General features: G+C 52.1%; 7 protein-coding genes across 7 annotated transcripts; 3 read left to right on the top strand and 4 right to left on the bottom strand.

Annotated features, from left to right (window-relative positions):
* Positions 1 to 2,322: 2,322 nt before the first annotated feature.
* Positions 2,323 to 7,520, bottom strand: TGME49_249160 (UAA transporter family protein; the record flags this gene model as incomplete). Its single annotated transcript, XM_018780885.1, has 5 exons — positions 2,323 to 2,898; positions 3,735 to 4,269; positions 5,140 to 5,366; positions 5,988 to 6,448; positions 6,905 to 7,520. 5 exons carry the CDS (start codon positions 7,518 to 7,520, stop codon positions 2,323 to 2,325), a joined length of 2,415 nt encoding a protein of 804 aa, XP_018635023.1.
* A 1,187-nt stretch (positions 7,521 to 8,707) lies between these two features.
* On the top strand, positions 8,708 to 20,314 carry TGME49_249170 (Ras family protein). Its single transcript, XM_002367210.2, has 14 exons — positions 8,708 to 10,038; positions 10,257 to 10,484; positions 11,146 to 11,303; positions 11,667 to 11,750; positions 12,143 to 12,218; positions 12,681 to 12,736; positions 13,864 to 14,123; positions 14,533 to 14,683; positions 15,462 to 15,639; positions 16,126 to 16,275; positions 17,545 to 17,735; positions 18,267 to 18,491; positions 18,835 to 18,984; positions 19,301 to 20,314. The coding sequence occupies exons 1-14, from the start codon at positions 10,026 to 10,028 to the stop codon at positions 19,694 to 19,696; spliced, it is 2,316 nt and encodes a 771-aa protein (XP_002367251.1). The 5' UTR covers positions 8,708 to 10,025; the 3' UTR covers positions 19,697 to 20,314.
* A 484-nt stretch (positions 20,315 to 20,798) lies between these two features.
* TGME49_249180 (bifunctional dihydrofolate reductase-thymidylate synthase) lies at positions 20,799 to 27,832 on the bottom strand. The gene is made up of 10 exons (XM_002367211.2): positions 27,016 to 27,832; positions 26,386 to 26,522; positions 25,589 to 25,920; positions 24,928 to 25,177; positions 24,339 to 24,432; positions 23,887 to 23,959; positions 23,341 to 23,482; positions 22,848 to 22,940; positions 21,903 to 22,213; positions 20,799 to 21,365 (listed from the first exon to the last, which is right to left on the bottom strand). The coding sequence occupies exons 1-10, from the start codon at positions 27,330 to 27,332 to the stop codon at positions 21,282 to 21,284; spliced, it is 1,833 nt and encodes a 610-aa protein (XP_002367252.1). The 5' UTR covers positions 27,333 to 27,832; the 3' UTR covers positions 20,799 to 21,281.
* A 791-nt stretch (positions 27,833 to 28,623) lies between these two features.
* On the bottom strand, positions 28,624 to 31,243 carry AP2XII6 (AP2 domain transcription factor AP2XII-6). Its single transcript, XM_002367212.2, has 2 exons — positions 30,810 to 31,243; positions 28,624 to 30,356 (listed from the first exon to the last, which is right to left on the bottom strand). Exon 2 carries the CDS (start codon positions 30,131 to 30,133, stop codon positions 29,294 to 29,296), a length of 840 nt encoding a protein of 279 aa, XP_002367253.1. The 5' UTR covers positions 30,134 to 30,356; positions 30,810 to 31,243; the 3' UTR covers positions 28,624 to 29,293.
* A 126-nt stretch (positions 31,244 to 31,369) lies between these two features.
* TGME49_249200 (Ctr copper transporter family protein) lies at positions 31,370 to 34,391 on the top strand. The gene has a single exon (XM_002367213.2). It carries the CDS (start codon positions 31,647 to 31,649, stop codon positions 32,352 to 32,354), a length of 708 nt encoding a protein of 235 aa, XP_002367254.1. The 5' UTR covers positions 31,370 to 31,646; the 3' UTR covers positions 32,355 to 34,391.
* A 1,031-nt stretch (positions 34,392 to 35,422) lies between these two features.
* TGME49_249215 (hypothetical protein) lies at positions 35,423 to 42,692 on the top strand. Its single transcript, XM_018780886.1, has 7 exons — positions 35,423 to 38,569; positions 39,099 to 39,221; positions 39,581 to 39,637; positions 40,011 to 40,804; positions 41,360 to 41,456; positions 41,749 to 41,898; positions 42,436 to 42,692. The coding sequence occupies exons 1-7, from the start codon at positions 35,870 to 35,872 to the stop codon at positions 42,559 to 42,561; spliced, it is 4,047 nt and encodes a 1,348-aa protein (XP_018635024.1). The 5' UTR covers positions 35,423 to 35,869; the 3' UTR covers positions 42,562 to 42,692.
* Positions 42,693 to 42,935: 243 nt separating this feature from the next.
* Positions 42,936 to 49,548, bottom strand: TGME49_249230 (hypothetical protein). Its single transcript, XM_018780887.1, has 9 exons — positions 49,412 to 49,548; positions 48,732 to 48,906; positions 48,275 to 48,444; positions 47,083 to 47,961; positions 45,556 to 46,908; positions 45,032 to 45,214; positions 44,556 to 44,698; positions 44,117 to 44,242; positions 42,936 to 43,823 (listed from the first exon to the last, which is right to left on the bottom strand). Exons 1-9 carry the CDS (start codon positions 49,506 to 49,508, stop codon positions 43,605 to 43,607), a joined length of 3,345 nt encoding a protein of 1,114 aa, XP_018635025.1. The 5' UTR covers positions 49,509 to 49,548; the 3' UTR covers positions 42,936 to 43,604.
* Positions 49,549 to 50,497: the final 949 nt, after the last annotated feature.

A 50,497-nucleotide genomic window follows, 5' to 3' on the forward strand; every position in this document is an offset into this window, starting at 1 on the left:
CAGAAAGAGTAACGCTTCCGGCGAAAATAAACTTTAGCGATATGGTCGCAAGGGTCCATGTCAGTCTACTCTCGAATCAAAGATACTAATAGAGAACCAGGCGGGAAGACGAGACAATAAAACCGCCTCTTGATGGCTCGTTCGTCTGCCTTGACACGGGCACCAGATGACCGCAGAGGCGTATCCGTAAAACAATCCTATCAACCTAGAGTACAACGAAACCAATCGTTTCGGAAGTGTACGCAGACACGTGCGTACAGCAAAACCAAAGGCGAAAACATCTCCGCATCTAAACCTTGTCTGCCTGTTTGTGCATTGTCTCAGAATTATGCTCATACTCGCTAGATCCACCAATCCATACCTCTTTGTACAGGCAATCCCACGTGCAGATTTGCCGCACAGATGAGCCGGCAATAAGCGCCGGGCGTGCCCACTCTCGATATCATCCCAATAGTAGGCGCTGATTATCACCTCTTGCGAACTGTTCTTCGGCAAACGAATCTCCCAGTGACGCTTTGCGTGTTTGTCCAAGAAAGGTGACAACAGGGTAGCAACTCTTGTCCACAGCTTACAGTTTAAAACATGAACTGCAAAGAAGCTGGATATCGAAGTAGCAGCATCGAGAAACTCTAAGACTTGGACGGTCGCTCTGCTTGTTTACGACATTGTAACTGAGAACAGAAAAAGTAGCTGCTCATGCTTGCATAGATTCGCAAAGAAAAATAAGTCAGGTATGCTGCATTCGTCCAGCGAATCAACGTGCAAAACTTGTTGCAACCACAGCTCACTTCAAGAATTGTTACTTTGGCTTCGTGTTACCTGAAAGATAAAAGGCGCGAAATCGTAAGGCGACATCAAGTGAAAGGCGGAACAATAAACCAATGTTTCCGGACAGTGGAAACAAATTGCTGGCCCCTACATCTGTGACCGAGGAGGAGTTTACGAAAAGTGGAGATTGTGCAGTCGAGGAGTCGCTGCCCCGGTTGTCACAAAATACGGCGCGTGCCGAGTCTCGCGGCACTAGCCACAAGCAAGCAAACTGACCGCTAGGAAAAAATGGAATAGCCGAGGCAGAACGGGTCTTCTGTGTCTGCCGGAAATTTGGTCTCTGTTGTCTTATACAACCAGCGTGTAGACCTGTTTTCGGGCGACCAGTTTTGCTCAGAATGAAGACACGAGTGGCAACACAGAAACCAAACACAGCACGAATGACACAACAAACAACAAATGTTTTCACCGGCGTTTCTGCCGAAGCCAGAAGCGAGCCGCGGGAAAGCTCTTCCTCTGTTGTTTCGCTGCAGAGAGTCTCGCATTATCGGACCCTTTCGCTTGTTCGAAGAAACCAATCGCTGTCGCGGCTGCAATTTCGCACACTAAAATACCTGTTTCCGAAGGAATAAGCAAACATCGTCTCATGCTCGACTCATCACCGTTCCTTTGTTTCTATCTCATCGTTTGTTCTCGAGATTTACTCTAACCCCTGACTGCGAGGCACGCAGACGGCCAGTTCTGCATGTGTTTAACACGTGGAAAAAGACGAACGCCATTCGGATGACCCCGCCCGGGCTCAGGTGAACCTGGGACGCAACTACGCTACACTAAAACACTGTGGGAAGTCGGCCTCAAACGAAAACGCTGCCTGATTTGCTTAACTGCATTTCACTCAAACTGCGGGAGCACAGTGTTGTTTTCACTACGCCCGACGCACAGTGGAGACAACAATAACGACACCTGATGAAAGCACGCTTCCTTGGAGCAAACGAACTACACACGGGATAAAACCGACTCTCTCGTTGCGTCCGTCTTTGACCACCAGGGAACAACAGGAGGACCTGGAGGGAGGCGCAGGAAGAAAGAGAGAATCGAGGAAACCGAGGAAGCCAAGGGTACGAAGCCCCATCGAAGCGTTTGCCTGTGCTGTCTTCCATTTGACGATTTCCTCCACGTGCCATGGGGACGCTAGACCTTGGGATCCTTCCCACTGGCCTCGATGGACCATCCCTGCTATCATTCCTACAGTTCCTACAACATCTCCTTCTCCCGTCTCCTCTCTACCTCCTGCGTATCACGCCCCTCCATTGCTTCGGCAAAAGACCTTTCCAAGTTGCCGCTCGTGCGTCGAAGCTCGTGGAACCTGTTTTTGAAGATGCTCTGTCTGCTTCTGGCATCTCTGAGCTTCTCCGCCGCTCTCCTTTGTCGACGTCTGTCTCCTTTTGTGTGCCCCAAGGACACACGCGCCCTTTTCCGTTATTCTGGGTCTTTAAGCCGTCTTCCAGCATCCGTTGCCGTCGTTTCCTTCGTTCCCTCCCTCCCTCATGGTGTCTACTCACTGCGTTTCCCCTTCTCGTCGTCTCCGTCTTCACTGTTGGCGACTGTGGATACAGTAAGTCCGAGTGCGGGGCTGTCTTCTTGGCGCATTTTATCGCAGGTCGAAGCAGGCGAAGCGGAGAGCGATGGAAGCTGAGAGACGAACGAGAAAGAACACTGCAGCGTCTCCTCACTGGCAACGCCCTCGGCTCTCCAGTCCTCTTCCGCTTGCGTCGCAAACCCGGCCAGAGACGGAGCCACGCGTCGCGCATTCTGCAAGCTTTCAGTCCAGCCGCGGCGACTCTCTTGGAGGCACGAAGCAGACACCCACAAAGGGCGAGGAGACACTGACGGAGAGAGCGTGAGCGAAGAGCACGGAGAAGACGCTTCGCCGTGGAAATCTGAAATCCCCCCAGCGGGAGAAGCACCCGGTCGAGACGGCGAAGAAAACGCCTGAGACGGGATGTGCGTGCGTTCAGAGAAGCGCCGTTGGGTAGCCTCGAGGGCCGAGGGAGACCGAGGTGAGGACGGCGACGGCAGAGGCGAACGAATCTTCTTTCGTCCGCGCAAGGAAGACAGGAGTCTGACAATCTGCAGGAGTCAACACAAGAGTGAAGATTGCGAGCACGCTGTGTTCCAGTCTTTCACGAGTCTAGCGCAGAGGCAACTCACACGGAAAGTTCCAAGACATGACAGCGCGACTGGCGACTCGCTCCGTCCACACTCTCTTGGATGTGTTGGGAGATTTAACATGCACAGACAAGAAGTCCGCGAGCCAGACCACTGAGACAATTTGACAAAAAGCGTATCCATACGTCTAACGCGATCTACCTTTCACGCGAAGATTTGAGACAGAACCACAAGACTATGATGAGACACAGTTCGACAGTGTAGCTCGACTCAGATAATTCGCCTTGGGATAGAAATTCTGTACCGAACCACATAAAACCGCGATGTCTTTCTGTCGTCTGTATAGAACTACTAATGCTTGCTGAGGTCCTTGCATCTCTTTAGCTCGCTGCCTACTTGAAATCAGACCAACATAAACTCCTTTTTTACGGACCTAAAACCCAATTTGTCTTCTCCAGCTCTCCTCGACTGCATGACATGCGTGAAACTCGTTTCTCTTTTTTCTGCTCTCTCTGAAACATTTGTGTTCTACTCCTTCCAGCTGCAGCACTGCGGCTTCTTCAATTTTTTTCTCCCATCTCTGATGGTCTTTGTGAGGTGCTGAGCTGTCGCCGGCGTCCCTTGTCCGGGACTCCACCCGCGAAGCGCAGGTCGCTTGTCGTTGCATGCATCTTCATTCTCCTTTTTTTCCGTTTGAAATTGAGTCCTTTTGTCTTTTTTCTAGGCCACGCCTTTTGCCCCCGCGAACTTCGCGCCCGCTGCTTTTTCCACTCTTCTTCTCTCCTTCTGTCGCGTACCCCAGCCAGGCAGATGTTGGCGACAGCGAGGCTCGCTAGCCAAGGCACCGGCTCGCTCTGGAGAAGCAAGGCGACAAAGACGAGGGCGACGCGGCGCAGAGTGGTGAGGATTGAGGAGCAGACTGCACCGACCAGTTGCATGCATTTACTCCCACAGAGCTGCGCGACGGCGCCGCCGACCGCGACAACCACACTGCATGCAAGCGGCGAAAGCGACACGAGAGACAGGAAAAAGAAGCTGTCTCCGAGCGCCCCAGCGTCAGGGGCGCTGTCGGGGTGCGGGTGGAAGGCGGTGGAGCTGAGACGCGGAGATTCCGAGACTGGCGACGGCGACGTCCGCGGAGACAGGAAGCTGGCCGACTCCAGACTCGAGGCTCCGGAGTCGGCGAACACGGATCCCAGGAAATACCGCAGTCCAGCAGCACCCTCAAACGAAACACACAAAACAAGGGAGAACAGCAGACCGTACACGCTGCTCACGAGCATCAGGGTGTACGGACAGAGGCGGTGGCGTCGCAGGAGGACGTGATCTTGCCTGAGAGCGACACGGAGAGAGAGAGACAAACCCCAGGACGTGACTTGGGGACGCGGCAAAAATGTCCAGGCGAAGCACGAGACCTCAGGCTCCCTGTTCTGCACGGACGAACAAGAACATTCGGCGACAGAGCACGACCGCGAGACGGAGACATCGAACCGGTGTGGGGTCAGCTGAATGTCGTAGGAGACTGAGGTTGCCCACACTTCAGCCGTCTTGAGCACTCCAATGGAGTGGCGATGTACAGAAATCGTGACGAACTTGATGGGTCCGTAGGTCACAACTGAAGTTACAACCCACAGTTGGAGAGATACAAAGGTTTACGAAGTCAGCGTGGAGTGACCAGAGAGGTGACGTGATGGCCAGAGGAAGCCAGTGTGAAACGCGTCTCAGTCAACCTGCATCCCAACACTCTGCCCTCCCTGCTCCGCACATCGCAGCCATGTCTGTTCCGGGAGTCGTGAGCGAAGGTCATTCTTTCTGCAATCCGAACAAATCAGATCGCGTAGTGGAGAAGCGGACCGAACTCGTAGTCTTACTCGTAGGAGATAGAACTCCGCAGAAAAAGGGTATCGGTAGACTTGTCTCGGAAACAAAGACTCCCAGCAGGAAGGTTCTGGCTACACTGGCATCGGGTAAGTCGTAAAAGGCGTTTGCTCTCGCTCGGGATACGACTACTATCACTGACTAACGTGATACACATGAAGTACGTTCTTATATATATATATATGAAAGTAAATACCACTGGAAGCCACACACAATCGCTCTGCGGCGACGCGGCTACCGTTCACTTTCACTGTGCGCCTCTCCACAGTTGCCACCGATGGCACGCCGAGGTTTCGATCTCATGGTCGCGTTTTTCAGGGATACCTGGAGACTGAGAATGAGTCGAGAGTGAGGCTGGCGAGAAGCACGAGATTTCCGATAATGCGCTCTCTCACGCCTGCATCAGAGGCCCCGCTTGCGCTCGCTCGGTTCTTGTCGGAGGCGCATGACGCGTTGAATACGTAGACCCAGACGGCCATCCACAGGACGCCCGCCACTTCCTTGCGACTCACGCGGCGCCCGAGCAAGCCATTCAAAATCAAAACCCCCACCTGAAAAACGAAGAGTGAAACCAAGGGACTCAGACATCCCGCGCGACGCTTCTGCATCCACAGCCTCTCTCACCTGTCGCCGAAAACGCGACGCCGCGATACAACTGCCATGCGGACTCCATGCCCCAAACCACATGTAGAGGACCCCAGATGGGAGTGAAGGTAGAAAGGCGATTCAGGAACTTGTGGGTGGAGAGTTGTATCTCCACATTGAGGTGACACACCGATGGAGGGACATTCCATCACGCACAAATGAGCAGCAAAAGGAGACGGAGAGACAGAAACTATATCGGTAGCAGACACTCCTATCCATTTGCGTGTATCTAAAGCCAAATCAGTCGTCGTTCGTGCTCGTCGAGTGATGGAGACTTTGACCTGCTTGTGGAGCCCCAGAAGCGCGGTGCGCGCCGTTCGAGCCTCAGAGAAGACGACGAACGACGACAGTTTCTCAGACTGAGCCTGGGCCTGTCTTGTAGGAGAGCGTATCAGGTGTTCAAATGTGACGCCCTTTAACGTTTTCCGTTCCTTCGTTAGTCCAGTAAGTTTCACCGTCCTTCGGAGTTCCTTGGCACGTTTGTAGGATTTTAAGGCTCACAAACCACCGGTTCAACGCGGACCTACCGGCTTGGCGCACTTGGAGACTGCGAGGGTAGCGAAGTCAACGACAGTGAGAGAGTGGAAACTCGCGGCTTTCGCGGCAAATGTGCCGAGAGAGACGAGAAGCAACTCGCGTCGAATGGCTGCATTTTCCGCGTCCGCGTCTTCTCCTTTTCCCTGTCGGAGACTCGCTGGAAGAAGACGAGACCCGTGATGTCTCTTTGGTGCGAATTCCACTTCTCTCTGCTTGACGGCCAACGACGGAAACGGTGATGCGAGCGTCGCCTCTTCGTCTTCTTTCCCCACCACCACGACTGGCGCCGAGTCCCAGGAAGACAAAGGGGCGCTTGTAGCACATAAATCGTTCTTGAAAGACGTCTCTCTCTTGAGACCTTCTTCGCTCTCTCTCGTCTCTCCCGTCTCTTCATCTCTTCCTCGCTGACTCCGACAGCCTGCATCTGTCTTCTCGCCTTCTTCTTTGAAGCCTGTGCGACCCGGAGAAGAAACTCGACATGTGCGTATTCGCCAGCGCGAGCAGAAAACAGAGAGGCTCTTCCAGAGGCGCATCCGGGAGAGCGAAGGGACCCCGAAGAGTCGACGCGCGGATGCGCGTTTGCCCTCTGTTTGACAGATCGTCGAAACAAATGCATGCGGAGCCAGTCTTCCGAACGTCAACCGATGCCCTTTGTCACCCACCCAGGCCAAGACGCGGCGTGCACAGTCGCCAGTCGGGAGAGAAGAGCATGGAAAACATACGAATTTTCGGAAGATTGTTCCACTGACGTCCACGAGCGCCTGGTACCACGCCGAGCGAGATAGAAACGCTTTGCCGAGTCTTCCCCAGGCCTTTTGTGCACCTTCCTCTCTCTCTGCCTCTAGCGACCTGCCTCTGCCTAGACGTTTCCGTTTGCCGACGAACCTAGTCCCTTCCGACGTCTCACCGTCCACCACAAAAGCTTTGCTGCCTACCACGAGAGCTCCATTGTCAATCGCGAGAGCTTCTTTGTCAATCGCGAGAGCTTCTTTGATAATCACGAAGGCGCCTTCGTCAATCATGCAGGCCATTCGCTCCCTCTCTACAGCTGTTTGGGTTCTCTCGAAAGCTCTTTCGTCGATGTCGCTCTCGCGCTGACGTTGTCGATCCTCCCGCTTCCAGAGATCAAGGAGCAGAAGCGCGAGGAAGGCGACGAAGGCAGAGACGGCGCAGTTCAGTGCAAGTACGGTGAATGTGTAGCGAAATGATTCATTCTTCTCGTCGAGCCTTGGAGACAGAGACAGCAAGCATTCCTCCCTGTGCGCCGCCTGACGTGTCGACGGATGCCCCCCTGCCGCGTAGGAAAGAACGTCAGAAGCAGAGAGAGACAGAGAAGAAGACGGAGGCGAGAGAGCAGAGGAGAGAGCAGAGGAGAGAGTTGCTTCAGCGCACCGAGGAGAGGAGGCAGTTGCAGAAGGCGGTTTGTCGTAGAGACGTCGTTGTGCAAGACCCGCAAAGATGTACGGCACAAACATGCCGACAACCACCAAAGTCGCCCCCGCCAGAGAAGACGAGCCTTCCATGGCGCTTGCATTCCCAGTGCGCCTTCACGAAGAAAGACGCGACGAAGCGAAGGGGAAGGCGCGAAACTCGAGAAAACGGGGAAAACCAGGAGACAGAAGCGAAAGAGAAGAAGAGAGGGGAGAGGAAGGTGCGACAGGGGCAGACATGGAAGGGAAGAGGTGAGAGAGAAACGTCACAAGGACGAGTGGAGCAGAAAGCGAGAGTCGACCAGAAAAGGCCTAAAGAAGAGGGACAGGGCAGACACCCGCAGAGAAAGAGAGGAGCGAGATAGACATAAAAGAGAGAGGAAGCAGCGAGAGGGCGCCAGCATCAAAAGTCACCGGATGTCGGGGGGGCAGGCACGGAGCCGTGCAGCTGTGTGCGACGGTCTCGTTGTCTCTTTGCTAAAAACCTTGAGAGTTGGAAGCACCGTAGTGTTGGCCTTCTCTATCTTTCTTCGCTTCCCTTTTCCGCGAACCACGAGACTGGCAGCGCGTCTCCAGACAGCCTGTTGAATTGGGGGGCGAGCGAGCTGTCTGTTGTTGGCGTGTGTCAGCACCCTACACAAGTCAAATCTGAGTGGTGCATGCATGATGCACCGCATCGATAAGAAAATGTCTCTCTTCTCCTCCACCTGTTCGAAACGGTGACGGTCTCATGTGCAGCTCGCGCTCTCGTCGCGCTAGCTCCGCCACAGGGAAGAAGTGGAGTGTTTTTCGGCAAAGAAGGCGCGAGACATCAAAAGACTCGCGCAAACCTGAGAAGGCGCCCCTAAAGGGACAAGCTCGAGAAATCGTGTGTATCTGCCTGTCTCAGCGGCTCTACACAGAACGGTCCAGTGCCGAGAAAGAGCGTTGATCGCGCAAGTTGAGTAGCGCGTGACAAGCGAGAAAGCGTATTGCGCTGGGGTATGCATGCAGAGCGGTGAAGAGCGCTTTTTTCGTGAGAAGTTCAAACTGATAGAGCGAAAAGAAAGAAACCGTTTGTGTGTATGTCCACGATACACTTCCCTATCTAAGTAGAGCTCTATAGATGTCTATATGTTGGGGGAAAAGAATTAGGCAAAGTCACGTCGAGTGACTCTTCACGCGTCTTGTCACTAAACTGAAGCGTCAGAGCCTCAAAGTTCCTTGTTTTCTTTGTCTCAGTCACCCTTTTGCTCCTCCAGCTTTTTTGCCTGTCGTGACTTCTTCCACAGTCCATCTTTTCTTGAGTCAGTCTCTCCTCTAAAAAGCCGTTTCCTCTGTCAGCTTCGGGCCAGTGTCTTGCGGTGCGTCCGCTGCCTCTGTGTGTGTGTATGTTTCTCACAACTCTTCTCTCGCGTTGAACGTGCTGTTTCCAGGTGTTCCTGCCCTCTTGAGGCGTTCTACTTCTCCTTTTCCTTCCCTTTTGTCTTTACTCTCTTTCACCCAGTTCGAGGCAGAGCGCCGCCGACCTCTCCATTCTTCAGCTCTCCCCTACCGTCCGAGACGGTTGCCTCTCTCTGCGGTGCCTGGCATTCGGCACTCCTGCCGGCTTCCTCCTTTTCCTCCTGACGTCTAAAGATCCCTTCAAAGCTTTTTCCGACAAGGTGGAGAGCCTCGAGTCGCCATTTCTCTCCATCATCTCCCCTGTGCTTCTCTGTAGGCCTGTCGGCACCTCAAGCCCTGTGCGGCGCACTGTTAGGTCCACGCAGAGTGCTGCTCCGCAAGCAGCCTGCATCAACTGTGGTAGACTCGCTGTTGCTTTCTTGCTTCTCCCGACTGTTTTCCTTCTGCTCGTCGACTACCCCAGCACTGGAAAGGACGAGAGCTTCCAGCGCAGGTCTTCGGTGGTGGATGCGTTGGGCTTTTGTCCTCCACTCCTGAACGCGTTCTTCGCTGAATCCCATGGTTCATCCAGTTCTGCGAGGCCATCCTCTCTGCCTAGAGGGCCATCGAGCCACTGGCTGCACACCTTGAGGAAACGGATCTGCTTCTCTGTTGCTCTTATCTGTGCACCCTTTGCGAAAATGGTTTGAAGCACGGCAGCAGAGGAGCCAGGGAAAAGCAGTTTCTTGCCGTACCTTTTCCACTGCATCCCTCCTGCTCTGCCTGGGAGGGAGCAAGCGACGACAGCGGAGACTGAGACAAGAAGCGATCCGAAGCGGACTCGCCTCTCCGTCGAGTGCCGACACACAGAGAGAGAACAAACGAGGGCAGACAGAAAGTCCGCGACTCGTGAATCGTGTATTTCGCTTTAGAAGCGTCTCTGTAGACCTGTCTACGTCAGGTCCACGCCTCCTACCACCACCCGGTCCTCTCCCAATCGTGTCTCTTCCGTATCACTGAACTGTCCTCTTTTGCTTCTCCTTCGTCCTCTTTTGCTTCTCCTTCGTCCTCTTCTGCTTCTCTTTCGTCCTCTTCTGCTTCTCTTTCGTCCTCTTCTGCTTCTCCTTCGTCTTCCTGTCTTTCTTTGCTTGCTTCTCGCTGTGTCTGTCGTCGGCTGCTTCCAGTTCGTATCTCTGTTCCTTGTTACGGCGTCGTGTGTAAATTGGCGTCGACAAGATGATGGAAGAAGGTAAGCCGCACATGCGACCGTTGCTGGAAGGCCGACTGCAGCATGCGTTCCACTTCCTCGATCTAAGATGTCGGTGGGACTCTCCTCTCGCTTCCTTCGACCTTTTGATCCTCTTGCCTTCTTCCCCTCGCCTTGTCGTCGCGTGTCTCGCTGTCCGCTTCGCTGAAGGTGCTCATCGCCTCTTCGTTTTCTCTCCTGCTTTCTGACTCGTTCCCTAGAGCGCGCCGTGAGGAACCTCGTTCTCTCCATTTGCGAATTTCGCCTGCAAGCTGCTCCGTCGCCTCGGGAAGCCGAGACAGCAGGTGGACGCGTTCCTGGGGGGAGAGTCGGCAGTCAGTTGCTGCTTGTCGGAGGTGTGGGGTCGGAGAGAGGCGCCGCGCAGCTCTTGATGCACGGCGGCGCTGACGAGACCCAGTGCTACGACGACTTGCATGCAGTCGAGCTAGGTCAGACATGAACGGCCGTGGAACTCAAGACGCAGAGAGGAAGAAGACAAGACCGCCACAGGACAGATGGAAGAGGAAGGAAAAGACGGGAAGAAAGGCGTCAGACAGGACGACGGAGAAGCTAGGGAGAAAGGGCGGGGCAGGAAGAAGAAAACGGAGATTTTCAGTGGCTAGTCGGGAACCAACATGCGACCGGGAGGAACTGGAAAAGAGAGGTTGGAGAGGCGAAAAAGAAGGAAACGAGTTTCAAGAATGGACGCGTTACCTGTGCCGATAACGAGGCACTGAGAGTTTGTGACGGATGCAAACAGGAGCCGACGGCGTCGAGTGCTGCATGATTGTCGCGTAGAACAGTATAAAGAAGAAACTGGGGCAAGCGGAAGAGAAAAGCAGGAGACAGGAGAAAGAGGGAGACAAGGGGAGAAGAGAAAAGGCGAAGAGAGAGGAAAACTATGGTATCGGGTCTGATACGAAAAATGAAGGAAACGCGGGAACAGAAAAGAGAAAACAAGAGGCTGTTGTGTGCGGCTGTGTACAGTGACAGCGAGTTAGCCGCTCTGACAGAAAACTGAGGACAACCTTGTTCCTATTACTTTACACTCAGCCTGTTTCATACAGTGTGAGATTCTTTTTTCCTCTATTATCTCTGGTTTTTTCGCAGAACGCGGCCTATGGCGAGAACTGAGTGTTGGAGGCTTCTCCAAACCCAGTGGGGTGTACGGACACACGATGCGAGCGTGGAATGACCGAATCGTGCTCTTCGGCGGTCTAGCAGCCCAAACAGCTCAATCCCTTGCAGAAACCGAACAAACGCAGACGGTAACTCTCTCCCCAAATCATCTGCTGTCTTTATCTTCAGCGCAGTCATCGATGCATCGCGACATGCTCCATACAACACTACAAACATGTATATACACACATACATATGCATATATAAATACATATATATATATATATATATGTATATGTATATGTGTGTATGCAGCCGTACATGCATTGTCATTTATATATATATATATATATATATGCACATATGTGTAAATTGACATGCAGTGTCACATACAAGATGAGAGAGAAGCGCGAGGCCTGATGAAGGAGACGAGCATGCACAACGACCACAGAGGGAAGTTGTGACGTTGCGAAAAATCCTTTTCTATTCTGGCTGTGGGTTGTCTTTGCCAGTTTCCTCCTCCCTCATTCATGGGTCCCCAGAGCGCAGAGTGGCTGCACAATCCGCAGCCGAGCAACAGTCTATTTATTCTCCAGGTACGCGCTGGACTCTGCAAGCATGTGATGAATGTAGAGAGCAGAGAGTCGATTTCCGTCCCCATCTTAGTCTTGGTGAGTTAGATCTATTTCAGAAGCATTTCGTGCTTTCGGGAGCTTCCCAGAGTCGCGGTCGCCGAAGACCGGTTGCTCGCTCGAGTGTGTGTGTCGGTGCTCGTCAACAAAGATGAACTTGTCCTGTGTATGTCCACTCCATGCCTCTTGACAGGCGTCCCTAGAGCTCCTTCTTCCGCCTGTTTCATAGGACGAGAGACGCCGCATTCGCTTGTGGCGCCTTCCTTTTTTCGCTTTCTTCCTGTCGGACACTGGAGGGCGCTTGCATCAGCAAGAAATCGGCAGCAGAGCGACCTGCAGTGTGTTCGTGCATGCAGGTTGACGGTTTGTTTTGGACGCAGCCGGAAGTCGAGGGCGAGGGTCCGTCCCCTCGAGCATTTCACGGTGCCACAAGTGAGCCATTTTTCAGAGTTTCTTTGCTTTTTCGATGCTCCGCCGTTCTTCGACAGTCATCCGTCTGTCCTCTCTGTCCTCCTCGGTCTCCATTTCTTCTCCACTTCTGCCGGGCTGCTCTCTCCTCTCACCTGGGTTCCCTCGCTGAAGCTGGTGGATTGTTTCCTCTCTCTCACCTCAGTCGCGTCATCCGGTATCTCTTCTCGCGCAACGTCTGGATAGAGGCGTGAAGGAGGCTGAACCTCAACTCTGCTCGGCTGCTGCGCGTAGAGACGGAGTAACGAGGAGACACAGGAGACATCTCGAGTGGAAACGAATGTGTTCGGTGGTGTTCCATTCTTCTGGCCTCTCGAGGCAAGACTTGTGTGGCCAAGTTTCTTGTTTTCCGCGTTCTCTCTCTGTGCAAATCTCCCCTCTCTTCGCCGCACTCGCCGCCTTGGAGTCTTCCTGTTTCCTTTTCAGTCTGCAAGGACTTTCTTGTCGTCTTCGGAGGCGCGACAGATGCGAGGCTCCAGGAGGTGAGAAGAATCGGGAGGGCACCGTTCGCTTCTGCCTGGGGACAAGAACCTCCAGGAAAAACCATGGGCCTGTGCACCCACGCACCAGTGAAGCAGAAGCGATCCGAGGGGAGGCTGGTTCTCTGTGCTCTCTGCTGTCATGATTTGACAGAGCAGGCACAGGAAGAAAACATCCAAGGATGTAAGACCGTAGAAGCCTTCACGCGGCGTTAGTCGTCCTATTGTTGTCGAATCAAGAATGCCGTTCCAATTCTGTTGTGCCACCGTCACGGTTGCTTGGACCATCTTTCATGAGCGTCGCACCTTGTCAGTTCGTGTCTCCAGTATCCTTCCCTGTCACTTCAAGTTCCCGCTGCCCTCCACGCAGCTGCTTGACTTCACAAACATCATGCAGTTTTGGCGGCCGCCGAATTCACCTTGCTTACTATACACTTCATCTAGAAATATCAGTCATACGTATATATGATATATATATATATATATATATATCTGATATATGTGTATATTTATATGATATATGTGTATATATGTTAATATTTGTGTATTTCTGTGGATGAATTTCTATTTTTCCGCATCGCATGTCTATTTCTTTGTTTGGATAGTAAATGCTGTGTAGCCGTGTACACTGATATCTCTGCATCGTACATCGTATATGTGCATTTATAGGTAAGATAGAAGAATGCAGGATGTGATGCAGAGAATCTTCTGGGTGAGTTGAGGCATATGCAGGAAAGGAGTTCCTGGGCACAGTGTTGGTGGGAGTGTCGGTGTCTCTGACCGCACTATTGCGTCTGTGATTCTTGAAATATAACGACGGAAAGCTGTCGAAAAAGAACTTTTAGCTCGGACAGAAGAGTCAAGCAGGAACAGACAGTAACTTCAACAGACACGTGAAGAAAGACTCCTGTGTACGAGCTTACCTGGCGACGCAATGATAGAAACATCGACAAGCCATCAGCGAGCTCCTGAAGGATTCTCAGGAGTCCAAAACGGCACGGGGCGAGGAAACTGACCGCGCGTGCGTCTGTAGGGAGGGAGGTATATACTTGAGAGAGACAGGATATCTCGCTTGGGCCGTTTGCCTAGAATTTGCAAGGGATTCTTGAACGCTCTCTCTCTCTGTGCAGCCTTGCAACGATCTTCACCTTCTCGACTTGAACCGGAATACGTGGTACTCACCGGCCGCCTCTCTTTCTCCGCCCGCGAAGAAGAGAAGAGCTGAAGAAGGAGTTGAGCAAGACCCTCCGACAGAGCAGGATTCACCCTCTCCAGAAGGAGACAGCACGGATGCAGGACCCTCCATCAAAGTCTCTGGCGTCTCGCCGTCTCCGCGCGTTGGTCACGCCATGGTCACCGTCAAGCAAACCGAGAAAATCCTTCTTTTCGGGTGCGTCTCTTCCACTCCTAGCCTCCGTGTCGAGATCTACACAGCGAGGGAGACTCACAAGGACAGAGATAGAGAGGCTGGTACACAGATGCGCAGGCAGCGAAAGGTGGAGACACGAGTGGTTTGATGGAGAATCGTTTCCAAGCCTTTAGGCGTCTAGGTTCTTTGGGAGGTGGAACAGCAGGTGTGTAGGATGTCCTCCAGTGTGGAGTGAAACGTCGCAGACATCGCGCAGGCACTAACCGAGAGGGAGACACCAGTTGGGGGTTCTGCTGCTTCGGATGTCTGTCTGGGTGAAGCTGCGGACGCCGGGTGTTTTTTCCTTTTCTGGATTTTCCCGGTGTTGAGATGCATGTCCCGTAACCGCGACCCTCACACAGCGGGTGTCTTTTTGTCTTCTCTGATGCAGGGGTGCTGCTGATGACAACAACTTGTACTGCCTAGACTTCCAGGTGTATCGACGGCCGAAGCCAGGAGCGTCTGAAACCGTGCGTTCTCTGGCTGCAGACGGACAAGACGAGGAGATTGTGGAGATGTCTCTATCTTGGTCGCGCATTGAGGTAAAAAATCCACGTACTGAGCTCTTGTCGCTTCGCGGTGCTGCTGGTCGGAATGCCCAGGTCCGTCTGCCTGCATGAGCCTGAAGGGATTTGACGACGACTTATTCTCACTTTCTGACCTGCCTGAGTTTTCTCCGAGACAGAAGAAGGCGAACCAGAAAATCCCAACGCGATCCCCGATCGCTGTGCATTCTTCTCTCGCGGGGGCCTGCTTGAGACATGCCACAGAGCTGGATCTCCTCCATATCCCACGGCATCGAGGGTCGTCCATTTCTGTCATGTTCCAGACTGAACAGTGTGGAGGTTCAGTGTCCTGTGACCTGAAGGTTGTCCTCCATCGACTGGATTCTTCGCATTTCTACGCACCTAGACACCCGCGGAGACAAGTCGCGGGAACAGTGCCTTTTTTGCCGACCTGCTCGTGGGTGGTGGATCTGTCGAAGGTCCACACGCGTTTTGACGCATGCACGTCCGCAGTCGCAGCAAGCAATCTTTTTCAGCGACAAAGAGGAACAACGGTGTTTGCTACGGAAACAAGAGACAGAAGACATTTCTGTGTGTCTCCCCCGTCTCCGCCGCTTGCTTCCTCTTGGCCGCATAAGTACATCAAAGTAAAAAAGTTTTGCCTCTCTCTGTCTCCTCCTTTCTGTCTCGTCTTTCTCTCTTTTGTACTCCCGTCCTTCTTCTCTTCTTTCTTGTTTCTCTCTCTCTGTACCTCTGCTTCTTGCTATCTGGTCATGTGTGTGTGTATGCTATGAATGCCCCCTTGCATGCACAGACTCACCGGACAGGTCCCGTCAGTCGCGGCTTCTTCACTTTCGCTCAAGTTGGCCCTCAGCGTTTATTTGTCTTCGGTGGCCAGCCGTTGACCGGTGCCGCTCCCGACGCCAGCAGCCCAGCGGATTTGTACGTACTGAATTTAAAGACCTACCAATGGCAAAAGCCGTTGTATGAAGGTGCGTGGAAGCTCGAAAGGATCACGTCGGTCCTTCCAAGGAGACCTCTTGTCTCCGTCCTTCCCTGGAGTCGCAAGGCGCGCGCGTCTCTTGACGCTCCTGCCTCGACACTCGCGTCCTCAATTACGCAAACATCTCATTGTTAGACCCCTTCAACCTCACAGTCCTGATGAGTTTCCATGACGCGCGACGAAGAGACATACAAACTTGCACTCTCCCCACTCTTGCCGGCACATCAACATACACATACATGCCTATACTTATCTATATATATATATATATACAGATGTATATACCTGTATGTATTTAGACATGATGTGTATGTGTGTAGTGGCTGTGGAGGGTGCATCTTTGTGTGCTTTCTCTTTGGATCGATCTGTGCGATTCCCTAGAGAATGGTCGTTTATGTAAACTCACGACTCCCGTTCGATGTCTGTGTGACAGAAAGTATCTCTGTCTTTGTATCGGTTGTTTCCTGATGCCCAGGTCAGCTGGCTCTACGGGCAGAAGCGGCGGCAGTGCTCCACGACAAACTGATTGTCTTCGGAGGGGGGCGAGTTTCCAGAGTGCAAACTCCCGAAGCTCCTTCTGATGGCCAGAGTGAGAGTTCTCGTCAGGCGAAACCCAACGCACTAGGTGAGAGGAAAAACGCGTTCAGATAGAACCTGGTGTAGATGGTGCATCTTCTTTCGAGGAACTCCTTTTTCCATTGGTGAAACGATTCCTGCGGGCGAACTAGGCCCTACAGAACAACAGGAATCCGTATGAGAAAGATTATCTAGGTAATTCGGGATGCTCCATGGCCCAAAAAACTGCGGCGTTGTGAACATCTGCACCTCCGGATTTATCCTGAATCCAGAGAAAAGAGATGGCGCCCGAACTATGGAGCTCTCGTCGCCTCTCGCACAAATCTGTGTGCATGCATGCACCAGATGAAGAAGACTCAGTGTGCGTTCGCTTTTTCGCGCCCCTTCGTAAAGCCTGTCCGGTAACCGGATTTTCCTTCTCACGAGCAGCCTTCTGGGTGTGACCTTCCATGCTCACAAAACTCGAGCTGTATGTGTCGAACGGACAAGCCTCTGAGCAGCCAGGATACTCAGGGAACGTTTGGTCTCCCCTTCTTCGTACACCGTTTCCGGACCTCCATGAGACGAAAGAGTCGAACCTGTTACTGGGGAGTACATACGACGAGTTGGAGTACTGATTTATATCCTGAAGGCCTGTGTTTACCGTATGCGAGTTTTGGTCTGGAGAAGGGAGGCTTTTGATGACTGTAATGGCTGTAGCACGGAAGAAACGCACTTGTCCCCGTGGTCGGATCCATCCGAGGAAGACAGTCGCTCTTAGATCCGGTAAACAAAGACGTGCAAGATCAAAAACATCTAGACTCGCCTTATCATTGTGTTTACACCGAACCTGCGAAAGGGAAACACATCTTGGCCGTTTGGGTATTTGAAGGTAAATGCCATTCAAGCATGCAAATGCTGGGCGATCAGCGTGAGAGGAGAGTCTGCGCATGCTTCCCTGAGGATGGCGGGAGATGTCTCAACTTGCCTGTTTTTTTTTTCCGCGTTGAGTGCTGTATCGGCGGTCGCATGCAGCGACGAGTGTGGTCTCATTCGCCTTTGCCGCACTTTTTTGGTTTGTTCTATAATGGATATCAACGATTTCCATCGTTTTCGGACATATTAAAGTCTTGTGCTTCTTGTAGAATCTCCAGATGGTTTTAGAGTGACTGTAACGGTACCAGCTTGAAAGAGAAGGCCTCTCAACTTGTGCTGAGGACTCGCCACAAACCGTACAAGAATCGATGATGTCCATCTGTGCACCTAAGTTGATGCTGTTATCACACGTACTGTCAGGGAGAGAAAACGACTTCTTGTCTTTGACTCTGTGGGGTTGTAGGCGAGGCAGGAGCAGGCACCCTCGCGTCTGTGCTCGGTGTAGGCAGCTCCTGTCGCATGAGCAAGAAATTGTTCTTCCTCAACGTTCTGGAAATCAAAGAAGGCTCTGCAGATGGAGAGTTCAAGTTCAAACTCGTCACCGTTGGCGACTCCGGCGTCGGCAAGTCGTGCCTCCTCATGCGCTTTGTGCAGGTGATGAAAGCATCATGACAGACATGTCTCAAGAGACTGCACTGGAATCCAACTCTCTGCGTTTCGCATGCTGTTGCGATTGAAGAGAAGTGAACTCTTGCTCAACGTGTGTGGGGAGATCGGGTCCTGCCGTCGAGGAAGAAAAATGTCCTCGTGCATGCATGCAGTTTCGTCTCTTCTTCTCTGACGAAGCCTCCACCTGGCAGTCTCACTGCCCACCCTTTCTGTATCGAACGCGAACCTCCTGTGGATGCGCGTACCTTTTCGTCTCCATACTGTCGGTGTAAATGTGTTCACGTTAGGTCTGAGTACGTATACTTGGTCCCTGTAGCTCTTCGTACACATACACAACCTATATATATATATATATATATATATATATATATATATATAGGACGAGAGAGATTTGTATGTATGTATGTATGTATGTATGTATGTATGTATGCCGTCGTATGGGGGTTTGGTGCAGGCTTTGCAGAAGCGTGTGCAGAGATATTTTGCGTGTGTTTTCTGCCTGTGTTGCATTTTTAGGACCAGTACTCGGCCTTTCATGTCTCGACCATTGGCGTCGATTTCAAGTCGGTCCTGACGATGGTCAAGGGCAAGGTTTGCACGCTGCAGCTGTGGGATACGGCGGGTCAAGAGCGCTTCAGTGGGGTGACGGGGAACTACTACCGCAACGCCGACTGCTTCATTCTCGTTTTTGACATGACGCGAAGAAGTTCGTTTCTCCACATCGAGAACTGGATCAAACAGGTTAGGAGGGCGATCCTGCGTCTTCTCTTCCATTCGCACAGGCACACGTATTTGCATGCAGCTGCATGCAAATACACACACATAGATACCGCGACTCGCTTCGCGCAGCTGTGCTTCTTCTATAGCTCGCCCCCTGTCTTTGAATCGTCACATGTGCAAATGTAAAAGCTTCTTGCCTTTGATATCTTCACTTCTCGAACTCTGGACTCTCAAAAACAAGACGTACGTATATGTGTATGGTAGGGTATGTCTGTGCCGTGTGTCATGGCTGTGTCCTTGTCCTGGTTCTCGACGTCACCTGGTGCATACGCTGGTCACCGCTGACATTTGCTTTCACTTCCAGATCAAAGAACACCATGAATGCGGCCCGTCTACGATGAAGCTGCTCATTGGCAACAAAGCGGATCTGACTGCCTCGCTGGAAGTGACTGAGCGTGAAGCACGGCAATGTGCAGACCAAATCGGTGCCATTTATGTCTCGACTTCCGCCAAGGTACAAACGACGTTCATCTCTTCAGTATTTTTATATAGATAGACAGTTATAAATGTGTGTTCCACCAGAATGTCGGCTATCGCGCGATGGCGCAGACAAAGGCCGCCCAGTCGATGCCGTTTCTCCCAACTTCTGCTAAGGGACAAAACCATGCACGTATTTTCATTCACGTATATACGTAGATGTAGGGATATGTGTGTGTGCTGTGCTGTGCACCATAATGTCGGCCATCTCAATGCTTATCCGTGAAAGAACTTGTACGGCCGACACCTACATGAAAAGCAAGGACTCGACGTTTTATGTGCGCCTCCTTCAGACATCGGCAAACGTCGACGCGGCGTTTTTGGCGGCAGCTTCCAAGTTGGTGGAGATGCGTCGCCGAGCAGTGGCGGCGGCCACTGCGAGCGGCGCTGGCTCTTCTTCAGCTTCTGAGGCTTCTGCGCCTGCTCCAGATGCCCCGGGTATTTCTCTCCTGTCCAGCGCTCTTTCTACTCCGCCTCGTCAACGAGGACTGTGCTCAGGATGCGTAGGTTCGACAGGCTTCGGACCTCAAGCGCCGCAGCCGTCGAGGATGACAGAGGGCCGAGAAGGCAGTGGCCATGTCGCCTCAGCAGGGAGACTCTTGTCGCAGGAACTGGCTTCGTCGGTGAACAGCGTTGACATGGCGCGGCCACAGACGTCTTCTTTCCCTGCCCCGAGCCGACCTAGTTAGGCAGAGCGCCCTGGTGCTTTGCTACATTGATAGAGGCGCAAGGCGACAGCATGGAAAAGGCTACAGGCTGTTGAACAAGGTGCTACGGTCGCGCGCCTGATTCGCATGCGCTTTTTCTTCTCCTCGTCCGTTTGCCTTCTTCCCGGCAAACTGGTTGCGTTCCTGCTTTTCCTTTCGCGTCTGCCTGCGTCAGCGGCGTGTCTCTCCCTTTTTCCTCGTTCTTGTGTGCAGTTTCGAACTGCCTGTCTCCGTACGGGCCGCCTCGCCTTGTTGATTCTCTGCTCTTTGTGTCAACTGTTTCAAAGGCAACCGGGAACGGCCGCCGGACAGCTCTTGCTTGCGGATAGCGATGGGACAGAGAGCCCGTGGCGCTGGTCCGGAAAAAAAAGGGATTCTTCGGTGTTTTCTTCCGCGTAAACCTGGTCGTTTGTTTCTCCTACCTTCTACAATGGTAGGGAGTTTCAGATCGCCTGCGGCCATCAGGTTTCCGTACGTGAGGTAAAGCCAGAGGGAACTCCGCACTCCCGTTCGGATCCGAGACAGTGGGAGTCTTCGTCAATTTCACCAGTTGATTTGTTCGGTCACGTTTTCTTCTCCCGCATGTCGCGTGGCGGCCGCCGAACCGCTTTCTCAACAGGAAAAAGCTCATAAAGTCGCGGCGACAAACTGGTCACGACATGACGGCACAGACAGCTGGAAGCAGTGTCCTGGGTCGATTGACGTTACGAAAAACGCTTCACGCCGAGAGGCAAAACGACAAATCAGACAACGTAGCAAGCGAAGAAGATGGTGACAGCTAAAAGGTTTTGGTGCTCTCTCAGAAACGATTTCCTCGTGTCACTGTAGCCTGCCGGAACACTTGTCAACCGACTGTGTCCACATTTTTTATGCGCACTGACTGGCATGAATGGCCAGAGGCAGGCATCAGCAAGTCACGTAGGCCAACGCGTGCGCAGAAACGCTCAAGGCTCGATTGTGGGTGGGGGTTGGTAGCATTTTATCGACCTAAACAAGGTTTACACTTAGGTGGTGCGGTTTTCCTGATCTGGACGGATTCAGCGGTCGCAGATTATCGATCTGCAAATGGTGTACACTTAAGTGTCGCGGCTTATTTAGTTAAGGGAGCTTCGTGGTCGGAGCGTAACAAGTCAACAGAGACGTATCGCCAATCGTTCGCGGTGAAGAGTCGAAACTGACAGCACATCGTAGGGAAACTGAGAGGGTGCTCCTTTCTCTCCGTCGTTTGCACTGCACCATCCTGCAAGTGCATAGAAGGAAAGTTGTCTGCTGTCGTGGGCAGAGAGCAACAGTCCAGCACTCTAGCGGCATACAGAACGATAACGTATTCACGAGTGGATACACGCACATCTGCGTCACCCGCAACTCGCTTTCGTTCTGATTGACAAAAAGAAAACAAGGCGAGGTGAGACTGTGTGAAATGCCACATGAAGAGTCATCCCTTTTCTTCGATAAAGGACACAGGGGTCTCTGGCACCCCCTCGTCAGCTCTCTCCGACCCGAGGCACTCTCCCTGATCCCTCCGAAAGGAGAGGAAAACGAGAGACGGGCAGCTTCTGTATTTCCGCTAGACAGCCATCTCCATCTGGATTCGTCCGTGCGGGACGTAGCCCACGACCTCAAAATCCTCGGCGGTGAAATCGTCGATTTCCTGGTAAACGAATCCATAGAAACGCGGCACCATGCGAGCTCTTTGGGCCATCGAAGCGCCGAACACACGCGAGAAACCTATGGCCGTTGCTGTCAGGTCTAACGCCAAATCTGCCGGATGATACAAAACTTCGTGTGATTGCTTCTTTTCCGTATTCTGGGGATCAGATACATGTGCGCTGCCACCGAAAATGGCACAACACACCCGCGAAACACGAGACAAAAAGCAAACACAGAAAAACGCTCAGACGTCCTCACAACCGCGTGGAGACAGAAGCATTCTTGAACATTCTTTAGCAGTTCGCCCGCGCTAACTGCACCAGTTTCCTCTATTGGTCGCGTTCCCCCTCGAGCCACGGAGGTAAGGCATTCCGAGCAAATGGGTTTTCCACCTTTACCTTGACCTTTCTTCCACGTTGCACCCCTGCCTTTCTGACTATAGGCCGAGTCGAGGCAGCGGCGCAGAGCTGCAGTCTCCCCTGCGCGTCCTTCTTCTGCTGGCATCGACTGTGGTTTTTCCTTTGCAACTTGTGCTCACCTTGATGCGTTCCTTGTTGAGGATGTTCACAATGGGGAACGGTCTCGGTTCTCTCCGCAGCTGCTCTTTTAAAGCCTCGACATGGTTCGTGTAGACATGCGTGTTCCCCATGAAGTGAATGAACTCCTTAGGTTTTAGGTTGCAGACGTGTGCAACCATGAGCGTCAAAAGCGAATAGGAAGCGATGTTGAAGGGGACGCCGAGGCCGACATCGCACGACCGCTGATACATGATGCAGGACAGCTCCTTCTGGTCGTTCACGTAGAACTGGCACAACAAGTGACAAGGCGGCAGCGCCATTTCGTCCAGCGCTGAACCCAAAAGCAACAGCGTAGGAGAAATGTGCACGGTGAGAGAAAACAGCGCGGAGGCGCCACCATCGCCGTGGCTCGAAGTCCCAGATTCGACGAAGAGCTGACGCGAACTGCGATCGAGGCGCAGCCAACGCAGAAAACGCGAGCACCTCGGCGATAAAATAGGGAAGACGCTGGTAGGTAGGCAAGGCACGAGAGGGAAGAAAGGCGCTGAGAAAGCGGGGGCGGACGAAGCAACGGCGGCGGAATGGCAAAACCACGGAATGGCCATGTGCAGAGAGATCCAGGGAACACACACGAGTACTAACCGGGGGCAAACGCTGCGAGCAATGAAAGGCGGGGGGCAGCCTGCGGCGCGGGAACTGACAGACAGACTACTAGGCATACAGACACCAAGAAAGACGCAAAATGGATGCAAGACAGAGAGGCGTTGCGGGTACAAACACGCGACATCGTTTGCGAGAGCTGCAAAATGGAAGTAGACTGAGGTCGTTTGTACTCAACCACGGCTGCTCTTGTGCCTTTCCCATGTGAAGACGCAGAGACGGCACAAATGCAGAGAAAACATGAGGTTAAAACGCATGCATGGGCACCTGCGACAATAGACAGATGAACGACACGCAAGGCTCACCTGCAGGATTCCAGGCAGTCATGAGCATGCGACGATCTGTTGGATTCGTTCTCAGCATCTGGATCACATTCTTCAGCTGGTCGACGCCCTGACCTGCAAAGAACACAAGTGAGAAACGAATTGCTGGACGTCTTTCTTCTCCAGGCCCCTGACGCTGTGCATCTGCGCAGACATGTGTGAACGCAGGTGTAAAAGGTTCCAGAAAACAGCATACAAACACCGAGGCCTGGAGGGATCACGGGATGGGCGAGTCTACATCACCTGATGAGGCCATAACCGGCTTTCGTCCACCTTGACATCCGTCACAGGATGAGAGGGAGCACTGCGTCGTACATGTATATGTCTGTTATGTCATTTCCTGTCCGCGTCTGATGGAACTTGCGTTTTAAAATGGCCGGATCTGCACCTGAGGCAAACCACGATTCAGCCAGGTTCTGTTGTGCCAGAGTTCTTCCGCTTGTGCCCCTTCCCTGCACACATTGCCGGGATATACCTGTGTAGTCTGTGTGCATGTCTTTGTATGCCGCGCCGAAGTGTCTCCACTGGAAGCCGTAGCCCGGGCCGATGTCTCCGACCTCTCGGTGGGGGAGATTGCGCGAATCGAGGAACTCGCGTGTCACATTCTTGTCCCAGATCTAAGACGAGCAGGCACCAACACCACGGCGATCAACAGGCATGAGAATCTGCTGAGGCTACGCCCCTACTTTGTGCGGTTGCGAATCGAGACGCGTTTTCACAGAGCAGACGACGCCACGGACACGAACGCACAGAGTGGAACATGCGAAGAAGAAAGTCAGTGCTATGGGAAGGTCTAAACGATCCCATTAGCAGCGTAAGGATCAACTTCTGACAGCGCAGGGTACATACACTCGCGCCGGTCGCCACGAGGCAACACAACGGACGTTCTAGAAAACATGTAGACACACGCAACTATGAGTGGTGACTCGATGGTAATGCCACGAAAGCAAAAACGAAAAGAAACCAACGCCGTGGAGACATCTGAGCTTCGGCAGAGACAAGAGGTACAACGTAGACTTGCCTTCACGCCCTTCTCAGAAAGATGGTTTGCGTTCGTGTCGCCGCGAATGAACCACAGCAACTCCTCGAGGACCCTGCGAAACAACAGACGACCGACACTGTTCAATGATTTCCACTCTCCTTTATCTGTCGCCTTCGCCGGAGTTTCTCTGCAGCGACGCCACATCACCCCACCTTCGATCTGTGCTCTCTCAGGCCATATGCAAACCAGTGCGCGCATAAAAAAACGAACCCAGAAACTCAAAGGAAGGTTGCGGAAACTCCAGACACTCAGAAACGGGGGCACAGCGCATGCAGATAAACAAATCTGGTTCGTGCGTGACTCTAAAGTAGCGACTCTTCACATACTTGACATGTCGAACACGCACACGGACAAACAAATTTGTACGTTGGTTGTCAAACAGTTAAGAATGTCTGAAGTCAAATATATGCATTCACTGAAGACGCCCTTACCCTTTCCAGAACACACGCTTTGTGGTGAGAAGTGGAAAGGCCTGATCCAGCGAGTAGCGCATAGTGCAGCCGAATTTGGAGATGACACCAACGCCTGAAACAGCGAAAAAGAGAGAAGGACGAGGAGCAGAAGACATGCACAGAAGGGCATCGGTGTGAAGCACGAGGAAACGCGCCGCACAAAAGATGCGCCGAAATATCTCTCTGTTCCTTCGCCTCTTTACAATGGCGAAGGGTATTATTCAGAATACTGGCGCAGGCCTTTTCTGACCCAGGAACCGGCGAACCTACAATCCGATTCACGGTGGAGGGAGGCGCGTACAAATGACAGTTGCTTGTCGAGACGCAAGACGTGGAAGCTCGTCTATCGCGGAATGCAGACTGTGAGTAGAACACAGTTAAATAGAGGCAAGGAAACGAATGACAGAGGTAACAGGTGAAGATGGAAAGACTGAAGAAGCGAACGAATTGAACATGGAGCAGAAAAGGAAGGCGGCGGAGAATAGCAAAGGGTGGATGAAGCAAAAGAGGGCTTGCGGACAGAATCACAGGAGAAAACGGTGTGGCTTTTTCTCGCAGTCGCCGTTACCCGTTCGGTCATCCATTGTCCTTCCATTGTTAATAATGTCGGCAATGAGATCAAGGTACTGGAATTCTTCATGGCCTCTAAAGTGAACATGCGGAACGGCCCGAATCAGTTCCTTTTGCTCGCGTTTTTTCCGGTCTTCTTCGTCCATCCACGCCAACACCGGGGCAATGGCTGCGGCCGAAGAAGGAGCCTGCAACCCGTGCACGGGAGTTGTCTCCCTCGTGGACGTCAAGGAGCTCATTGCGTTGCTCTGCAAGAGTCGACAAAGGCAGAAAACGGGGCTCCGGTAGGCGTCCCTGTATATCGCCTCACTGTGGAGCGCCTTCTGGCTTTTCAGGAACAAGGCAAACACACGGATGGCCAGCCAAAGCTGCTTCGGAGACGACTCCTCCAATTAAGTACGATACACGTTCAGCACCCGTCATGAACATAGGAGGAAAAACGACAAGTGGTGTACTCGCGGCATCTCTGTCTCCAGGGTCGCAGTTATTTCTACACACCTCGCACGGCGGGTGTCTCTACTGAATTTTTAAAAAAATCTCCACAAAGCATTGCTCTTGATATCTTTGTAAATCCACGGTTTCTCCACATTTTCCCTTCTCTTCGTGTTTCACCTTCTCTTTGTTGTTTTTCTTATCTACGCGCTTCGGTTGCCTCTTACCGGTTCCGCAGTGGCTGCGTCGTCAGTCTTCCTTCTCTTCTCGAGAACCACAAAGTCGTAGGGTACCCCGTTGTCTGAGAAGGTCTTGGAAATGAAGATGGGTCGATACGTCGCTTCATTGTCCTTCTCTCTTCCGAGCTCCGGACAAAAGGGAACGAACACAGACTCGGCAGGAGCTGCAGCCTGCGCAGCAGTTGATTTGTTTGAAAGAATGTCATCTCCGGGGAACGCAGGGAAGAAAACGTCGCACGGAAACTCGCGGGCTACACGCGTGATGTACAGGTGAGAGGCAACGCCCAGAGACAGCGCTGCCTCGTACAATCCCGCTCCTCCTGAAAGCACAAGCCGAGAAGGGTGGGCAAACAGGCGACATAGTCTGGACGCACCAACAGGAAAGAGAGAGAAGCCGAGCCACGACGCCACAGGAAGCAACGCGAGAAAGAGGACAACAGCTGAAGGAAAGAACCACGGGTGTTCGGTGACGGCCCACTGAGCGCGCTTTCGCAGTGAAGGGAATAGAAGGCGTTGGGGAAGGTAGAAACAAGAAGTCACGTTCAAGTGGACAAAGCGCTGCAGCAAGTCAAACGGCGAGGTAAGATTCACAGCCACATCACACAGCATAACGGGCGTCCCTCTCGCCAATGCCCTCTGCTTCGTTAAAGCTGCATGTCTTTTCATCCTTGCCAGTCTTCCCTGTATCTTCTCTAGATATTATCCATACATCTGTATATACATGTATACAGTTTCAGTACGTTTCTGACCAAGAATGGAGTTCCAAGGAGTTTAGGACAACATACCCACGACAAAAATCTGGTCGACAGAATCCTTGTACTCTTCCTCCAGAAGGCTGAGAGCTGCTGGGAGTGAAGCACAGACTCGGACGCGCTGCTGGCCTTCAGCTTGAGGCTTCTCCGCCGCAATGTCTTCTTCTTTGCTGATAAACAGAGACGAAGAAGAAAGCCAGAAAAAAAGCGTAACGGAGGTGTACGGGCAAACCAAATGTGAGAGGAAGGTCTGAAATATCCATGGAGGGCCAGGAAACCTATAGTTGCATCGGCGTCTCAGTATATATGCATCTGCATATAATTCATATCAACAGTCGTGTGTAATATCGGAGGTTTCACGGAACTGCTTACACATGGAGGTACCGGCGCAATCGTGACTTGATGCAGAAATGTTTGCCCGTTCCGGGTTGGATTTGAGAGACTGGACCGTCTTCGCGGCCCCGGATATGTTCGTTCGAGAGTTGAGGATAGTTGTGTGCCCCCCGGCTCCTCCCTCCGATGAGCAGATTCGCCGTGTGCTTTTTGTTGGTGTGTCTACTAGACGACGGATGTTGGGAAACATTTGAAGACGTGGAACAGCGTCCACACTCTTGGAGATTGACACGTCTCAAACAGCGTGTGGCGACTACTGTGTGTGCTCACAGGGAAGAGGAAACGACGATGTTCAATCTGTCCACGAGGGGTCTAAACTTTCGAGGCATGCTTTCCCAGGTTTTCCGTCCCATGACAACGGCGTTGAATCTCTTGCCGACTGATGGAGAGGGAAGTCCAGAGTCGCCCGTCTTTGCAAATTTCCTGGGAAGCCACCCGTTCAGGCGACTGGCTTCTTCGGGCGTCGTTTTTGTCACACGAGAAAAGTGTTTGAAATCTGTGGTCAAGTGGGGCCACGGGAGGCCGTTGTTGATGCCGATGCCCCTCTTGGGGGTCATCGCGACGACCAGACACACCGGTTTCTGCATCTTCCCAGACACGACAACGCCCCGTAGAGCAGAAACGCACTACTAAAGCGAAACTTCACCCGTCCCTGCTGCACTCAGAGCAGTGCTCAGCACTGCCGTGTGGTAAAATGAAAAGGTTCTACGAGACACGCGTCTCCGGATCAACAAGCGAAGGATCTGCACACCTGGTCTCGATGTCGAACAAAGCACGGAGGAGAGACGGAAAGTGCTTACATCGAACACGGTTATCAAACCCGAGAAAAAGAAACGAACAGAAGAAAAAGGAAACCTCCGCATACTTTTAAAGAATGAAGTTCCCCGATTTTCCCAAAAATGGCGTCATTTTCGCGCACGGCAGTCAGATAACAGGTGTAGCGGCTGCCCACCAACAGAGACGGCGCGGCCGACAGGACGCTACTGGGACTGCGAACAGCAGCAAGATCGGATCTTCCCCGGGCGGGTTTGAATGCAAGGTTTCGTGCTGTCGAAAAAGAGAATGGAACTTAATGTCCACGTAGTTCGCGCATGAAAAGCGTCCTACCACTCAAAAAAGACAAAAACCGCACTCGCGGCGTTGAATGTGCGGGGGAACGGATGGCTCTCTTTTTTGGAAAGCGAATGCAAAAAGACAAGACGCAGACGCATACAACGTTAGTCCCCTGGCACGAGAGATAGAGGTGCTGGGGGCCATTGCGGTGTCGTGGATTTACCAGTCATGGACGAGATCGTTCCGGAGCCTGTCTTTCCTGAAAGTCTGAAAAAATTGCGGGAAAGTCACGCATATGGAACAGCACCGGGGCGGGACAGAGTTGTCTCGACAACGAATGACACACAGGAACTACGCGGGGGGTGAAAATCGAATGACATGCTAGCGTTCAACTTCTGGAAAGGTGGTGGCTTCTCGATCAGGAAACTCCGTTTTCTAGTGTTGAACAGGTGCGCTCCGAGAAATCCGCACGCGGGCTAATACGTGGTAAGACAAAAGACCAGCCTGTCGCCGGATTTAGAAGTCGTGGCACTACATACGGACCTCTGTACGAGACATGCCGATGCCAAGGGCGTTATCTGGTGCTGCGTGACCGCCAGTTTCAGACAGTACCGCGTCTACTAAGTTTGAAAACGCATATGAACGCGTTTGTCGGTTACCATTCATTCTGCAACTGTCTCAGGCATTGCGTGAGCAAAGCGAGCGCCTCGCTGGTAGTCCCAACTGAATATTATCGAGTAAGCACACTACTCCACGGACATCCCTAGCGCTCTTACCTGTTCGTAGGGCTAGAGAAATGATTCGGATATGGTTACACGTGACCACGCCAAAGTAGAAAGGAATTAGCATAACTCAGTCAGGCAGTCTCCCTGAGGACACCTGCTTGATGATTTGTGAGGACGACTCACGGGATTTACAGCCTGGTGAAGCTTCTACCCGGGTAAGGGCTCGGAGGAAACGTGGTGTTCTGCAACTGCGACACATGGTGTTGAATCCCCTGCGATGCTATCTGGCAACAGAAAGTGTTCACGGCGAAAAAAGATGTGACTCTGAGACCATGTTCTTCCAGGGTGCTTGCACCTCTTGGATTCTACGGTAGTGAAGGATTAACAATTTTCCCGTGGCGAACGTCACTCTTTCCCTGTGTGTCCTTTCGCCAGGCCATACGCGGTTCCCGACAATCTCACTGTTACTAAAAGGAGTCGCATTCGGCTCTCCCCCACGGAAGCTACTCACACCCTGCTTGCAAACATCTGTGAAGCTTGGCAACAAGATGGGACACTGTTCCTGTACACAAGGAAATATAGTTTCCCCCATAAAACCACGATGGGAGAACCGGGACAAAAACCGCCGTCTTCGTGAGCATGGTCACAGGCAGACAAAACAGCTGCTCGAGCCGACGTCGTCAGTGAGGACATGCTGAAGGCGAGGAAGAATTTTGTGGCGGTTGACACCCTCTCTGTAAGCTAAATGTGGTTGCCATAACGCCCCAGCTCTAGGCGTTTTCGAGCGCTGAGTCTGGTGGGTGATATTTTCCCGTCTTTAAATCAGCACGCTGGACCGCAGCCATCGAAACGGCACTATACGAATCGTTGGATATTTGGTTGCCGCCACCCCCCGACGGAACTGGTTGATGCCTTGAAGTCTTGTTACGCTCTTCACGCTTGAGAAGACTCTCCACCTCTCCAACATCCATGCATCGCTCACGTCTGGCAATCACAGCCATCTTGCGAGCTTGAGAGTCGCCCCACAGGTCGATGGGGAAACTCACCTTGATTTGCCTGCGGGTTTTCGGATGTATCCAGTTCGCAACATATTTCTGCTTTTGGCGGTACACACCGACGGGCAGTTGTTCGTCATAAAATTTTCTCTTCCGGCAGCCTTCATTACCATTTGGGAGGCTAGGTGTCTCGTTCTCTGAAGCGACAGTCGCGCTGCGTCTATGTTCAGTTACGTGAAGGCACCTTGACCTGTTTTTCTCTGTGCTGCCCTCGTCGAGGTTGTGTCCGCGGCCACCTGCACGTGAAGCAGCCCTTGATTTGTGTGTGGTTCGGTACGCGTTTGCTCCAGCTCTGCGATCGGACCCTCCGTTAACCGTCGTGGTGCCGCTCTTTGTGGGCGACCCTGTCATGGACGTTTCAAAGCGCTCCTTTCCCGTACAAGCTGCCAGGACGTTAGGTCCTAGATGAGCCCGCGCAGCCTCGTGGGCGACTGGTCCAGTAACAACAGACTGGAACAGAACAGCAAGGAGTCTCTGCTTCCGGGAAAAGTAGTCACCGTCTTCGTGCCCCGCTGGAACTTGCATTGCGTCCCCGTGTCCGCCCGCGGACGGCATCGTGACTCAGTGGAGGGTCAGTGCCAAAAAAGTGTGATTCACGAAACCTACAAATCGTGCGCGTCAGATGCCGCCTAACAGCTCCTGGTAGCGCAGATCAGCAGCAAGGGAGCCGAATGCGGCCTCGGGGCAGCAGCCCGTCCGCAGCCCTCGTCTCCGAACATAGCTTTGACAGCGAGGGTGTTTGTGTAGAAGTGCGGAGAATAAGCCTAGCTCAGAAACCCTAAAAACCGACAACAAACAAAGACTCACAAAACGTCAGGTAAATACTGGACCAAATCGAAATATCCATCTTCTGGAACCTACTGATACGGACACCGATGACTGCTTCGTTTAAAGCGAAATGGGCCCGGCCACCCTTGGCTGCAACATGCTTGTAAGCAAGCGCAGCAATGCTCATCTGAAATAGGAAACGGAACACCCATATTTCCATGCGTCCTCTATGGGGCTCCCCCCCTTTAAGCAGTGACGCTTATCTTTTTTGCTGCATCCGCTGTCGAAAGTCACTGCTTAATTCACACCGTGCCCTGCTCACGTGAAGCGTTCTCTTGAAACTTCTGGCAAACCCAGCAAGCGGACCGAGTCAGTGTCTACCACAGATTACACGGAGTCCCTCACCTCATTTACACAGGATGCTTTTCCAGAATCGCATTGTTCAAAGCACTCAAGAGCTTACAGTTCGCGCAGGCGCATTTATGGGTTGTCAGACGTTTCGTGACGTTTCCAATTTGGGCAGCGGGAGTCGTTACATCTCTCTGGTACGCAGCCGAATTCCAAAACTGTCCAAAGCCTGTTGCCGCTGAACTGAAAAACGGTGGCAGTGCCAACTCTTGCCTAGGGGCCAGGGAGTGGTCACAGAAAAACGAATACGTAAAGCATAGTCAGAGGTCAAGGCCGGTAGACTTACGAACATGGCCGTGGTGGCACACGTACAGTCGATTCGGCTTCCGGTTTGTTCGCACCAGTCTGGGCCCAAGAAAGACGACAGAAACAAACTGGACGTACGACAGTTTCCGGACCAACCACGGGTTTCATACTCCAGAAATGTGTGCGAGAAACGGACAGAAAACCGCCACATACATCAGAACGGCTGGGGCAAGAAGGCCCGCGCTGAGGCGAAAAAGTTCAAGCCTTCACCAGTAGAACCTGCAGGTTAGTCTCCACCCTACACAACGCATGCGCGGCCGGAATTTCCGCTTGCTTTTGGCAGTTCGTCTGATACTTTCATGCGCTCGAAAAATGGTCCTGTCCGACAGTTTCTGCGGCATCTATTGTACTTTGCTTGAGTTTATGTATTTCATTCTTGGAATCTTGAGGATCAATCGGTTACTAAACTGTCGAAGACTTGATCTTTCTGTAAGCGTCTCCCTGGGACTCGGTCACTCGCTGGTCTGTGCTTTGGCATGCCGTTGTTGGGGGGCCAGCCCGCCACAAGCAGCACAGACACCAGTACAACCAACCTGTTCCGAAAATAAAAAGTGCTTTCCCTTTTTACATTATATGAGGCAACAAGATGACAATCTCGGCCTCATCAACAGCTCGTGGGTGTGCGGCGCCTCCGCTGCACGCCGAGACAGTCGCCCGGTCTCCTCCATCGGTGAAGCCTGCAACATGGTTGCCGCCTTCGTCCTTGTTTCAGGGGCGCTGGACGAAATTCTTGTTGGCAGCAAGCGCACTTTTTGCGGTCACAACCCAACCTGTTCTAGGTCGGCTCAGCATAGACGGCATGCCTCTGCCCATGGCATTCGAGGTGTCAACCAGGGTGATCTACCTTTTTGAGGACTGGCCAACAGAGACCACGACTCAGTTTGCGGGTGCGTGTGTCGCAACATGTATCTTGGGATTCATTTGCGTCATACTTAAAGTTGTTCGGCGATACGTGGAGAAATCCCTCGTATCGCAGGAGAACGTAGGCAAGACAAAGCTTATCTTCGGTAGCTTCCCGCTGTATTCCAATAGCGTGCGCTTCCTCGTGGCTTTCGTCAACTACTCGTGGGATTACATGCTCATGCTTTTGTCGATGACCTTCAACGTAGGCATTTTCCTGAGCCTTTTGCTAGGGATTGCCCTTGGTTTCCTTTTTCTCGGAGATCTCATGAGTGTCGAAGTAGGGTCAACCAAGAAACCGTGGAAACCGTGTCAGTGTCCGAATCACCCTTGCTACACACAGCAAGAAACAGGCGAAGGCACGACAGCTCAAGCGTGCATGTCACCTGCCTAAGGCGGTACATCGGGAATCACCCGAAATCAATATTGACACAGATTTCAGAGGCAGCGCTTGAACCGGGCAGTTGTCCACCGATAAGCAGGTGTCTCGGGAAGCCGGCGGCGGAATGTGTTGCCGGCACCCGGAGAACTCTCCTTTACCACAAAATAATGTCGGGATCAGAAATAAGGGCGCCAAGGGTGTCTACGTCCCACATTCTTGACTTTCTGCTGTATAACGCCTCGATGAAGTAGATGGCTCAAGCGCTGTTACTGGCGTCCACCTCGCGAACGAATAACGAATTCGGAATGCCTCGCAGCTGGTTTGTTGGGGGTGGAGGCGGGGGGAAATAGAACTGGACAAACTGTGTGTGCGCGCAATTCCGGAGATAAGGCAGGTTCGTGGATGAGTCGTCTGTCGCTTCCCGTCGCCGCATTCCGTCGGAGCACATCCATCGACAGGGGCTAGCGCGAACGGGGAGGCAGCACGAAACATGTGAAGTAGCTGTGACGCCGTGTATTACAAGTGCTCTGAGCATCGTTTCTTGCTCTCTCTCTAATCTCGGAAAACGTGCGGTACGCGCGTAGTTCTTGATATCCCATATCGGTGTCTGGGTTGGATTCTCGGTGACCCCGGTCCCTTGTGTAGTGGACCGTCTGACTTGGGGAGGCTTTGTTATTATGGACAACATTGGCGATTGCCGCACTCAAAGTCACAGTATCTAGGCTTTTAAATTTCGAGAGTGACAGGATAGTGTCGTAGAGGCAGAACCAGTTAGGGTTACGGGCGCCGAGGCTGCCGCAATGCCGCGTGGATAGGCGGACGTTCGACACTACATCACCGAAGTGGACTAGCGAAAGGAGCAGCAGAAACAAGAAACAGTTCAGTCGCGCTGCGTCTGTCTTTACTTTGAGACACATTTGTATATAGCGATTCCTCGTGACTGGCTGTGTTGTGGCACGCTTCTGATCCTCCGGAGCCACTACCGACACCGAAGGTGTCTGCACCTCCCTTCCCTTTGCTGTCTATGGTGGGATGTATATTTTCCGTCTAATTTTTTGTGTTGCCAAGTGCAATGGGGAGAAGTGGTCTACATCTCTTTCCGTGCGCATCTGATCTCACAGTGAGGTTTCATTATGTTGGCGTATACTCGATACGGTACTGAGTGTTTCACCACCAACACCGGGAACTTTTTTGGTCTTTCGGAACTCCTCATGTTGCAGCCATCGAACGTTCAGAGCGGGTATCAATTTTTTTGCCGCATACCGTTGATAATCATCGTTTGTTGTAATCCAGCTCAGTTTTGAAGGCACCATGGAGGAAACAATAATTCTCTGCTGGTGGGTGCATGGCGGAGGGAACATCGCCACACTGTCAGGTTTCGAGGACCTTGCGAGTAGCCACAGCCACTATGGATTGTGTTAAGACCAGGCAATATCCTAAACTTTTCAGACATTGGGAGGTCTCCTTATGTAGAGTAAGAATAGAGGTTCAACCGCGGGTGTGCCCACGGATTACTGCATGTTTAGATCCGCAGGCCAAACTCATAGGCCTTGAACACCGTACTGGAATCCGCGCTGAAAATAAACAGGGCACGTCTTGGGGAAAGTTCCTGTGAATTGTTCGCGGGTTAGAATGGAATAGCGCGGCGTTCATTGTCGACTGTAATCGTGGGACGGATAGCGCCGTAGCTCGCACTCTTTCCCTCAAAATCAAATGTCATCAGGGTTTCAGAGTAGCGACACACATGACTAGAACCCGGGGGGAAACGAACCGCTCTAGGTGTCACGCTGCGAGATGGGCAGCTGCCCTACCATTTTTTCGTTAGTTGTCATAGGCAATCAGGGAAATTCGGCGGAACGTTGGTGGCAGGTGTGTGTGTGTGAATTTTCTTGAAGTGTGGTATTGCATGGCATGTTCGAGTCTGACAGTTGAAGCTGCAACATCGTGGTTTTACCACCCGCTATGCACACCCACTTTTGATTTTCTGAGTGTCCTTATATCCGTACGGGGCAGCGAAACTCAATCTTCCACTTTCACATGGAACACCCCAGTGAACAGGGGTGCTTGACGAGCACCTGACTTGCGGGTTCTCTGTAAACACACCCTATCGGTCACGTTCTCGAAGACTACAGCATTGCACGGCTTTAGAGCCCAATCGAGGACCAGGGAATTTCATCTGCAATGGCCTGCTTCACATTAACATAGTTCGCCACGGAACAGAAACTAACGGCAGTCAAACTCCACTAACACAGACTTGGTCGTATGTCCGTTGAAGGAGAAAGTCTCCTGAAACGGGTGAATGTGTCGGCCCTGCATGACATGATGCTTAATCCGAAGGTGAATAGATGTTTCACAGCAGCAACGCTCTCGTTCCGTCATGGATGGCTCTTTTTTTTCATTAAGTTACCTGGCCTCAGCCCGGCCGCCTCACGTGTGACACGCCAGTTCGAACACACGCATATGACCCGGCGTATGCGCCTTACCTCAGGACAGTGCGGATGTTTGTTGGATTCCTCCACACTCTTCTTGTGGTTTGCATTGTCAGGAGAAGCTCTCCCCATCTCACCAGCACAATGGCTGTCAGATGCGATCCTAGAGGTGACTGAGCTCATGCATGCTGTCGATTAGCTGCATGCATCGTCTTCACTTGCTCCTCTTGCTGTGGTGACTCGCAAACAAGGGCTAAGCAGAACGCGGAGCACTCAGAAACTGTGACCTACACTCTTTGAGCTAAGAGAGACACATGTTTCCTTTACAGCAGAACGTTTGGCCTTGAAATTCCGGATGCTTCTTCACTACGAGGCTCTTTCATTGCCTCTCACCGCTTGCATGCGCGCAGTGGCGAAGCACGGCTCAATTGCTGGGGTTTTTCTTCCCCGGCTTTCCACTGAAGTGTGAAAGGTTTTGTTGGGTCTTCTGCATCAGCCCTTAACTATATCAGTTATTTTATCCGACCGGTACATTGATCTCACTCGTGGGATACTATCAGCTTTGAGGCCCTCGTCGTGCGGAGACAAACTATACACACCCACGGCTACGGCGTGGCATTGCTCTTCGCTTCCAAAAAAAAGCATGCATAGCGTCCCTACAAGTATCCTACAGTCTGCGATATAGTAAGTGTTTTTCTGCCTTACAACTGGAATGCTTGCTGTGGGGCTGCCGTTTCAACTGTACCCGCCCAAAAGGCAAACTGCCATGTTCCGCGTTACTCGCCATCCTCTACCGATTTCTCGGGGGTTTTTTCGCTCTTTGTATTTCTTTGTCGTCTGGCTAGACAGCTACATTCCAGCCAGTTGAAACAAATGATCGCTTTTTTCTCTTTCCAGACGTGTGAAGACAGAAAGTTGTTCCACATGGCGACTTAGATCCCCTGTGAGTGGACACTCTCCCCAGTCGCTGTTGCCTCGCCAGGTGGTTCGCTACTCGAAGAGGGCAGTTATTTGAACGACAAAATCCGGAAGAGAAAACACGAGTTAGGGAGAAGAAGGAATCTAGTGGGCCTCTATGAATGTGAGACTCCATTCAAAATGTGGCTGATTGGACGCGTTGTGCCTCGGTCGTTTAATGGCTTTCCCGCTAACGGTGGCGACAAATATCTCGGCGGAGCGTCTGTCGCAATGCAGTCACCTTCCGCATGCGGTCACCTTCGTCAATTCCGAGTCTGTTCTTTTCCTATCCGTTCTTCGATACCCCGGTCGCGAAGGCAACGGCTGCAGGAAACCGCAAACTCCGTGGGGAAAACACACAGAGCAGACAGCAGGAAAGAAGGAAACCGGGAGAGGCAATGGATGCAGGACTCTTCAGCACCAGTGGTGAGAGAGCGACGGACAGAGACAACGGCACACGTGGTTTTTCAACGACCTCGAAGAGATACGGAAAAGAGGAGCGATGCGACGCAGGCCAGAGAGCGACGGCGCAGGGGAGCCCCCAAGAAGAGGGCGTATTTCGAAAGGGGTGAGCAAGGAGAGGAACTACGTGAAATTTCGATGGCTTTTCGAGTTCCGGATACGCACCAGAAAACGGCGTTGTCTCGGCATGTCTCCGGTCTTCGTTCCCCTTGGTGGTCTTTTACAGATCGGCTTTTCGTAGGGAAGAGATTCTACCAGTCAGACCGTCAACGGGCTGCTGCCGAGGCTCAGCTGGAGAAGCGCGAGGCGGCTGTCTACGCGCCTCGGAGTTTTGGTCAGCTGTACGAACCGCGAAGTGCGCGCAGCAAGAAGGTGCATAGGCAATGGGTCAAAGAAGTCCCGTTCTACCTCCAACCGGCTGTGGCTGAGAGAAACGCTGTCATCAAGTCTCAGCGGGCCTTGTCAGCCGATAGTTTCCGTAGTCGATATTCGCAGAACGCTTCCTCTTTGACGACTCAAAACAGCGAAATGCCGCCTCAGCTAGCCAAGATTTTCGAACGGTCCCGTGACCAGGAAGCCTCTTCCAGAGAGGAGATCCTCTTCACTCTTCTTCGCTTGCTGTCTTCTGTTCGGCTTCGCCAGAAGGCAGCCAAGCAGAGAAGCGAACGGGCGCGCGAGGGCCTCGCACAGGTGAGTGAAGGCGAGGAGGTCAAGGGGGAAAATCCTGCCCGGACGGGGGAAGCTGTGGCAATTCCTGGGCTCGACAAAGAGAACCTCAGTGCCCTGGATCAGCGAATCATGGAGTATATCGACTCTTGGACCGTCTCTGACATCGGCTTGCTGCTGGTCACTCGCCGAGAACTCCGAGATTGCTTGTCTCGCTCGAGGACCCGTGGAAGGGATCATTCTACAGATTTCGACGAAGGTGATGAAAAGCTCACACGCGCTCTTTTGCGCCGACTTGTTTTCCAACGCGGTCAGCCGTTTTCTCAGTACGCCAGTCTCTACGCTCTGCAGGCACTTCTCCACCTTTCGCAAAGTCGGCAGTTGCGCAGTACGCACGCGGCTCTGAAGACACGCAGGGGAGAAGGTGCAGGTGTGGCTGCAAGCGACGGCTTCGGTGGGAGAGAAGAAGGCAAGGAAGAAGGGCACCCGGCGACGGAGGGTCTTGGTAAAACCGCTGGAGTCCGTGGACGAGGCCAGGACCAGAATCGCCTACGAGACGTCGACGCTTTCGAGGATGCAGATATGGTAAACATGATTGTCAAAAGGGTGGGGCGTAATATGGCTAGCTGTGACCTCGAGATCCTCGCGCGAATAGTGAATGTCCTCTCTTCTCTCCCGCTGCCTCCGAAAGAGATCACTCGCAAGAGTCGGCAAGAAGGCGAAGATTCTCAGCATTCTTCACCACCCTGGAGCTCACCTGCCGAGTCCCAGGACGGCACGACTGTTCAACCAGCAGCAGAACAGGAGGAAGATCCTGCATGCGCCATGTCCACAGTCAAGAGAAAGATGAAGGATCCCGACAAAGAAGGCAACCCGTTTGTGAACGGCGTGGCAAGCGTTGATAAGAAAATGGATCCGGAAGCAGAGAGAAGCGCGCGGCCTACTACACTTGCGACGTTGTGCAATTCATACCAGCGTGTGGCTCCAGCGGGCTCAGAAGGCAGTGAAAGAAATGGGCATCCTGGCGCGGGAGAGCGCGGGAATCTGGAGACTGTGAGTGGGATCAACACAGAGAAGACGCAAGCATCTTATCTCGCCGATCGGAATGGTTTCCTTTATGCGGTGGCAACTCACATTTTCACCACTGCGTTCACGGATTCCGAACAGCGTTCTGCCTCTGAACTGGCGAATACCTTCGCTTCTGCCCTACCCTCGTCACCATGCCCGGCTGCCGATCCACCTTCGCCCGCTCAAAACTCGAAGGGCACCTGTTCGACTCCTGCCGCGTCCGCGTCTGCTGCGAGTCGTCAAAAGGCTCTATCATCTCTCACCATGCCTCTATGGGCCTCTCCGTCAAGCCGCGGGAGTCGCGCGGCGCCAGGGGATCGGTCCTGGACCTACAGCCGCCTATGCATTCTCCTGGCGGGCCTGTCTCGAACAGGAGTGATTTATCCGCCGTTGTTCTACGCACTGAAGCCCATGGTCGTGGCGCTTCGCCTCCAGTTTCCCCCACCCATGCTGGCGGCTCTGCTCGTTTCCTACGCCCATCTTGGGCCTGCAGACGAGACCGGTTTCGTTGACCTCTTTGGTACCTTAGGCCGGGAATTAGTCAAAGGCGTTAGAGGAATGGACGTCGCCGTCGTGGGCGTTGCAGCGAACGCCTTCGCAAATGCTGGTGTCCTCCACCAGGAATGGTTCGCAGTCGTGGCCGAGGTAAGTGGTGCATGCAGAACAGGCAGAGTGAGAACGAGAGGGGGAAACAGAGAAACAGAAATGGAAGCGAGAGAGACGGGAACGCTTTGTGCGAAGGGCAGCGTTGCGAAACCGTGTGCCTCTCGCGCGGTGGGAGGCGAGGGTCGCCGCCTTGCCCCTCGATCCAGCTGGCACCCACAAGCTGGTGGACGAAACAGACAGAGAGTTCTCTCGGCTGCGTCTCGTCTATGCATGTCTTATTTTTCCAATATGTCGGCAGGCGCTTTCCCGTGTCGAGGACTGCTGTCTCTTTCTAACAGGTCTCTCTCAAAGGAGATGCAGGAAGACAATGGGAATGAGCTTTTCGTGGGTCGAAGGTCTTGCTTCCCTGTTAGGGCCAAAACAAGGCCCCGCACTGAGGGCTCTGCGTGGATCTGTCTCCGCAGATGGCTTGACACGGTGGCGTGCACTGGATGCAAAAAGCGACGCTGGCAAAGCTCTCATTTACACATGTATGTGCATGCATCTCCTTTGAATGCGTGTGTGTCAGACGTTCCCATCTCGCATGCCACTTTGCTCGCCCCGTCTTCTCGGCATGATTGCGAATGCTTACGTGAGGCTAGGCCTCGTCGACGACCCTCTCCTGCCTTCTCTGTTCCACTGTGCGCGCCAGGTAGGAACTCAAAGTGCAAGACAAGAGGACCGAATAGACACAAGAAACGCATGTATAGTTCTTTCTTCCATGTTGTCTCCTGTCTACGTTCGTGCACAGGATTCAGTCACCGTAGAATTTCAGGCCTCGTCTCCTTTACACAGGCTGTGCGGAGGTTTCCCACTCCTACGCGCAGACACGTACGCAGGCAGGCATCTAGCTCGGCGTGGTGCAGTCTAGAGGGTATAACAGAAATCAGCTGGTGATGCAAGCGCGAAAACGGAGGCGCGGTCGGTTGTCGAAATCTCGCATAATACCATTTCCCCCTTTTGTCCGGAGTGGCATCAAACTGTAGAGATTTGCCGGTTTTGTTGTTGCAGCGTCTTCCAGAGTGTGACTGGCATACGCTTGCTCTTCTGTTTCAAGCGTCGACAAAGGTAAAGACTCTGGAACACACTCTCGGGTCCAGCGAGGAGTCTCTCTGCATTGCGAGTGGAGTGTTTTCCACGGTGTCAACTAGAAAGGACTCTTTGTTATGAAGGCAGAGCTTCACTGCAGTTTCTGCACTTTTGTTTGTCAATGCAAACGTCGCTGGAACTTTGACACTCGAACCGCAAGACAAGGAAGAGCTCAGTATGTACACATGTGTGCACTGGCATTTTGGAAAGAGCAATGAGAGCCGGAGCAGGCAAAACGTGATGCTAGAGACGAACGTCCTCTCCGGATCATCAGGCATTGTGAGAAGCATGCTTCGGCTAAGTGTGGCACATCTCTCTGTGTTGGTTTCCAATTCTCTTATACCGTCGCCAGATCGGTTCTACCTACAGCGGCTTCAGTCGCGAGGCTGCCGACAGTGTCTGTCACGCTCTAGAACAAGAAGCACCGCGACACCCGGTCAAATCTGAAGCACGAAAATTTCTACTTTCCTTCAAGAACAATCCCTCCAAATGCGCTCCGTCTGTATTCCCGTCTCGGTCCAAGCTTTCCTCTTCTTCTGAGTCGATAGGGAATGAGCTTGAGGTGAATGTAACCAGGAATGAAGAACATTCGTTGGTGCGTCAGAGGTGTGATAACGTAGGTGGACCTTCGAGTGACTTGTCTGCCATGGAGTTAAGTGACCGACAGTTTTCCATTCGCGGCGAACTGGCTTCCACGTCAGCTTTCATCCTTTGTTACGCTCTGGCGAAGGCAAAAGGTCTTCTCAGCTCCACGCCTTCTCTAAGGAAAGGTGCATCTGGGAGGGAAGGCGAGATACAGCAATGCGAGAAGGAGGAAATCTGGCAACTGCTGCTTGCCACAGAACTCACGCAAGTTGTGACACGCTTCGTCCCCAGCTGCAGATCCTTCGCAGAAGTAGCCAATACGTCTAGCGCGGTCGCCAGGTTCATAGAACTGAGAGAGGAAATGCTTTCAAGAGAGGGCAGAGAGCAGGACAGCCTTCAACGCGAGACGAAAGTGTGTGGCGAGATGGTTGGAAACGACGAGAAGAACAACACCTCGAACGAGGCATGGAAGAGTTCGACAGTCGCGTGTGCGGCTGACACACCGCGGGACAGAGCAGAAGGCTGTGCGGACCCTTCCGTCATTCGAAAGAAGTTGACCAAGTGAGATTCAAAGTGATGAAAGGCGCGGACAGATGAAATCTGTGGAGATTATGCTTGTTGTGTATCACGCTGTTTCATGTGTCGAATCTGCCCAAGTCATCGAGACAGGTTCTCAGAATGCTTTTCTGTCCACCTCTGTGACGTAGCTAGAGGACAAATCGTACGGTCGGCCTCGATGTTGCTCCCTAGTTCTGCAAGACTCCTTCATGTACTGTAGAAATACATGAGCGCTGGTTGGTGATCTTGGCGGATAGTCAAGTCTCAACCACAAACCGGCCCTTAATAGTGGAGCAACCATAGAGAACATTCGGGTGATATGTCGTCGTTCTCCCGTGTATGTCGTGTAGACGTTGCGTGTGGGGTTTTGGAGCAGACAGATTGACGGTCGCTTGACAATTAACGTTGACGTGTGTTCTTGTGTCAGCCAGATTCTGATTGCACTGGGGCTTCTGAAAATAATTGTGCATGGATCTCGGTGGCAAAGACTATGTTTTTTCCATTTCACTGGTATACGCCTTCTGGGCGTGCTGCGTCTCTCGTTTTCTCTTTCTGCAGCTACCTGATCTCTGCGTGTGAGGCATATTTTCAAGCCGTTGAGGACCACCTGAGTTCCTTCCGAACACTTAAAAATGCCAGTCTTGGGCCACCCGAGGTAGGAAACAAAAGGGTGGTACAACCTTGGTCTTAATGAAAGGTCCTCAGTCGACGTTTGTGGCTAGAGCTATGAGACGAAAAGATAAGCGTATTTGCCTCTCGTGGTTTTCTCACGTTCCGCCTAAAGTGGACGTTTCACCCCTCTGCTATGGAAAGCCGGCATACCTCACAGACTCTGTTTATGGACCCGATGGCCACTCGCGCACTTACTTGCGGCTGGTATGTGGTGCTTCCCCACTGGATGAGGTTCTTTCGTTATTCTGATGTGCATTGCCCTGTGCTCTGGACAGCTCCATAAGCTTATCTGTGCGTTCCACGCTCTTCATCGGGCGAAAGGAGTGTCGCGTGCCACGCCCCGAAGGATGGTGGTTCTCGAGAGAATGATGTGCGACAACTCGGATCTCTTCCATGAAATGACCCTGCTACCTCTACGACAAATGGTACGTGTTCTTCGGCGAGGTAGACAAAAGTAGTCGGGAAGTGAGAGAGCGTTGACAGCCGCTGTGGAGGAACAAAGGTCCTAATATTCTTGTCACCGGCATTTGTCCGTATCTAAGGAGCGCGGCCAACAACTGAGAGCCTTCAGGGTCTACTGTACTCGTGAGGATGATCCTGTGAAAAATGCATGAGGTTCAGATTGAAATTGCCATAACGGTTTCGCTTTCTTTCATAGGCGTCCTGAGGCTGTGCACCGTCTTCCACCGGATTCCTTCTGGAGCAGTGTGTCGGGGCGCTAGCGTGTGTGAAGACACGAAGGGCCTCTTCTAAAGGTTCCGAAGAGGATACACGTGACTCACGATTCAATTAACCCTGAGTCGTCACTGTTGGATATACAGGAGCTAGTCCAGTGGCGGGTCGTGGGAAATCGGACTGTTTTTTGCGAGACAGGCCTGCATGTATGTTTGACACTGCAGCACATTCTCAGTCTGCTGCTGGAAATGCCGGTGTTGTTTCTCTCGGTTGTATTCTGTCCTCAGGCTGCAGCAGTGAGCTACCTTGGCATGGATAATGATGATATAATACAAACGTTTGTGATGCTTCAGCAAAAGCGCAAAAAGAAGAAGGTAGCTGGTGTTCTTGCGGCTCCAGCACTGTCGGGCTGAGCAGGAATACATTTCCTGCACTGGAAAAACTTGGGGGATATCCGAAGGAACCTTCAGCTGCGGCGCCATCCAGCTAAGCAGTTCGTGCCCTTGGAGCATCTGTGAATCCTTTGTCTTCACCACAAATCGGCTGAGCAGTGGACTATAAGTGTGTTTTGGCTCGTCCGCAACTTACTCTTTTTCAAACCGAAAGGCTGCCACCCGCGTTCTGAGTAAGCACCGTCCTCGCGGATGGTTGAAAGAGTGGAACAGATCGTGTAGTGAACGTAGTCGGCTGTGAAGGCGTACGCAGAATGACCTTGCGCTATTCCGGCAGGCAGCGATGAGATTTCTGTAGATTTGGTGAGTGTCGGCTGGACAATTGAACATCGTGAGAGTACTTAAGGGGCGTATAGAGGTAGCCGTAAGTATCTGTCACCGTCCTTCAGTCTCTGCTGCAAGACCGGCAGATACTAGTATTCAAGCAGGAATTTGCCAAGCAAAGAGACTCCGCTATCATTGTTTACAGAAACGAAATTGTTCTTTTGACGAAAAGGGCCACAGGCAACTACAAAGCTTTTAGCACGTGAACCCACATGTGCATATGTGGCAACCCACCCGCTTTCAAAGGTCTGCCGGCCATTGTCAGAACTATCACAGACTGAGAGCATGGTGCACGATGAGCAGGCTGCGATGAACCGATATGGGGGTCGCGGTCCTGCCAGAACTTGTACACAAACAGTGCCTCTACGTTAATCTCCCTGTGCATGTCGTTAATGGAAATTGGAGACTAGTGCAGCACGTTGCAATTGCTGGGAAGTGGAACGTTCAAGAAAATTTTAGCATTTCTATGGAGGCACTGTGGAGATGAACCACTTAAGTGATCTCCATCACATACCTAACGCCGATTGTTAGGGCAATACAGCGTCATCTCCGTGAAGCCGTTTGCCCTCAGATCACTGCGCAGGATGTTGGTGTAAAGTACAAACGACTCCAAACAGGCTCGTCTGGGGTTAGATATGGCGACCGCAGGATCAGAAACACTGCCCGGATGTGCGAGTCAACTAGTCCTCCCCAAGTGCTTTTTCGCGGCGCGACAGCGCCTGACGAAGAAGATCCTCTGACAAAGCGTTTTCTCCCAGTCTTGTGTTTGGCTCCGTCAGCGGCCACCGCTGATTCAGTGATGCTTCTTGTTGATGCCATTCGAAGTCCAGCTCCGGCCCCAGGGGACTGTGATATACTGGGTGAAAGCGGAGATGGTCAGGAGGAGAAACCTGCATAACCTGAAAGAAAGCGTAGGCGTCAGTGGACTGCAACCTTGTAAGGTTCGGTTTAATAGCGTTTTAGGCAGTTCAGTGGTATGCAGGTCCAGGGCGGCACACTCGCACGTCATCGAATGCCTCGTAGCTTCCGAGCTACTCCAACACTAAGTCATGCAGGTTGACGAAATGAGCCGGCTTGAAGTGGATCGGAAAACAATTAAGGACTCTCTACATCTGAATAGAGAGAAGCAGGCTTCTGTCGATTCCGTGACCTCGAGATGGACATTTCTGGTCGGCCTGTTTGTATCACCCACCTGCACATCGACGTGGCCTCGGCCAAACTTGATCTCGGATTCAATTGTTCTCCGCACACCGGCGTCCGGCGCTAGCACAGTGTCTTTAGCTTCTAGGTATCCGCGATTTTCTAGTGAAATCATTCCCTACACATGGTACACGCCGAGACAACCTCCCCTCGATTGCATTGTTGTCAATCCCCCGTGTCTGTAATAAAAGAGCCTGCACACTTTGTGAAACCATCAAGTAGCTACGACATATAAAGACGGGACAGAGAAAAAGTGGTGGTGGTGGTGTCTTCATTACGTTTACTGCTTGCATTGGACACGAGGGGAGTACAAGGAAGTCAGATATTGACAATTTTCGCTCATCCATCGTAGCGCGACCTTAGATGGTCGAAGAGGCCAAACAAAAAAAAGGTGAAAATAAGCAGAAGTTACCGAAACCCGCCTCACGTACTTCCTTAGCAAGAATGTACGTGCTCGCCAAAATCTTGCATCTGTCTTGCGCTATGATATGACGCTGCGCAATAATCTCTCCGCTGATTGACTGAACGACAGATCCAGCGCCACAGTAAATGTCCCCGTACGCGGATCCGATTGCTGAGAACAAAAAACAAACATGCACTCAGAGCACGCTCATCTGTGTTTCCGACTGAAATCGTCGTCTGGTCCGTTTCGTACGGTCGTCTGCCCTATGTAGCGTACGGGATGTGCATGAATTCGTTCTGCCTCCCCATACAATCAAAACGCAACCTGCCTTGGAGGAGAAAAAGACTCCCTTTTGTCAGTTCTTCCCTGGCGTCATGTTGGTTATCTTATTGAGAAGGTGGATGAACGCACTCTGGACTTTCTTAGCGACAATACTGCTGTTTAAATTGGCCCGCAAAAACCATAAACGGGTTACGATGAAGAGGAACCCAAATGGTATCTTACCTTCTGCCGACACGACTGCTCCGTTCATCACGTGCAAGCTCTCTCGCTGAACTGTCAGCCAGTGTCGAACCCTAACTTCGGCGCCACCACTTATTTCTGCTCCTCCGTTAACCATTAGATCTCCACTGGCGCCAGCAAGCGTGCTCCCTGTTCTGACGTATAGATCTCCGCAATAAATGCTCCCTGTGCGGAACGAAGTACCGAAAAACAAATTCTTTATAGTATGTGTCTCAACGAGAAGATCGGCATAACTCGTGGTCGCTGCGCAGGTCCCTCACTTTCATGGGAGAGGGTGAAATCTCGGCTTCTGCGGTTTGTGAAGCAGTCCATGTACATCATGGGCTGCAAGGGTTCGCCATGTGGAAACCCACTGGAAGTAATTGCTGGCTCAAATTTCGAGCCGTCTAAGGTTAGCTACGAAGCCAAAAGAAGCTCGACCTACGGTATCATCATCTACGTCAGCCATCGTTTGCACCGACATTACCCCTGCCTCACACACCGGTTTATTTTTTGTCACTACTCACCTTTGTGGACCTCAAGGTTGCTGTGCACAAGAAGGGAGAGAACACTGTCTACCGTCACGTCGCCCAGCCTCACTTCTACGAGTCCGCCCTTGAACAGTTGAAGGCTGCCGCCACCGGAAACACGAATGCCTCCCTTGCCAAAAACAGTGAGCTTAGATCTGCCTGCAAGTTGGGAGAAAGTGTTGTTGAGGTACACCTGACCCCCGACGAGTATCGACGAGCGGACAGCTGCCAGAGCCGGGAGTCGAACACGCGTTGAGTTCTTTTCCTCCACGTTGCTCAGCATGTCATCTGTCAAGGAGACATCCTCACCATCTGAATCGAACACAGGAATATTCCACACTCTTGGCAAGCCTTGAGCATCGGAAGTCCCGTGTGATGAGTCCCCATTTTCTTCGGAGTCGCTGTCGAACTGCGTCTGATTCAACAAAAGGGGCTTCCGTTCATGTTCATCAAGCCTCCTGTGCACTTGCAGTAGCCCTGATGTGTTGTGCCACTCAGTGGCCACAGAGAGGCTTGAACTGAGGTTTGTTTCTTCTTCCTCTACCTCGTCTACCTGCTTCTTTTCTTGTGTGTCGTCTTGAGCACCCGCAGGTCCGCCACTGTTTCCTGGCAGCACAGTCTCAGGCGAAGAAGAAAGCATAATTCCTTCTTCCACGCTGGTGGCATCCTTAGTTTCCTCGCCCGGAAAACCGAAGTCGTCTTCCATCTCCGCATCGTCTGTCGTGTCCTGCTCACTGTCGGTATCCGTTTCAGGCACCGGTGAAGGCTCCGTTTCGAGCTGCGCTCGAGTTATCCCGTCCGACTCAGTGAAGTATCTCCCTGAGGCTGCGAGACTACCGTTGACCTGTAAGTGAGCCTCGTTCAAAATAATGCTGCTTCGCGCGACCAGCCCTCCCCGTTTAACCTGTAAATCCGAATTGGTAACTTCTACCATTCCATCGACCACGAGCAAAGGAACTCGGTCAACGACCATTGTGCTGCTATGCGCTAATTTCAGCGCATGCCTGACGTGAGCTGTCTCTGTGGGTGCCGTATGGAGGAAGCCGTTCGATTCCAGCTTTACGAAGCCGGCGTCAAACACTCTGCCAGCAATCCGGGCATTTGAGCCGTCAAAAAGTGTTAGTGCTGTAGAGTTGAAGCTTCCCATGACTAGAAGTTCTGAGGCTTCCACAAGGGAAACTAGGCTGATCGCATCCAGAGAACCGCCAACAACAGCTTCCGACAGATTGTCCAGGACCACTGATGACGTTAAAAGATTGCTGGTGAAGTAGATGTCGCTGGCCGAAGCTTTGAAAGTGAAGGGCAACACACAGCAGACATGCAGCGCCGTGGTTATCTTACCTGTGTTGACTGTGACAACAGTATGGAAAGACGAAAATGGCACATGGGAAATTAGATAAGAATTCTCGTTAATGACGCAACCAATGTGCTTCCTCAGTCACTCCAATACGACAGTCAACCCATTTACTTGAGATATGCACTGAACTTCAATTCAGGCCTGTCAGAGGAGTCAACCAGACTTACCTTGTGTATCGAAAGCGATATGTCCTGGTCCGGTTTGATAGAAGTAAGAACCACCTCGAACATACAAGTTGCTAAATAAGTTCAGACTGAGGCCGCCTAATGTGACGATCGAGGCATCTCTGGTGATCAGCCCCGCCGCCCCAGTATCAGATAAATAGTTGCCACAGACCGAGTTCAATCTTGAGGCACCGTATATCTCTGACGCGTCAGCACGGATATTTCCGAAGACGACCATTTGTGACGATCGAGAGATAACAAGCTTGCCAGATACAACGTCTCCGACTGGAGCAGGCGTTTCCGGCCAATCCATCACACGTTCGGTAATTCCAGCCTCGTCATTGACGCCTTCAGTCGCCGGCACACCATCCGTGCCCAATATCGGGCAGTTGATTTCAACGGTAAGAGTTTTCTTCCTGTTTGAATCCGCGTATGCCAGTCCTGCGGCCTGAAGTGTCGCCCGGTCACTTGATACCCACTTGTCCATAGGCTCGTACGTGCGCCTGAAGAAGACCAGATGATTTATGTGCTTGCCGAGTTTCTTTTGAATTTTCTCCTCAATATCTTTGGCGGATATGGGCGGTTCGATGTCGTCCCCCCTATTTTCAGAAGGCCCATGCTCCTTTCCGCCACTGCTAGGAAGCTGCCCTGTCAATGTTGCGCGAACGGCCTCTCGCGCGCCTCGCATCCCAACTAGCACCTCGGCTCCGGAATCTAAAAGCACTTCAGTAGCTGTCAAAGACCCACCAATCTGAACACTTCCTGAGACGAATAAGGAAGCACCTTCAAACTTGAGTGATCCCAAGCGAGGAAGAGAGTGCAAAAGACAGCGGTTCAAAAGGTAAGGAGTGGGCGAGTCAAACACCCGGGTGCCGTTTACCCCTGCAGGCATCGCGCACATACCAGTACGGTGGAGTCCTCTCACAGAGTTAGATATAAAATTAGAAACCAGATGTTCAACGACAAACATAGCAGAAGTCGGGTCTTCTGACTTCCTATCAGAACAAGAGTTTGCCGTCTCGTTGTGCAAACACGTTTGTTCCACCATAAGGCAAACCATATGTTGTCAAACCCACGTTAACTAGTCTTGTCGTAAAAGTATTGTCTCTCTCTTGTTGTGTGTATAGGAGCATCCAGAATGCTGAACGCCAAACTGCAACTGGCATTTCAACTTCGGCTTCCATAGGCAGCTCACCAGGCATGACGCTGAGGCGACCATCGACATGCAGATTTCCACACAGGGTCAAGTTGCCCTGCAGAACGTACTGGTGACAGTCCCGGAGAACGAGCGCATTCTCTTCAGTATCTTCGAAGTAATCGGGTTTATTCTCGCGCTGAATATTTGCCGACGAGAAGTGGCCATACCTGGAAGTTAGTAACCCCATCATAGCGTCTCACAGTTGAATAATATTATATATATATATATATATATATATAAATGTTTAGGGGGCGCGATGCGCAAAACGCCTGCGTCTCCCTCAAGCTTCTAGTTGAACATTTGAGTCATTTCTGCGCTATTTGGGTGCCCGGATTCGGGCTACAACAACCACCGACTCAATAGTTAAATGCTGCGGCAGAGAAGAAAAACAGAAAGTTTCTAGCCACGGCATTCTCAGAAAGGGGCCGCCAGAGACTTTCCTCATCACGCTTACCGAATCACGGCTGCGGGGAAGTACGAGGGGTGCCGAACATGAAACGATTTGTAGTTGAGACATAGGGAGTCCGAATGTGCCAGCAAAGGAGAGCTCAAGAGAGCGTCGGGCACTCTCGATTTGAGTTCCAAACTAATGCCATACTGCAGAACAGTTTCAGCCCTGACACGTTGCCCTGCAAAAGTGAGAAGAGAGGAGGGAAGTGGAGTTACTCGTAATAATTCGCATGCAATACTTTAAAGGTTCGCGTATGCTCTGTATGAAAGACGCAAGAACTGGATGTGCCAACGGCTAATACGGTCCGGTCCGTTGAGATGGGGACGGGATTGAAGTTCATACTTTGATACGCCACACCATAGTTGTCGACAGCAGCTCTGGCAATGCCTTACTGTGGATTGTGGATGCATACTCCCATTCCTAGAAACACAAGTTGCCTACTCCCTTCACATTTCTCCTTGAGCATTTCTCGTGTGGGTCGGAGGCACACGAAGTACGTAGGACTACACGGCTCTACAGAGACCGTAACAGTTTCAGTCAAAGTTTGAGATACACTTGAAAAGAATAGACATGAGCGCGGCGACACAAGACCCACAGGCAGCAATCATCTTTTGCGATGCTTCTTTTCTGCAGCAGTCGCTGTGCCCGCTCAATACGACTGAATATGAATTCTTCATGCCTACCTCGATCATCGTTGCCGTTTCCACCCAGGCTTTGTCCATCGCCAATAGCGATCCAGCTCCAGATTGCCAAGATCAGAATAGTGGAAGCCCAAGGCATGGCGTCGGGGAGTGCAGTTGCAGGGAAGATAACAAAACGACACACTTGGGTAGCTTAGGAACCAAAATGCAGGTTATCGCCCGGTCTTCTGCTGTCAGCCGGCCTATCCCTTTCGCGTTTTTCAATCAGTGAAAAGAAACCCGCCTGGCCTTTTCTTAAGAAACAGAAAGTGAGAAAGGAGCAGGTGGCACCAACAGGGGAAGTCTGCTATCTCAGTCGACGCTAACTCCTGATAACTAGGTTAACAGATTGAAATATGACTCAAGTCTGTGAAATACTCGCGAATGTGGCATTCGCCTTCATGAAACAGTAGAGCCGAAACAAGCGAGAAAAAAAGAGGTGAAAAGGAACGGAATATCATGGACAGCGATGCTCATAAACCATTTCGATTGGCCCTTCATGGCCTTGAGAGCGACCAGGTGCGAAGACTATACGACACGCCTCTTGGAGAATGCCGAGCGCATAAATGTGGACCCGCTTAGTCCACAGTACGTGCAAATGCTTCAGAATACAGTTTGCTCATATTATCATACTATCGTCGTACGTCAACAGTTAGAAAAAATAAATAACTTCAGACGAAATTTGAAGAGCTGGCTTGCAGCAGCACTTCACACACGAGCGAGATCGGCTGCAGATCCCACGTCAACCCATGGTGTCATGGGCTGATTGTTTTTCTTTTTGAAGGGCCAACTGTACTATACCGTCGCTTCGAAAGCTCCCTCAACATTTTTGAGTTGTTTCGCTCTGTCCATTTCCTCTCGTCTGGCTGCTGCATCCTTCGTTCATGCACATCCTGTGTTGTCATCGACGCACAGTGGAGCTTGGTAACAGTTGAAAGGAATATTGATCACACTGGTGGCACTCGATACCGTGGTGCCTAGCAAAACAAAACCGACACAACAGGCATTTCTCTTCCATAAACCAGGAGGAAGCATTTGCTACGCTGCATCTAAATGGCTTTTGTGTCGGAAGGCCGTTCAAGACACAAC

The sequence above is a fragment of the Toxoplasma gondii genome, chromosome XII, assembly GCF_000006565.2.
Source record: "Toxoplasma gondii ME49 chromosome XII, whole genome shotgun sequence".
In the NCBI taxonomy this organism is placed as follows: domain Eukaryota; phylum Apicomplexa; class Conoidasida; order Eucoccidiorida; family Sarcocystidae; genus Toxoplasma; species Toxoplasma gondii.

Excerpts from the sequence above, each read along its gene's own strand:
- TGME49_249180 (XM_002367211.2), bottom strand. The coding sequence starts at position 27,332 with ATGCAGAAACCGGTGTGTCTGGTCGTCGCGATGACCCCCAAGAGGGGC. Across the intron at positions 24,433-24,927 it reads GACAATGGATGACCGAACGG|GCGTTGGTGTCATCTCCAAA; the intron begins GTAACGGCGACT and ends TCGCTGTTTCAG. Across the intron at positions 22,941-23,340 it reads CATGCACACAGACTACACAG|GTCAGGGCGTCGACCAGCTG; the intron begins GTATATCCCGGC and ends TGTTCTTTGCAG.
- TGME49_249230 (XM_018780887.1), bottom strand. The coding sequence starts at position 49,508 with ATGCCTTGGGCTTCCACTATTCTGATCTTGGCAATCTGGAGCTGGATC. Across the intron at positions 48,445-48,731 it reads TTCCCCGCAGCCGTGATTCG|GTATGGCCACTTCTCGTCGG; the intron begins GTAAGCGTGATG and ends ACTAACTTCCAG. Across the intron at positions 45,215-45,555 it reads CAACCTTGAGGTCCACAAAG|GGAGCATTTATTGCGGAGAT; the intron begins GTGAGTAGTGAC and ends CGTTCCGCACAG.
- TGME49_249215 (XM_018780886.1), top strand. The coding sequence starts at position 35,870 with ATGTGGCTGATTGGACGCGTTGTGCCTCGGTCGTTTAATGGCTTTCCC. Across the intron at positions 39,222-39,580 it reads TGTTCCACTGTGCGCGCCAG|CGTCTTCCAGAGTGTGACTG; the intron begins GTAGGAACTCAA and ends TTGTTGTTGCAG. Across the intron at positions 41,457-41,748 it reads CCAGTCTTGGGCCACCCGAG|CTCCATAAGCTTATCTGTGC; the intron begins GTAGGAAACAAA and ends TGCTCTGGACAG.
- TGME49_249200 (XM_002367213.2), top strand. The coding sequence starts at position 31,647 with ATGACAATCTCGGCCTCATCAACAGCTCGTGGGTGTGCGGCGCCTCCG.
- TGME49_249170 (XM_002367210.2), top strand. Across the intron at positions 14,684-15,461 it reads TATCTTGGTCGCGCATTGAG|ACTCACCGGACAGGTCCCGT; the intron begins GTAAAAAATCCA and ends TTGCATGCACAG. Across the intron at positions 18,492-18,834 it reads TCGAGAACTGGATCAAACAG|ATCAAAGAACACCATGAATG; the intron begins GTTAGGAGGGCG and ends TTTCACTTCCAG.
- AP2XII6 (XM_002367212.2), bottom strand. The coding sequence starts at position 30,133 with ATGCCGTCCGCGGGCGGACACGGGGACGCAATGCAAGTTCCAGCGGGG.